We start from the raw sequence: 72,089 nt of genomic DNA, 5'->3' as shown, positions 1-72,089 counted from the left end.
AAACATAGTAATGAAATATTATTCCTTCTCCACATCCTGATTGGGGATGATCATCTGCGTCCGATGATCATATATGTCCAATCAATCGAATTTTAATTGTTTTCAACAATCATAATTCTTTTCTGCTTCCCCTTTGAAAATCTCTTCATTGTGGAGTGTGGACTGCTGTGCTGTGTCTAATATCATCCATCCTTTTACAGTTCACACACCTTTAGTATTAAGCTAGTATTTTCTGATTGATGGAATCTAAAACCCCTTTTTCTCTTTTAGCTACTTTTGGTCATGAATCATAAACGTAAGATTTTCATTCTGATCTCTGTCAGGAGTGTCAGCAACCAGAGATAAATGTGCAAATTGGCATCTTTGGGTTATTCTTAGTAGTTAGTTCTATTATATTTTTCCCCCACCCTATACACAATTATAAACTTTGCATCTGCATTGGTCTCTTTCATGGTTAGTATGTCAAATTGGCTTGAGTTGAAATAAAATTAAACCAGTTGCCAGCTAATTACATTTAACTATTAAGTCATTGCACTAGCTCCACTTCTTCTGCGGTGATAGTTGATGGTTTTATAAAATTCTACTATAAACTTGGGAACAATAGTTGAAGCATCATTGATTTTTTGTAAAAAGAAGCCAACAGAAAGTGATTAGACTAAACACTTAGGATTAGGTCATTAGGGTTAGGCTATTGGGTTTTGTTGAATTGTGAAAGAAGTTCAAGAGAGGAATTAAGGATACCAGAAGAACGAGAGAGGAACTGAGGAAAAAGTAGGATTGTGTGTGTGTGTGTGTGTGTGTGTGTGTATGTGCACTCCATTTCACCTGTTCTTCTCCTGATTAATCTCCTGAGTTAGCCTCATTTGGGTTTGAACCAGCCTTTATCTAACCCCAAATCTTCATAATTATCAACCCCAGGACACCCTCTCTTATTCGATTCTTCCTGTCAGCTTCCGATCGAAACAGGCAGACGTGATGCAACAATGCTGCCCCCTTTGTCATCTGGGCTTCTTTTTAGCTCAGCTCCATCGTGTATTGGGCTGCAGATATATAGATAGGCCAGCAAGCGAGCAAACATTCAGTGCCTATTATCCACACATTTTTCCTTATCTAATCTCCCTAATGCTCCTGTGCTGGGATTAAATTATTAGCAATGCTTTGGATATAATCTTGAGGAGGCCACCCCATGACCGAGAGATAATAGAGTTCATTTTTTTGTGTGACCTTTTGGATACACTTAAAGGATGTGAACAAATCAAGAGTGTAAGTGGGAGATTCTTAGGTTCTTTTTTTTTTTTTTTTTTTTTTTTTTTTTTTCTTCTCCCCCTAAGTATATCATTTCTTATTTCTTTGAATCGTCCCCCTAGATATCCTGCTTTTCCCTTTAAGGCGAGGTTTGGTTTGGACTTTAGCTTTGGTAATTGGTACGGCTCAGTACTGATTATATGCTCCAAAAGTGGTGGCAAGGAATGGCTTTATTACCTGACATTTGCTTGCTTTATTGGGCTAATAGCGAATCTTCACTTGATGCATACTGTTTGCTACCTTTGGAAAAGACTCTTTGCAGGTCATGAAGAGTTTTGGGGCAGACCTTCAAGTTTACTGTAGTGGGGTTTGGTACAGGGAAGGAGAAGAAATTGCTTTGGTCAAAAGGTGATAATGGCTATTTTTTTGGTGTGACTGGAGTGGAATGGCCTTTTAGTTTTGTAAATGGTCTTGCTGTCTTGCCTGATTAATGTGGGATCTAGTAACTTTATAGAGCTATCCCAAATTACTCAATTGGGGACGTACAAAATCAATGTGCTATGCAACAACTAAGGTCATTAGGTGGCTATAGCAATAAATAAGGAGAAAGAGTAATGAGGATTACAATTTGGAGATCTGTCATGATTAATGTAGTTTATGGTTTTATCCCACATTATAGTTTTGAACCTTTCCAATTTTCCTGGAGAGTTTTCCTCTTCAATCTGAAGTCCAGTGGTCTTATTAAGGCCTCAGGTCTTTGTTGCTCACCCTTTTGAAGGAAATAGCTTGTGCAGGTTGTCTTTGTGCAGAGGATGAAAAATCAGTAGTTTGTTATTGTTGTGTCAAATGACCTGGTAAGGCTGAAGATGTTCTGGTGGCATGGGAAAGGAAGATCAATAGAAAGTGAATTCTTAGATGTTAAACTAGGTTCCTGTGACTTTCGCTGTACATGTACAAGAAAAGGAACAAGCAAGTATTTTATCTGGGCCAAAGCTCTCTCACATCTATCCTACTTTTTACTTTGTAATGTTCGTATTTTGTTTTCAGGGTTTTAAGTGTTAAAAATGTTATTCTATGGATTTGGGCAAGTTTACTAGGCAGGTCAAATTTTGTTAAAGGTTGCAAAATATTCATGATTTTCGGTACCCAACAGGTAGAGGTCACATAATTTTTCAGTTGTATGACTACTTATCCTAAACTTTTGTAAAATTTTCAGATTAACCTAAAAGGTTGAGCTCACATGTACTTGTGGCCTTTGTGGGTTCTAGTTAAGAAAATTCTGTTCAAAACCCAATATTTCAGAACATGCCTGTTGAAGCCAACTGCCTTTTCATGAGCAACATTATGAAAGTGTAATTGCTGGGCTGGGGGAGAAAGAGCTTATTTTTAGAACTGAAGGGATATGTGATTAGTATTTTGATGGCTGTAACTGTTGCTGAGGCAGATGTGTTGCCCAAGAGGACAATGGCTATATAAAGTAGTGCATATCCCATTAATATCCCGATCTAAGATGCAATCATGCAAACCAGACATTTTCATGTTGCTGACCTTATATACTGTAAAAAGAAAAAAGAAAAAAAAAAACTGTGTAGTAGCTCTTTGTGATAGCTTCACTGCTATTGTTGCCTTTTCCAGAAAGGTCCACTATATCATTATCTGTAGTCCCTTTGAATGTCCATCACTCCATCCTAAGTGTTCTAGTGGAAATGTTTCCCGTTTGAGATATGAAGTATATATTTTGGTGCGTCCTGGAAAAAAAGTCGGACAATGTATTTTAGAAACTTGAGGAACCAAATTCCAAAGTGTTCTAAATCAGTAAATCTTGGTAACTGGACAAAGGTAAAAAGGGTTGCCGTATGGCCATGGTCTATATATCCTTGCATATGTTGCCGACTTTGATCTTGAATTGCTGATATTGAACTTTTTAGGTGATAAACCCGAGTGTTAGAATTAAATCCATCATTTTACTAATGGCATGTTATTTTCTTGTCTAGGCAGCTACTGCAGTCAGTCATATTATCATGCCTTATACTTTCCCTGTTTGGTGTGCGCTTTCGTTCTTTGTTTGCTCTGCTAATTGTCCTTTGAGCTCAAAATAGCTGTGATTTATATCTGCAATACTTGATCTGCAGGTTCGTTATCTTAAGATCATTGAGAAGAGTGGATACCAGGCTCTGCCATGGGTGAGGTACATAACAATGGCTGGTGAGTACGAGCTGAGGCTTATGTAACTCAACTGATGATCCAAGTGCTATTTGGTATGTTTATTTGTATTTCGGGGCAAAAACTGGAGAGTTGGACTAAAATGAGCATGAAGCAACTTTGATTTCTTTTTATGGGTTGAACAGTCCCTTGTGACGTATCTCCACTCCCGAGCTGATGAGTCTGTCATTCATTATCTTTGTTGCATACACTTGAGAGTCTATGATTGTGAAGTTAAGCCTCAGCCGATAGCGTTTTGTTTTAATCTTTTGCTAGTCGTTCATGTGCAGAATTTTACTTCACTGATGTGAAGATTGTATTCTGCTGGTAATTTGATCTGTGAAAATGAATTTTTGCTCGTCACTAATTCATTGTTTCTGGATTGGTGATGTGGTTCATGTAAGAGAATATGAATACCTGTTATGAAATTTGTAATTCTATCAAATTATCTCATTCTTTCACTAAGATTTCAGTAAATTGATGTTTTTAATTGAAGTGAATCAATGCTTCCCAATTTTAAAGTTCCATTTTAAAATGAGAATTACCTTCTATACTACTACCTCCGTTTCTTTTTAGTTGACACGTATTCCTTTTTAGGAAGTTTCTTTTTAGTTGACACGTTTCCTTTTTGGGTAAATTTTTTTAGCTTGCATTTACAAGCTACCCCACTTGCTTTTTCATTCTCTATCACTCTCTCTCCTCACCTTAATATATGTGCCTAAATCAAACGCGTCAACTAAATAGAAACGGAGGAAGTACATCCTTTCAGCTGTTACTAAAGGTTAAGTACACAGATTGAGGAAATAGTTATTGCATTTGTCTTCGCCAAATAACATTGCATTTGAAAATTGAGTATTATCAATGACGAATACTATGAAATCATGTAGTCAAGGGTTTGTTTATATGTAACACAGTGTTGGCTATTAGTGATGTTGATCTTGGATGCCAATCTTCCTCAAGAGGCCTTGATATGCTTTTGTTTTAGGACGTATATGCTAGACACTGCCTTCCCTCAGGCCGTTTAATTGGGAGATTTTCGCCAAGATTTTGAAGAAATCTTGTACGAGTAATTTTGAACCATAGTCTGTATTTTTTTTTTTTTTTTTTTTTGGAGGGGTTAATACGACTTATATGAGGTGAAAACTCTTGGAAGAAATGGTGTTAACTAGGCAACTAATTATTATGAAGAGTGAGAACATCTCGTTCACTTTCGAGGGGTGGACATAGAATTTACTCAATTGACAGTTTAATGGTTGCAACACATTATAAGGGTGATTGAATTTGGAAACGAAAATGAATACAAATGAATCATGGGTGATATCAACAGTAACATTACTCCAACATCTTTAAAAACTTTGAACTAGTATCCTTGATAGACAAGTATATGAGACAGTATCAAGGCCAACTCATGCTATCTTCGCATTACTAGCAAATAATGGCTAGTTTGCGAGTAATTGAAACTGTTTCTACAATGGGTTATTCATAAAGTGAATTTCGGAGAAGGATAGATGCTTTTTTCATGATAATAACAACAAATTCAGTGACTTCATTGTAGAGAATCTATCAGATGGAAGAATCCAAATATGCTGATCAAAGGAGCTTAAGGAAACACATTGACTAGAAGTGGATAGAAAACCTTAAATAAAACCAAACATTTAGTCTTACATCAAACAAAACACTACATCATACTCAACCGCCATGCTAAAACCAAACATCACCGCTATATATTGCAGGATGATCATATTTCTACGACTATTTCACAATGACTACATTTTTTTACCGCCACTAAAGATATGCACCGCACCTTTGATCTTGTATTCCAACATATTTTTCCTTATACATTATCAAGAGTGCATCTTTCTATTTAAATGGCTTTGACAAGATTGTAGTCATTGCAAACGCTTCCTGTACTAGGGGAAATACGCGAAAACATACCTACTAGAGCCTCTAGCCACTCTTTATTCTTAAGTTTGCCTTTATTTCTACTGGAAATACTGCTGCTATCTTGTCTAGCTAGTTGTCTACTCAAGAGTAGAGAGCCTCTCCAGGAACTGGTTGAAGGTGTCATCACTCTCTAGCATGCTAACCCTTATGTACTTTGAGGAGACTCCAAACTTCGGCCCTGCCCTTGTTCTGATCTTTAGCTCATTCATCAGCTTTTCGGCATCTTCACCTGTTTTCAACTCCATCCAAGCATATGCTGCAATCAAGCAGAAGACGCGAGTTAATGATAAGTATCAGGCAAACAAATAGCAAATACCTTTGAAGCAGAGTACATATGACATATGCTTGTATCATATAGTATACCTGGATTGGGATGAGAGGTCTTGTTCATGAACTTGCAGTACTGTGGGGAGTACTCTGGCAAGTTGAAGGCACCGCAACGTTTGATGGCAGCTCTCAGTCTTGTCCATCGGTCAGCCAACATTCGGTGGCTGAACTCAAAAAACTTCTCTAATGGTTGTTCCATCACCTCAGGCTTACCATTGGAAAGCTTACCATTGGCTTGCTCATAGCTGTTAGCAACAAACTCAAGTATCTTTGCTGCTCGAAGTTGCCCTTCATGGCAAGTTCCAATGGTGACCAATGACATTAGTTTTATCATCCTTAATGCAATCTCTTTGTCCTTCACAATCGCCCACCTTCAATATAAACCACAATCACAATTTTAGCTAATATCCCACATATAATTTTGAGTTTTTAAGGCTTCATGACAAATACTATATGCATATAGTAGCATACTCTGATGAAAGTTTAGAGTTGATAAAAGTTGAGATGAATCTAGATGCTTACCCAACGCGAGAACCAGCATGGCCAGTGGCCTTAGATAAGGTGAACAACATAACATCATAATCAGCAGGAGCGGTGATGGGTGTATACTGTGGCCAGTAGTAAGCAAGGTCACATATCACCATCCCACCTTCCTTCTTCACCACCGGCTCACGAAGCCTACCATCCGGGTTGTTTGGAGTTGTCACCACTTCAATGTAGGGGCCTTCCTCGTCGAAGATGTTAGCATCTCCCTTCCATTTGTATATCTCCGATTTCTCTTCCTCTAATGCTTCCTCATAGCACTGCCAAGCAAGAGAAAAGGAGAAAATTGTAATCAGATTTCATTTTAGTAGTGTATGACCTTATCTTATACCCTAGGATTAAGCCAATTAACATGCATGTACATATTATAATAAGGGCGTGCTAATCAATTAACATGCATGTACATATTATCAGTTTAGGTTGTTTCAGTAGTGTTCAGCTTAGTTCATTCCGACCTAGCTCAAAAGAACAATTAGTCTTGATCAATAATTAAAAAATATTAACTATTAGCCGTTTAGTTCAATAAAAATCACAAACAAAGCTTTAAAACTTTACGTTTATTGTCACTTGCATCAATTTAAACAATGTTAGTTCAATATACTAATTGATTATTTCTCTATTATTGGGCGAAAATGATTTACAATTGCCTTTATTTTCTTGTTATCAAAATGGCAAAAATCATAAATTACAATAACATGAAATAAAGTGGGTTGTTCGACCGGCCAATTCAACATGATCATCATCAATGCTTCATCTAATTATACACATGATCATGTGCTCATGGTTGTTCATATGGAGAGCATGCATCTAATTTTGCATGTGTTAATTTAAAGTAAACTTTCATAATTAACAATATTCTCTTAGCTTTATTTGATCTTTCAATTTTCAATATATAATTTCAAGCATAAATGTTTCCACTTTTCGTATAGACAGAATTATTAAATAATCGTACTATATATTGTCGGTCCATTCTACATTATTTGACACAGTACAATGTAAACATTATATTAACACAGTAAATGCGTGGCTTCCACAATTGAGTATATATGTAATAAAATGAGCTATATTGCCTATATATATATAGTTGCATTATTGTAATAATATTTTTTATAGGACCCATCGAAGTATAGATTGCTTTTTGAAGCACTTAACATGTTAACATTACTTAATTCTTAACATTTGACAGCTTTTTCCTTATTATTATTTTTTTATATATATAATTATTGATATATAATTAACAAATTTAGCGAAAAGATGGTGTAAAAGAATAAAGGTGCAAGATAATTTATTCCCCATTTACATTTTTAACTCTTGGTCTTTTGTTAAAAATAATAAATAAAGAATGATGAGATCAAATCAAATAACACTATCTATATATAATTGCAGAGTGAAAAATAATTTATAATAATGATTGTAACTTGTATTTTTTATAATATAGAATAATTAGAAAATTAATTAAGAATCAATCATAGAAAGTCGTTGGGCTACATGTTTGTTCTTTTTCTTATTTTTATGGATGCCAAAATTAAATTAAGTTAGAAGAAATTGAAACATGTTGCATGCAAATGTTTAGAATTAAGTAAGCAAATGTAGCAGCAACAGACACGGCTTGTAACACGTAAAATAAACCACACAATTCGGTAATTAGCATTTGACACAACCTATATTCTCGCTACCATATAATTAATTAAACATGGTAATCACTTCACTATTATTTGACAGATCAAGCTAATTAATTTCATGCGATTCTAAGAATTATTGCAGTGTATATGTAAAAAGTTTGATTAACTAATTTAGTTGGGTTATTAATTAAGAGCCAAGTGGTAGAATTCCCACCTCAAAACACACGGATTGCATGTTCGAGTCCTCATATTAAGGGTTAAAAACTTAAAATCATGATAATTGTCGTAAATTATTTTATACACCTAGAATAAGTGTTGTCTATTCGCTTTTACCATGCCAAAATAATAAAAGGGGTAAAAAAAAATAGTTACCGAGTAATAGGGCTCGGCACAAACAACGGGAATTGGCCTTTTCTTCTTCATGTTATTATTTGGAGTTACGTTCACCGTGGATGCTAGGGCACGAAGGGACACGGAGAACAATTGAGATGATCCTGTTCCTCCAATGATGTACCGGCCTTCGCTCACAGCATTCCCCACCACGCGGTGCACCTGGTGCACGGCTTCACTAAACTCCGGCAGCTGATAGAAGACGCCACCCTCATCGAAATCAGCAAAGTAACTCATAAGGTCCGACGCCTTAATGGTCACTTTGCACTTATCATCCACGTTCTTCCAAAATGTGTAGTAGATCTTTGGATCACCTCTGTATTTTAAAACAAAAATTAAATGAGTAAAACATATTTGGTGAGTAACCAAAAAAATAAATTATTTTCACGTGTGATATAGTAATATAAGAAAACTAGATTAACAAAATGGGTCAAGTTAATTAGGTAAAGTATGTAATAGAATTTCTGTAAGAAAAAGAATAATAATAAAAAATAAAAAAAAAACGAAAAAAATTCTAAGAAACGGTCCAAAAGTTTAAGAAACAAATGGAGTATATAAATATTTAATATTTATTTTTTTCTTTTTGGTGTAAGTATTGTTAATATTTTAGGACGTATAGTTATAAAATGGATGGAAGTGCATAGATTACGCATATGAGGAATTGAGGATGGCTAAACAATGCATGCATTTTAGAATAAAAACAGATAAAGAAAAGAAAAGAGATAATATTTCGATCTATAGAAAGAAAATGATTTAATTTTCATTTGATGGTCCGTTCAAAAAAAAAAAAAAAAAAACAATTTCATTTGATGGAGATTATTTCTGTAAATAGTTCAATTTTTGTTGTAATTTTCCTTTCATGCATGCATTGAACTAATTTTCTTGTAGAATCTCTACAGATTAATTTTCATCCAATGCATGTTACCAGAATGGGGTCCAAATTAATTTGGAGAGGATGATAAGCATGTCCCTAAAAATGAATCCTTGATAAAATGGGTTAGTAATAAGGATTATCCAAGTTTAATTTATAATTAAAATAAATTAATACTCCGTATAAGATAAGATAAGATTAGCTCAAATAATTAAAATGACACGGAGTTATATTAAGTAATACTTTTACGTTATAAATGTAAAGAAAATATGTTTGATATTACAATAATTTATTTTGGTTAAAAAAAGGTACCTCCATATAATTTTTATAACAAGAGAAATTTTAAATAATTACATAAAATTAGTATTGAAGTGGTTGATAAAAGAAGTAACCTCAATTTTGAAATTGGATGATGAATTCAAGGTGCTTTGTTCAGCTCTCTTGATAACTTTTGCTCATTTAAAAATTTTGGAATAATGAAGAACAAATTCTCTTTGACACCCACTACTCTTCTACTCCCCCAGAAAGAAGGAAAAAAAAAAAACCTCTATATATGAGCGTGTGGATACATGTAGTATTTATAATCTAATTGAACATACATAAATATTTTTGATATATGCATGTATGCATGGTAAAATCATACCAAATTACTTAAAATTTCTCATTTTGAATAACAATTTTTTTTTTTTTTTTTTTTGAGAAACTCATTTTGAATAACATAGATATATGGTATTGCAGTATTAGTGTGCGTATATTATTGACAAGAAATTGTCAAGTGATGTTACCGTAACTCAAAAAAAAAAAAAAAAAAAAAAAAAAAAAAAAAAAAAAAAAAAAACGAACAAATGAACAAAGAAACTAACCGATCAAGGCTAATGACAACATCGTTACCATTGCAATTACCATTACTCTTAAGAACACCGTTACCATTGCCATTAGTATGATTATTAGCAGTAGTAGTCTTAGTTTTCTGCTTTCCCTCAGTAAGACACATATTTTCTCTCTCTATATTATTTAGGACTCAATATGAGTGTTTTGTGTTGATTCTAAGAACCTTAACTTGAGCCTATTTATAGGGGAAAAAAGTGTGACAAGAGTAATATTTAATAAATCACCAACTTACTATACTTTACATTGTCTATTATTTTTTCTTTCTAAAATTATTCAATTATAAATATTTCATGTCTGATGAATTTATTTTTAGTAATTTAATTACTTTTTTCATCAAATCCCACGTGATATTTTTACATTGTGATCTGGCATGTAAATCATGATGATAGTGCGAAGCTGTGAATTTGAGGAAACTGTTTTTGGTTAAGTGTGAATGAGATCAGTGGGAGGTTTGACCACATTAAATATTTTTATAGTGCTTTTACCACTGATATATATTACCTAAAATAGAAGATTTCCTATGTGATATTTTGGATCAAGTTGTGTCAAAAAGTGATGGGTATGAGCATGTTCTCATCAGATTAATTTCAGTTTAGTTCAGCTCTAAAAAGTTCAATTCAATTCAGTTCAGTTTATGTCTAAAAATATTGCTAATGATATAAAGCCAAATTTCATATTTTTAAGCTTATTTTCGACAATAATAATAATAATAATAATAATAATAATAATAATGACTATTATGCGGTTATACCATATTTCACTTAATGACTATTATACCATATTTCATTATTTGACGAGCTAGGAGTAAAAATAGGATCAAGTTAGTTTTTAAATAAGACCGGCCCAACTCTTTGTGTTTTTTTTTTAGTTTAATTTTTTTCATTTTGAGAATTTTTTAAAAAGTGTTTTGTGTTTTTTTTGTCATTTTAATATTTAATTTTTTAATTATATAGTATATGTTTTTGAAATGTTTTGGGGTTCCATGTTTTTGATATATTTTTCATATATATTTTAATTATATAGTATATTTTTCTTAAATATTTTAATATTTATATTTGTATATACACATAATAATAAATAATAAAAGATCATTAATCCGTTGTTAAAAATCACTAATCAATAAGTTGAGTTCAGTTCACTTCAGTTTAATTCATTTTTGTCAATGAGAACATGCCCTATGTTTACACTAAGGGATCGTTTATTTGGATCATTTGGAATGAATTGGGATCGAATGAAGTTGTAATCCATACTTTTCTCTAGCATTAGATTTTATATTAATCCATAACAGTTTAATGAACCAAATACTCCCTAAGTATATGCTAATTATATGTTTATTGATGGGAAAATTAACCTAATTATATGTTTATTTAACTTAATTAAATTTATTAGACCTGAAATAAGTAATATAAGGTGAACAGAACATGCCCTTAAATTCAGTAAAGACATTATTGTTCAGTTTAATTACTTCACTTGATTTAATTTAAGTTTAATTTGAACATTTTTATCGACTAAAATGGATCATTACACCGATTCAGTGTCTTAGTTTTTATTTGGAGTTATTGATTTTTCTTACAAAGTACAGAATATTGATTAAAAATCAGTCATGGAAGCTTAATTATTCCTACTAGTTAAAATTACAAGGAACTAACATAAGAAAATCCTAGATATTTGGAGGGATTTTCTATTATGTATCCAAATTCCAAACTATAATATATTGTGATTATATTTTATGAACCATTGTTGTCAAAATCGCGATCCGGATCGTAGATTTGGATCAGATGCGGAATCGCAGAATAAGCAGGATCGATCAGGATCGCACAGGATCATATCGGTTAGGATCGTACATGATCGGGTGGGATCGGACGATCATATTTTTCACTTAAATTATTATTGGATTGTACATGATCGGTCAAGATCATACAGAATCGTGCAGGATCGGCCAGAATTGAGTAGGATCGGTACGGTCAGGATCGTACGATTTTACTTTTTACTTATTAAAATGAGCCTAAAGTAATTAAATTTTTCTCTTAGCTAAGAAAATTACTATCCAACTACTAAGACTATAAATTTTATCATTTTTATGGCTTAAAACTGTTATCTTATTATCTAGCAACCTTATTATTAGTCTTTTATCAATTTTGTAAAATCTTACGTTTCTGCAATCTGATTTTACCGGTTCGATTCTACTCCTCTCACCAATCAAAAATAGGATCCCGATCCTGATAACCTTGTTATGAACATTTGCCTAAATCTGTCATATAAAGTTATTAATTTCTTATTTAAAGGATTACTTTCATATATAGTTAACAATATATTCTTTGTACATATATTTCAAACACTATATCTCATAGGATTGTGTTGCAAAAATATAAAAAGTAAGGGCGAGGATGTGATACCATTGAAGCTGCAAGCAAATCCACATATTAGTGTAGATTGTAGATCTTGTAGATCTACATATTATTATTGTAGATTGTAGATCTACATATTATTATTATTGCAAGAAAATCCTTAATATTTACCATTGAAGTCGTTCTTTTCTAATATCAACAAAGGATGCTAATGATTCTCAAAGCCAAAAAAAATTGTGAACTTCTACTTTGCTTATTATTGAGAAATATTGAAAATAAAATATTATTGAAGGACTTGATGGACCAAAAGAAGAGGGTGAGGTGGGTAAAGAGTAAGGCTATGTTTAGCTCAACTTAATTCAGAAAATGATCAGATAAGATAATTCCATATCAAATTACATCAGATATATATTATTTTATTCATTTTTGTTTATTTATCATTGAATATCTTTAATTTTGTAATTTAAAAAATTATGAAAGTTTCATATTTTGGGAAGTACATATTCTTACGAATCTATAGATATCTCAATTAATAACTATTTGTAGACTTATAGTACGAATTAGGCCCTGTTCTTTTGAGCTTCTGGGCAGATCAGCAGAGCATAGGACTTCCACACACTACAGAGCAGAGCAGAGCTTATTTCACTAGAGCAGAGCAGGACAGAATAGACCAGAACAACTCTGAAGAACAAAGCCTTAATGTATGAAATAGGTCAATAGTCAAATATGAAAATCAGATAAGAACAACTCAAATCAAATTAGATCATGTGAATAGAACATAGCCTAATAGTTGATCCATTTCAAAAGTTGTTTTTTCTGTTTTCTTTTTTTTTTTTTTTTTTTTTTTTTTATAACTTGGTGCTGCTAATCCTCTAGGCTGAATTGTGTGAGCAAAAAGCTTTTGCCAAGTCACATTTTCATACCCCAAATAAATAAATTTATAAATAAATAGGAATAATATACTTTAGCTAGTGAAATTACAATAATTTCAAAAACTATTGAGTTCAAATTTTGGTTATCTTGTTTGAATTGTGAAACAAAGTACGTAGTATTTTGTTTTTAATTAAATTATGGGTCTTGTAAATCATAATTAATCATATTTGAAATTAAAGTGGACTACATGTTTATTCACTTTTAACAATCTTTTATTTCTTATATATGATTGTTTTCTTAAAAAAAAAAAAACATGATTGTTGACCAAGAAGAACGTTAACTACATTTAGATAAAGTTAGTTCATATTAATTCTAATAATTAGGATTAATAGATGATTAATTTAGAACTAAAATATGTTCAAGTAAGCTCTATAAAAGTTCAAATGTAATGTAAGCTTAATTAAGTTATAATAAATTCAGATAAGTTTATGTAGATTTGATTAAGTTCAAATAATTAAAAATCGATCTTGTGAACTGAACACACACAACCTTAAGGTTAGACATGTATATTCAATTCGCCAGTTATATAGATTATAACTAGTTTTTGGCCCCGTGCAATGCACGGATTTATTAAAGTATGATTTATTAATAATACTGTAATAATTAATTGAATTAGAGTTAATAAAAATTAAATGACTTTTGTAACACTTATATATATATATATATATAATTGAATTTATTAATGTCTATTTTTTAAAAGAATTTTAATTTTTTTAAAGAATTTAAAATAAAAAAAATAGAGCATTTTTGGAGGGAAAATTTTTCACAAAATCATGCCAAGTGTCCCTCCGGTGATTACTTTAGTATATAGTACAGATTATTATTATTATTATTATTATTATTATTATTTTAATCTTTGTTAAGTCTTTTATTAAAGGGTATCCTTCTTAAGTCTGCAAATTTAAAATTAAATTTTCCTTATTTTTGTTAAATCAAAGATTTTTTTAAGGGAAAAATTGCATAATTATATATCACTATATATATGTTAGGATAATCATGGTATATTTAGTGAATATTTTCTTGGTGATTATTATTGTTTCCTAAATTTTGTGAGATAATTGATGGTGGGAATATATATTCATATCTTTTTCATTATTGTATCTTTGTCATATTATTTGTTTCTTTAAATAAATTTTTATTTTATTTTTTTAAAAAAAAATATACTATGGACACACCAGAAGATGACATGTGTCATGGCTGGTGTGTCTTTTAGTATATAGTTATTGATGATTTTATCATGTTACAATAATTATGTGGTCAAACTCTTAATTAACAATGTCTTAATTATGTGGATTGCAACAAATACAATTATCAACTTGTATATTATACAATTAGGTCACACATGCACTGTGGAATATTGATTAAGCATTTGAGCACCAAAAGGTTTATCATTTTGTTGTATGTTGATTCATTTTATTCATTTATATTTCCAAGTACATTATTATATTGGATGTTTCTGAATTAATGTTTATTTTGCCTCTTAACCAATCCGCAGGTTTAAGAGGGCTCTAACGACATGTAACAATCTATTAGTTGATGAAGATGAGAAAATGTAATGGCAACTTTAGCAGATGGCGACAATAATACATTGTTATTTTCCAAAATCTTTAAAAAATCTTTAATTTGTCGTATGCGGTTGAATGTTACTTTTTTTTTTTTTTTTTTTTTTTTTGTAATTTTTCGTGCGTGGAATGCGGAGACATGTTTTTCCATAAGGCGCTAATTAATGTCATTTAGTTTCTCTTTTGGACGTATATCTGATAGATTTTATTTGCTCGTCATTCCAATTAAATTGGATGCTATGTCAATTAATAAATAAACATTTGTTAATTGTTAGGGTTTGTTTCTATTCACCCGATTTTTTTCTTTAGACCTTGTACATGAAAACTTATTTTAATTAGTTGTAATGTATAATTAACCCTTATCAAAACTTATTTTTCCTGAACTGAACTTATCTAAACCTAACTGATCTTATCGATATGAACTTTTTTTTTGAGGGATTATCGATATGAACTTATTACACTTGAATTAAGTGAAAAAAACGTGAACCGAAAAAGCCCTTAATCTACCAATTAATGTTGTGTGAGTGTCGGGTATTAAGAACATCTAACTAGATTCAACACACATACATCTAACTCATGTGCTATGTATGTGAGAATAATTATATCCTTAAGAATAGTGTTTGTTTTATGTAAATAAATTTGTGGTCTAACTTCAATTCTAATCATAACATGGTGGTTACTTATATTTTGAAATGACAGGAATATAACTAATGAATTAATGATAAATGATTGATTAACGACTCTATACATTGCATGCAAAATACATGCATGTTACGAGTACTACGTAATAACATGCATTAAGAATATCTTCCTTGGTCGTACGTAGATGATAATTAATTCTCGACTTTACTAGACATCACAATATCCGCTGGAATACATTAAATACCTAGTAGAGTTTTAGTGATCGGATTGAATAGTCTTGTCTAAATGCCAACCATAAGCTTAAACAATATGTACCTTATGCTTTAGTCTTACTTATAATTTTAATAACTGAAGTATTCTCTAATCTAAGACTATGCATATCTTATCGACTAATTCGTTCTCTCATTAACAAGAGCATATACAATTATACGTACATGTTGATAAATGACAATAATCAATCAATAGTGCTCATTTATTCATCACGCATTCACGATTTTTATTAATCAATTCATCAATAGTATTGTATGTGAAATAATTACTTATCAAGTATTAAAAAAATAAATTTGAGTTAGGTCATGTTCACTTTGCAAAACTTAAATAATATTTACTAAAAGAATTTATTATAAGTGAACAAAATTAGTGTTTGCTGAAATGAAATTATTTTTATAATTCTTTAATATAAAACCCTTTTCACTTCACCTTTAAAAAATTAATATTTAGTAAAAATAATTTCAGTTCAGTAAAATAAAGTTCAGTTCAACAAAATAAGTTCAGTTCAAGAAAAAAAATTCAGTTCAATAAAAATAATTTCAATTCAGTAAAATTAAAGAAGATAAATAATAGAAAATCAGTTAAAACAATTTTAGTTTAGCAAAAATATTTTTTATTCAGTAAAAATAATTTAAGTTCAACAAAAATAATTTTAGTTCGGTAAAAATAATTTCAGTTCAGCAAAAATAAGGTGAAGTAAATAGGGACTAATTCTTCTTTAATTTAATCTTACTAATTTTTACTGAACTGAAATTATTTTTGCAGGAATGAACTTACTTTTACTGAATTAAAATTATTTTTTCATTATCTTTTTAAGGGGGAGTGAACAAAGCCTTAACATATTGTTTCCTAATCAGTATTTATTTCATTATCTCTAACATCAAATAACTTGAGTGTATCAGGATCAACTGTAAGTCTGTAATTTATTACGCACTTATGATTCATTTGAATCCATATTTATTTAAAACTTAATAGAAAGCAAGTGATCGGAAAATCGAAGCTCAACTCGCTCGTTACAAACTTACAACCTAGATCATTAACAGGTCAATGCTACTGAAAGTCATATTTCAATTTTCTCAATACTTGGATTTAAAACAGCCACCAAATTATAAATATTCATTTGTGTCATAGATAATCATATTTAATTATATTATAATGTCTTTGACTGTCTAGAGTGTCTACCAAAACAATAAACAAATAATAGTACGTATGTCTTTGACTATAAACATGCAACAGGAGACCATATTCAATTCATGGTCATAATTGATTATCTGTTGAAGTGTTGAGGATCACCAGCATAACATGTTTTGTTGATTAAGGGCCTGTTCACATTTACTTAATTTCAGTTCAGTTCAGTTCAGTTCAGCTCTAATCAGTTCAGTTCCAATCAGTTCAGTTCAGTTCAGTTCAGTTCAGCTCTTAATTTCCCTCTCACATAAAATATTCATTTAAGCTCAATTCAGTTCAGTTCAGTTCCAATCAGTTCAGTTCAGCTCCAATCAGTTCAGTTCAGTTCAGTTCAGCTCAATTTTGTAAATGTGAACAGGCCCTAAGTATGTCATTTGAGAGCAAAAGCTTGTTATCCAATAATTAAGCATAATACTCGTATCATTAATATGATTATCATGAAATAGTCAACTGATCATTATTTAATAATGCAAAAACATTGTCAATGGAATTATCATAATTATTGAATAATTAAAAAATATAATCTATCAAGTCAAATTCCTTTATACTTTGATTCATATAATATAAAAACTCATTGTGTAATTAATTTGATACTCCGTATAAGTAAAAATTCAATCAGTTTTAGCTCATAAAGATTAGTTGTAAACTTGTACCCATATAATCAAAAAAAAAATTTGTCAAACAACCAATTCACATAAAAAAAATAATAAAATAAATAAATAAATAATAAATAAATTTGATGCATGGTTGAAACTTTAGCATAAGTCTCCTTATATTTAACACTAAAGTTTCCACTTTTAATTTGAAAGGAGATTTAATGAGAGATTTGAACATGCGACCTTTCTTAGCTTGTTCGTCACGTTAGGTTTGATATTATGTCAAATGAAAAGTGTGTCAACTAACGGTTTTGATGATTGAAATGTGATAATTTTGTCAAAATCTAATTTAGGGCATGTTCTCTTACGTTGAAATTCAGTTCAGTTCGGTTCAACTGAGTTCAGTTCAGTTCAGTTCAGCTCAATTCAGTTCAGTTCAATTCAGCTCCTAATTTCCTTCTCTTATAAAATATTCATTTCAGTTCAGTTCAGTTCAGTTCAGTTCAGTTCAGTTTAGTTTAGCTGAGTTCAGTTCAGTTCAGTTCAGCTGAGTTCAGTTCAGTTCAGCTCAGTTCAGCTGAGTTCAGTCAATGAGATTATTTCTACATAACCAAGATAAAAAGTATTCTGTACTAGTAAATTAGTAAATTTCATCTTTAACTATATATATACATATAATCCTAATTTTGTTAGTTTTATTCCTTTTATAATAAAATTTTTATTATTTCTTACCCCTAATACATGGTTCATATAAAATTATATAATAATACCATTGTACCTAAATAACTTTCTCTCTTCTACCTAAGAGGATAAGGGAAAAAAAAGAGGGTGCCCATTTTCCATTGACTACTTCATTTTATATGAATTTTAAGGCCCTATTTTCCTCACCTTTAAACATACTCCGAAGTAAAACTAATTTCTACTCTATGAAAAATAATTTAAATTTAGTAAAAGCAGTAACGTTAAAGAAAAAGCATAACAGATAATCAATAAAATTAATTTCAATTGTAAAATTAATTTATGTTTATTATAAATAAGTTAAATGATTTCTAGAAAAATTGCTTAAATATAAATTAATTTATGATTTGCATCGGTTTAAAAACTTATTCCCACCATACTGTCCACATAGGGTTAGGAAAAGTTTCGTTAATTTTTAGTTTTTTTAAAAAAAAATAATTATTTTTTTATTTTTATTCTGGTTCAACAAATAACCGCTAACAATGATAACGGTTTTATACATCAAAATCGCAAAATTAGTTGAATGATTTGTAACTTCAAAAATAAAGATGTGAAAACGGCCTAATCATAGAAAAGTATGTAATCAACAAATACTAGCTTGATAAAAGAATATATCAGTAATCGTAGAAGAAAAATATAAGAAAACATTTTTGTAAATCAGCTGAAGGGAATTTTGCGTTTCAGAAACAATGTTCTGCTTTGACAAATAGAAAAAATAAATACTTCGTATAAATTAAAGAAGACAATTTTTTAGGTTTAAATCTCAATAAAATTCGATTGTGATGAATTGTAATTAATTCAAGCAAGTTCAAAACAATTGTAGAGAATAGAGTCTAAGAACTTTTTCTTGCAATAATCAAATATGATCTAGATAATATACTTGTAGGAATTTAATAATCAATCATATGTGCATATAAACGCGAAAATGCAGAAGTGCTCACTGCATGTGCACTTCATGTGATAGCATATCTTCACTTATTCTATAGCTGGTCAACCATCTTTATTACCAAGTAATTATTTCAATTATTTTCTTTGAATACGGTTATTATTGTTTTTTTTATCATTTATTTTTGTAAAAAAAAGGAATACAGATATGATTATTGTTATATAAAAAATAACACTTCTTTTGATGAAAACAATTTATATACGTAGTAAAATTTGTATTTTTACTACCCCTCCGTTCTTAATTGTTTGCCCTATTGAAAAATTATGGGTCAAACTTTTAAACTTTGATTATGAATTCTCGTTAATCTATAAGTGATAATATAATGTGACATCTTGATAGAATCGTCTCATTGTATAGTTTAACAATATTAAATTTTTATAACTTTTACGCGTATCGAAATGGAGATATATACGTTTGAAGACGCGTCATGAAGACCGTGAAAAGTCAAATGGCATAAAAAATAGGAATATTTGTCTAAAAGGTAATTATATGTTTACTTTTTTGTGAAAAAGGACCTTATATGTTCAAAGTGGTGAAAAAGGTTCTTATAAGTTACTTTTGTTGTGAGGAGGAACCTGACATAAGAATATGACCGTTGACTTCACTTTTTCGGCATTGACCATCATGTGACATGCACGTGATGTTTAAAAAATGTCTTTTCCTTCTATTTTTCCCATAATTTTGGGGAAAGAGAAGGAATGTTGAGAGAAAATTTAGGGAGAAAGAGAGAGAATGTGAAAACGTGGGGAAAAAAATGAACAAAAGGGCCTTTTTAAAACATTATGTGCCACGTGCGTGATGTTCAACACCGGAAAAGTAAAGTCAATGGTCATATACCGATGTCAAGGTCCCTCCACACAACAAAAGTGACTTATAAGTACCTTTTTCACTACTTTAAACATATAAGGTCATTCTTCGCAAAAAAGTGAACGTATAAGTACCTTTCTAACAAATTTTCCTAAAAATTAAGGAACAGAGTGAGTATAGTTGTAGTTTAGTAGATACATATATCCATTATTTAAGTTTAATTAGCTTTTTCCTTTTAGACAACAAATTAGAAGTACATATGACGTTTCAAAAAAAAAAAAAAAAAAAAAAAAAAAAAGAAAAGAACACACAACAGAAAAAAAAAAATAAGCAAGTGAAATCGAGGAGTACACGTATATGTTGGATCATCGCCATCTATGCTAATTGCTTAGTGTGTTGTCGTCAAAAATTTGTAGACAGATGTTTTACAATTTGCAGCATATGCTTTGGGAGTTAAATGCGTGGATGGTTCCCTCGATCTATTTCGGTTCAATTATTATCACTTCCTCCATTTTTTTAGTTGCTAATATCCAAACAGGAAAATGTAGCAACTAGAGTAGGAAAATTTAGCAATTAAAATAGTCACTTTATTAGGATTTAATTATTTTTAGAGTTCTCTCTATTTGTGGTTAATATTTTTAGGAAAATTATAAATGAATTCTTTAATATTGCATATTAGGCGTTCATTATTCGAATTAAAACCAAAATTTAATCTAATTCAACCCATTTAGAATTTTAAATCATTTTTTGTTTTTTAATTTGGATTTTTGAATTGACCAGGTTTGAAACCGAAATATAAAATCGTGTATATTAAAATATAAATTTAATTACAGTATGTAAAATTGTGTTTATAATTCCATTAATATTAATCATATAAAACTATGTTTTCAAGGCTTGTATTAATCATGTAAAATTATGTTTTCAAGAACTTGTATAAGATTAAAGGTTTGAACCAATGTTGTTTATAATTGCCTTAGGCTCTACAAATTTGTGACATTCTCTCAAAAAAAAAATAAATAAATAAAATTGTGACATACTTTTATTAGAATTTTCGGATCGGATCCAATTAGCAAGATGCATTTTGTAAATGCTTTTTAAGTTTGTATTCTCGTGAATATTATTTTATATTACTAACAAAATTGAGTCTAATAATTTCAATTAGTCTAAGGTGCACCCTTATGCACCTTAGATAGGTGCAACAACGTAAAAAAAATCAACACTATGCTCTACAAAATGAATATTTAGTAAACAAATATGAACATTTAGTAACAAAATATGAACATGAAAAAAATATGAACATTTAATAATAAAAAATGAACACGTAAAAAAAATGAACATTTAATACTTATATGCATATGTTTCATAATCATATTATTTTTTATTTCTTTAAATTTTTATGTTCATAATTAAATGCATTATATTCATAATAATATTTTATATGTACATATATAATTTCAAATATTCATAATGTAAATGTGTAGTGTTGTTCATGAAATATTAATTAAATCTGTTTATGCATATGTTGTCTTTCTTAAATGTTTATGTTCATATTTTTTTACGTATATGTTCACCTTTTGAATGCTTATATTCACTTTAAGAAAACCAATGCTTACTTTCATATTTTGAAATGTTAAGTTCACTTTCTGAAATGCATAAGTTCATATTTTTTATGCCTATGTTCACTTTATGAAAAGCTAATGTTCACATCTAAGGGAACCTATGCATATGTTCATATTTTGCATGATTATGTTCATTGGTTAAAAAAAATGCACAAAATCAGATAAAATTCAATTTGTTAGAATTAAGAAAATCATAAACTACCTCCGTTAACATTTAGTTGCAACTTTGTAATATTTTATGTCTCTCAAATAATACCCTAAAGTTGCAACTAAATGTTAACGAAGGTAGTATAACCTAGTCAATCGAAGTTAATCACAAAGTCACCACATAAGAAATCGAAAATCACACATTTTTATGCCTAAGTTCACTTTCTGAAAAGCTAATGTTCATATTTTTTATACCTATGTTCGCTTTTCGAAAAGTTAATATTCATATTGTACTGTTGTTACACCTATTTCTAGGTGCAGGATTGTGCACCTAAGAATATGCGTAATAATTTGAACAAATAGCCCATAGTCCGGCCAACCTGAAGTAATGTTGGGCTTGCCGCATGTTTTATACGTGTATCTTAACGATGAAATTCTGCAAATAAATAAAGCATGCCGAAGTTAGTATGCATGAATGTAACCTCATAACAATCTTTGGGGAAAATCATAACATTTGAATTCAGTTAATAAAATGTAATACTTCTCTCTCTCTCTCTCTCTCTCTCTCTTCTCTCTTTTTGTTTTTTTTTTTTTTTTAGGGAAAATGCAGAAGTACTTTATTTGTCGGAAATTAATATGTATATTTAATTTTTTTTTTTTTTTTTTTTTTTTTTTTTTTTTTTTTTTTTTAAAGAAAGATGGGGAGTATTATTAACAAAAAATCAAATTACGTTAATTCCGCAAGTGTTGAGACTCCTTTATGTATATTTAAATATTTAATAATTTATTATTACGATTAATTTTTTAGTTATATTTTTCTACACACTTTAGGCCTGTTCTCTTCAGCTTAAGTTCAATTTAGTTCAGTTCACTTCAGTTCCTAATTTCTTCCTCTCATAAAATATTCAGTTAAGTTCAATTCCTAATTTCTTCCTCTCATAAAATATTCAGTTTAGTTCAGTTCCTAATTTCTTCCTCTCATAAAATATTCAGTTCAGTTCATTTCAGCTCAGCTCATTTTAGTATATCAGAACAAGCCCTAGCTTCTACATTTGAATTTCAATTACCATAATCGAGTATGATTTATCACCATCCCTATTTCTAACAAGTCGATCGTTTCCACCTCTATAGCCAACCAGTTTGTTGCATGATTTTTTATTCGAAAATTATAAACCACTTTGACAGGAATGACAACCCAATCTTAATTGGGTATTATTGTCAACTTTATTGATAGGTGTGTGTCGCGTACCTAACAAAAATAACCTAACAAGACCACTACTATGTAGACGAGCAAGTAAGGGTCGGATCCCAAGAGACTATGGTTCAACTAATTAATTAGACTCAAGTAACTACTAAGCAAGTAAGAAAATCAAATAAGTGAGAATTAATAACGTAACTAATTAACAAGGAAGAACGATTAAACTAAATAATATGATAGATCAAATACTAAAACATCCAAGATCAAGCATCACCACGAATACAAATAATGCAATAGTCATTCTACCCCTAACATATAATTCAATTGATTAATGAGGAAAAATAATCCCTGAATAATACCAATGGTGTCTCCCGAGTTATCAATGGCTTCCTTAATCACAATCAAGCCTACTTCCGTGGAATCATGTAAACTAAAGACCTTAAGCACATTACTCTAACTTTCTAATTATCCATTCAACTACTCCCATGATGAACTTCAAACCCTTAATTGATTTATTCAAACCCATCAAAATCGAACTCCCATTGTGATTAAAATAATGGATTAATAACAATACTAATTATCCCTAATCTAGTATTGGCATGAGCACAATCAATTAAGCATATCAATTGCAATTATCATTAGAGAATTTAAAGAATTAAATCATGCATTAATCATATATTCGGGTTCTGCTAGATCTTGGAATAAAGAAACTACTCACACATATTAGCGATAGCAAAAACAATAATATTCAATGGAGAAAACATGATTAATAAGCAATTAAAAGTAAAAGAAGAAATAAAGATGAATTCCAATTACTTGAATGAAGAAAAGTACCAATTGTTGATGAACAAAGATCAAAACTTGAAAGTGCAAAATAATCTAAATCTAGAGAGAATATTAGGGTTCTAATGAGAGTTTAAAAGCTGCCAAAATAATAACTAAGTAAGTTTTAGTCGGGTTTTACAAAGGGTAATTAAGGAAAACGGGGTCTTTGACACATTGCCCGGGCTGAGCGGGCAATGCTGCCCGATCGGGCGCGCGAAGCAACTCGTTTTTGCGCTTCTTCATATGGCCTCTATTGTGCAGTTCTTTGTCTGCCCGGTCTGCCAGGGCAATGCTGCCCGGTCCGGGGGGACGAAAGCTAACTCTTCATACTTCCATCTCTTGTGACTTCTCTTCTTTCCTTCTTTGTCTGCCCGGTCTGCCAATGCAATGTTGCCCTCCAGGGCGGACACGGGTAAAGTTCTCTCCATCTAAATAAGCTCTCATGACTATCCAAAAAAAGTCCAAATCATCCAAAAATCTTCATGTGCCTATAAAATCAATTAAATAGACCAAGCCACACTAGAGAAGAGAATATTAGCGAGAAGTAGCTCCGTAGAGCTCAAAAACCATACGAAAATAGCTATAAAATGAGGGTAAAATATGGCGTATAGCGTGTACATCATTTATTTACAAAAATAACTAATTAAGCCCAGCTAATTGGACAGTGGCCTGACATTATTTGAGACACAGATTTCTGTAAACAACCGAGACCACTGAAGCTTGACAATAATATTAGTGTATGCTAATTGCTAAAGGCCCAAAGATTTGGAGCACTAGCTAGTCCGCCTAGTCTATTATGGACTATGGTTAGTTACCATGTTAATATCTAGTGCGTATTCTTCTAAATAACTACTATGTGTAACGCACACGATGCGAATGACATAGCTAACTATGTCCAGACACTTTTTATTTATTATAGCCTTATATCACAAATGTAATTGATAGCAACAAAGGTGGGATACTGTAGACACCTAAAAATGTCTCCCCAAAACCAAACCCGATGATGAACACCTTTCATCATCGTTATTGGTCGGGTTGAGTATTTAATCTTTGGAGTGCTTAAATCCATGTTTCTACCCAATACATTTCATAAACCAATCCATTTCCTAGCTCATTTCCCTAAACCATAACTTACTTTCCACTTTCCACTTTCCATATCCACATTACAAAACCGAGCTGAACTGATTTCATGGCTATATAATTTTGATCCAATTATTATTTGGTTGTATAGGCCTTTCAATAAGCTTTCCAACCATATATCATAAGCCCAATTCCGAGCTATAACGAAAAAGATATGAGCAAAACACTAAACTCGGCCCAAAACCGACACCCTTCTACTAAAATGGTCATATCTTAAAATGTATAAATCATTTTGAACTGATTCTAATTGGGTTGGAAAGTATAATTGATAAGATTTCCAATGATATATTATATGCCTTATTCCAAGTTACGGATCAAAAGTTATGATGATTTTAAAAAGGGGTAAAAAACTGGAATCACCGCGCACAGTGCAAAAGCACCGTGTCACGGGAACTTTCCCCGTCTGACGGTGCTTTCTCCCGTCTGACGGTGCCTGGTACCGTGACACGGTACTGTGCATCGTGTCGCGGTGCCATTTTTGAAGCTTTTTTGCGTCAAATTCCACCGTGGCACGGTACCTGTTGCCGTGACACGGTACCAGCTGCCGTGACACGGTATTTCCCACCGTGTCACGGTGCTGTTTCCGTGTAAATTCCACGTCTCCCATACCATGACACGGTAGATACTGCCGTGTCACGGTACCTGTGCCGTGTAACGGAATCTTCTCGTGTCTTTTCCGCGTAAACCCTTCACGCGTTTTTACTCCCGTAGGTCAAATATTTCCCGCGTCACTCTAAATTTCCCCGCGTCACACTAATTTTCCCCGTGACACGGTATAACATGCCGTGTCGCGGTAGCCTTTTTTTAGGATTTTTATCTTTTTAGGGTTCCGTGTGTTCCATCTGCTCATTTTCCCTATAAATAGAACCCCCCTTTCTGCAGTTTGGGGCATCAAATCCTTCTCTCTTCCTCTCTTTTCCACCAAATATCATTCTCTCTCACCTTACACCTAAAATCATTCTCTTCTCCCTCTTTAACCTAATTTCTAGCTTTCTTATTCTTCCATAATAATTCCCCTAAGCACTCCAAGGAGTCCATATAATACCCGAAATTCTATACTAAAACCAAGGCGTGAAAGGTATAATTAACTGAGGGTTTGGACCAAATCAACTCTACTTTTATTTAATTTAATTATTTCAATTTGATTTATTTTTATTGAAGTTACCAACAATTTATTCATGATGTAGCAATTTTAAGGAACGCGCGAAATGTGAGTAATTAATTAATTTAATTACTTATATTATTTTATATTGCTAATATCATGATTATTATTATTATTATTTGATTTGACTAACGCTATTATTGTTGAATTGCTTCCAATATTAATGTTTATTGTTCTATATTTATTGATCACCATATTGCATATTAAAGGGAATATGTAATTGAATATCACGCCTAATAAGATAATTTGGACAACCGGTTTAGGTTCCTTTAATCTTGTTATTTAATAAAGTGATCACTGATATATTAGAATTATATGTTGCATTAATATTCAACCAATTTAGCATAATAATAGTTTGGAGTAAATTGAATATTTTATTTGCATGCCTTTGAGATCACAGGAATACGTTTCATAATAAGAATCGAGTAGAGGCCAATACGGGCGAATGTGACTCCATGACTCACTTCGTACCATCATCCCCAATCCTCCTTTCGTGGTTCCGAACCATATGGAGTTAGTAATCTCATGGATTATGAATGGGGTGTAACCTTCACGGTTCAATCGTTGTTGCCTATCGTTGTCCCTTTTCGTGGTTGCCTTATAAATTTATAATGATCTGTGAACGGTTTACAAGTTCCTTAAAAACTTGTTGGCGGCTCCCTACTTTCCTTGTCCCTAATTGTTGTCCCTAATCATAATATCAATTCCCACTTCCTAAGAGTGCCAAGCATATTCACAACATGCTTTTACGTAGGCGCACTTCGAGCGACGCCTACAGATACTCTAATCTTTTCTCCCATTCTTCCAAGCATCTAATTCGTAAAACTACATCAAAACAATCATGAATATCAAATTAAGCGTAAAGCTAAACTTTGAACGTAGTACTCCTTATCTTTTTTTTTTTTAAAAAAAATAAAAAAAAAAAATAAAGGAAATTTTGACAATTACCACTTTCTGTTATGTCCATTTTAGCAATTACCACCTTCTATTTTTCTTTTTGAAAATTACCACCTTCTATTTTTAAAAACATCAAAAGTTACCACTTTCTTGCCTCCCAACTACCACGTGACATCATTTTGGGCTTATTCTTTCCCTTTCCTCCCTATTTCTCTCCCATTTCTCTTCCATAACTCGATTCTTACCTTCTCATTCACGTATTTTCCCCCAAAAATTCAGAAACTCTTCAATTCACTCCTCCAAATCAAAATTTCCAAAAATAAAAGTACAGAGTAACATTTAATACTTCGTACATGTAGTGCTGTAGTCTATATTAGTGATGGGGATATATAGTATGTTTTTTTTTTTTTTTTTTTTTTTTTTTATATTTTTTGAGCATTTATAATTTTTGTTAATTCCCCAAAACACACGGCATCGTAACAGAGCCATGCATCCAGCCAACCATTTGTGATGACAGTATAGTCTCGATCTCTTAGTATCAGCGTGCCCGACTAACATTATACTGATCTTAACCGATCGTTTTTCATATCTAGCTGCATTAATTTGGACAGTAGACATATAAATTATATCAAATTTATGTATAGCTTTTATATTCTATACATACATCTTTGATAATAAATCTTTTTGGCCTTACAGAATAGTATATTTACTCGTAGAAATATCAATGGTCATAGTTAGACATTGACAAGTGTGAATGTCAAATGTTACATGGATGAAATACTTCTATAACGAATCTGATGATATATGTATATTAGTCAGATCAATTACCTAAAAAGGAAAATGTCCTTGCTGAGTACTTTCCATGGATCCAACGATTATTATCGCCGCTTAACAAAGTAAAAATTACTGAAACTACGAAGCTTAGAGATCGAAGGGACCAATTAATTAGAGATATGATTAAGGAACAAGCTCAAGCTTATGATTCTAAGAACATGAGTGGTTCAATTGCAAAGCATCACTTTGTTGAAGCCTCAATTGCCTAAAAAGGACGAGTATGATCTTACCGAATACAATATATTATGGCTTGGTTAGGTATGTATATATGTTTGTTATACTCGTACTATAAATTAGATATACAAATCAGAATTCTTGTAAGTACCAACTTACAAATTCAGACAATAATTAAATGGGGTACTCTTCTATCTAGTATTAACACTTTAATCCATCTCGAGGACCCAGTCCACAATAAACTTACTGTGGATCCAAAGACTCACATGCCAAAACCACCAAGCAAAAGTGATAGTCACGTGATTTTACTCGATCCACAATAATATTAATGTGGACCGGGTTTATTATAGTCTTTTATTTCGCACATGATCTATCTCTCCTTCGATGTGGACTTATATTTGGCCTACATTTACGAGTAGTATTTGGTTTTAGCTAACAATACATTTATACATGTAGGGGCTATATTCGATCCTTTGTCGAAAGAAGTGGTTGAAAATCTTGAAATGAACGGATCCTAGTTTTGCCACAAATTTTAGTATAAGCCATTCATTCATTTGAGATTTATTGCTGTAATAATTGTGAGTGGATGGATCCAACTTATTTAATTAATAGAAATGAATTCTTAGTATTTTACTCCATATGATTTAGATTATATACTTCATATAATCGTATTTCCCATTATTTAGGTTATAGATTTATAGTACTCTACTTCCTCCAATTTTAAAACACGTTATTTGTAAATTAGACAAAGTGTTGCAATTTTTATAAAACTAATTTACAAAAGAAGCATATATAATACTTCATATTTTCCAATTCCCATGATTTAGACTAGCTATATATTGTATTTCTCATGATTACTAGCTGAGTAGCTGTATTTTGTACTTCCCATGATTTAGACATTATTCTTTGTATTTGAGTATTTTCCATTCTGTAAGTATAATTAAGTCGCCGTAACATCATGTCTCTCCACAGTTTGTGCAAGATACTATCATACTGTAAATTGTATAGTTTTGTTTTTTGTTTTAATAATAATATGTTAGGAACTTACGATACCTTTGCAATGGCTACATAAAAATTGTAGTCATTGTGATACGATGAGATTCATTTTATGAACTCTAAGCTTGTTTAATTTGGATGGACCAAAACTTATCCTACTTGCTGCGGGAGCAAGTAGGTGCACAAGTCATTGTCTTCTTAACTTCATCCTAGATTAAACGTTAAGATGACATCACTTCCGAGAGTGATGATTAGCTCAAGTGGGTTTTTTTTTTTTTTTTTTCAGTTTCAGAATTGAAAATATAACTCTGAATACGACCAAGTAAATAGTAATGACAGGAATACAAGACTTTGTTGTCCCATTTAACTTGCCTCAATTATCTTCCTATAAGTTAATTTTTTCACTTAACTATTTTTTTTTTTTTTTTTTTCAGGATCTCACATTCATACACGCACATGCATTTCAATTTACTTATTCACTTACACAAAATCTTGGATAAATGACTAGTCCATATGAAACTAAGTAAATATGGTGACCTCCGTAGTAAAAACCGGAATACACTTCTTTTGTATTGTTTGTTTTATCATTAGTAAGGTTCACTCTGGCTCCATAAATGAATTTGTCAAGTAGCTACTAAGTACCACTGGCATGTTTTTATCCACAACAATAATATATATATATATATATATATATATATATATATATATATATATATATATATATATATATATATATATATATATATATACATCATCCATTTTACATCATTCATTTTTACAAAAACACATTCGTTTCAATATTATTAAAATAAAAATAAAAAACTTTTGGTTGAATTGAGTAACACGACTTTTTTTTTTTGTTTTGGACAATGAGTGACACGGACTTAAGAGGGTAGGTAGTTACTACTTATTAGTTGCTCCTACTCAATACACTATAAAAAGTTAACCTACAATTTATTTTCTCAAAAAAAAGCCATACCTTATCTATTCTATCCCTTTACACAAACTCTTCATTTTTTGCACCCTAAAAAATATGGGACTCCTCTTAGTACCACTCTTTATCATCTTACTCGTCCTAGCATACAACCTCTTCCAACGGTTTAGGTTCAAACTACCACCCGGTCCGAAACCTTTACCGGTTGTCGGTAATTTATACGATATTAAACCCGTCCGGTTTAGGTGCTTCCACGAGTGGGCCCAAACTTACGGCCCAATAATCTCCTTCAAACTTGGGCCTGAAATAAACGTCGTCGTTTCGAATGCTGAGCTTGCTAAGCAAGTGCTAAAAGAGCATGATCAAAATTTGGCTGATAGACATAGAAAACCATCAGCCAGATTTACAAAAGATGGTAAAGACCTAATTTGGGCCGATTATGGGCCTCATTATGTTAAGGTTAGAAAAGTTAGTAATTTGGCTTTGTTTACTCCCAAAAAGCTTGAGGCACTTAGGCCCATTAGAGAGGATGAAGCCACTGCTATGATTGAATCACTCTTCAATGATTGTACTAACCCTGGTAAGTTTTTTGCTTCAAATTATTTCATGTAGAACAATTATTTTGGAATTTTGTATTTTATGATTATTGCATTATTATTTTAAATCAAACAAGTAAATGTACATTGATTGATATTCATATAGCATTATAGGTTATAGCTTATCAAACTTGGCCTAACTTGATTTGGCAAAGTTTTGTCATTTGAGATACTCTCATTGTTGTTTTACATGTTTCATTTCGATTTTTGCACTAATTGCATGTCTTAGTTTGGCCATAATGTTCTATCATCTTAAAATATGGTTTAGTTGGTTAACGCTTCCCTCTTGAGTCTAGGGAAGTGACAGTTAGTGGGCCCCACTGGCAGTTTCCGTCACCGGAGTCAGGGAGGAGGTGGGAAAACTGATGTTTAATTTTTTTATGAGGTGGTAAAGTAAATCTTTTTTTTTTTGGAGGTGGTAAATTCGACAAAGTCGTTATTGGAAGGTGGTAAAAATCAAAATTTCCATATTTTAATTTAAACTTTTTTATGTCAAGATTGTACATGAAATCTAGACCCAAGTTTGACCCACCCAAACCATAGCCCACTTAAAGTCTGTTCTGTCAGCTTCCTTTCACTTATTTTTCAGGTCTAATAGAATTCAAATAAGTTCATTTAGGTTTAGATTAGTTCAATTAATTTCAGTTAAGTTTGGAAAAGAGATAAGTTTAGGAAAAATAAATACTAATAAGGGTTATCCAAGTATAAATTATAACTGAAATAAATATTAATAGGTTTAGTTAAGTATAAATAAGTTTAGATAACTGAGATAAGTCTTTTAATACTTTGCTTTTTTAATTACACATTACTAATGGTAAGGTTGGATATCCTAATGACCTAATTTATTCATAACTCCTGTTGATGCAGAAAACAAGGGAAAACCCTTGAACATAAGGGGGTACGCAGGAGTAATGTCATTCAACAACATCACAAGGTTAACCTTTGGAAAGAGGTTTATAAACCCCAAAGGTGAATTAGACCCCGTAGGAAAAGAATTGAAGGGCGTATTATCTGGTCGAAAGACGAAAATTAACAACGCAAGCATCTTGATCGAGCACCTTCCATGGCTCCAATGGTTATTATCGCCTCTTGATAAAAAAGATAGAGAAGAGGCTGCAATGCTCAATGCTCGTTTAGACCAATTTATTAGAGAAATTATTGAAGAACATGCTAAAGCCAAGTCCATAAATATTAGTGGTGCAAAACAACATTTTGTTGATGCTTTGCTCAATTTGAAAGATGAATATGATCTTTCCGAAGACACTATGTTTGGTCTTCTTTGGGTACGTTTTAACTTAAACACTACTCATTTGTTAAATGAAATTTCGACTTGCTTGTGCATATTATGTTTTATTTTTTCATATCTCATTTATAGAAAATTTGAGGTATGACAAAAATAAAAACCAAGTTATAAGACTTATAACAAGTCAAGATTGAACTATTTTTAAAGTCACAAAGTTATTGTACACTCGTCTTATTTAAAAGTTTTTGTTGTTGATTTGGTGCAGGATATGATTGTTGCTGGTGTGGATACCGTTGCTATTTCTGTTGAGTGGGCTTTAGCGGAGATGATACGAAATCCAAGAGTACAAAAGAAAGCCCAAGAAGAATTGGACCAAGTTCTTGGGTCTGAACGAATCATGACCGAAGAAGACTTTTCAAACCTACCATACTTAAAAGCCATAGTCAAGGAGTCATTTAGGCTTCACCCTCCAACCCCTTTAATGTTACCCCATAAGGCTAGAACCCATGTCAAGATTGGCGGGTACGATATCCCCAAGGGCTCCATTGTTCACGTAAACGCTTGGGCCTTGGGTCGTGACCCTAATGTTTGGGGTGATGATGTAAACGAGTTTCGACCGGAACGATTTTTTAAAGAGGATATTGATATGAAAGGTCATGATTTTCGATTACTACCTTTTGGGGCGGGTAGACGGATATGCCCCGGTGCACAAGTGGGCATAAACTTGGTTACATCAACCTTGGGTCATCTTTTGCACCATTTTGAATGGAAGCCACCAAATGGTGTTAAGGTTGAAGAGATTGACATGAGGGAGAGTCCAGGAATTGTTACTTACATGAAAACTCCATTACAAGCAGTTATAAATCCAAGGTTACCTGCAAGCTTGTATAAGCGTGTACCGGTCGATTTGTAATCATTTTAAAGACATTTTGATTATTATTTTTAAGTACGTATTGATGATTTAATAGGGGGGGGGGGGGGGGGGGGGGGGGGTGGGGGCGTGTGTGTGTGTGTATTTCCAACTAGTTAATCTTTACTCCAATTTTACAAGTCACAACAGAGGAGTTTGTTCAATGCTACAATTTTACAATATAGTGTTGTCTTTTACTACAATAACAAGGTTCATTACTCTGTTAATTTCAAAATAAATCTTGACTAATGTTGGTGCTTTATGTACTACCTCCGTTTATTATTATGTGCAACTTTTGCTATTTTTATCCGCTTGCTATTATGTGCAACTAAGAAATTTATTTCCTCTTTTAGTAAAAAAAAAACCTAGTCAAATGTCAATTCTACCCTCATTTAAAAAATTAAAACACAACTTACTACCTATAATCAAATTTAATTAATCACTAATTCTCACCCAATTTTCACCCTAACTGTTAAATTTCGAAACAATGGGAAATGGGCCTGGGCAACCCGAACAAGGAGGAGGAGAGTTAGGTCCACAAACAAGGCTTTGGAGTTTCCATACTAAAACCAATTGGCAATAGTAGGAGGTACTCCTCTACCTTATAAAGTGAAACCATCTCTCCTCTTTCTCCAATGTGGGACACTCATAAGTGGGCTACAATGGGTTTCAATACTAACCAACCCAATCTAATTCATCAACTCTTCCTCTTCAATTCAAGAAACCCATCTTCATCTTTATCTTCATCTACTTCCCCCATATTTTCTCTCTCCTCTTTCAATCTCATTAACCCTTGAATTTTTATAGATCTGCTTTCTCTCTCTTCAACTTCAAGAATTTTGTAGGATTTCGGGGATTTTAGGGTGGTTTTTGTCAGATTTTGTCGGGTTTTCGCAGTGGAATTTCATCGGCAATTTCATGAGCATGATGGTTTCGTGGGGTTGGCAGCAGTGATGGTGAAGTGGGGGTTCATTTTCATGGGTTTTCTTGGATTTTGTGGGTTTTGTTTTTCGTGGGGTGGGATTTCGTCGAGGTGGTGCTGGTGGGTTTCGTACTTTCGTGGGGTTGCTAGTGGTGGTGGTTTCGTGGGGTTGGTAGTGGTGGTGGTTTTGTGGGGTTGGTAGTGGTGGTGGTTTCGTGGGGGTAGTAGAATCGGTGGTGAAGCCGTTGGCGAAGGCGGCAGCGGTGTTGATGAAGGCGGCGGCGGTGTTGGCGAAGGCGGAGGTGGTGTTGGCTGGTCTTGGTGGTGACAGTGGGTGGTTGATTAAATATCCCTACATTCTCTCTCCAACTTAATTACATACCTCTAAAATACATTAATCACTATTATCAAGTATTGCATTGATTTCTGTGTCGAGCCCCAAAGTTGCACTTAATAATAAACGGAGGAAGTATAAGATTATACATAGTCATTGAATAGTTTCTGAACATCTTTTTTAAATTTATGATTTATAACTATTGATAAATGATAATTAGAGATAAATAGTCAAAGTTTCACGTTAACAAATATGCCAATTTAAATAGAGCCCTTATTTTGAAACAAAGGGACTAATTTTTATTGAGGAATATAGAATATAATATGGTGTCAACTTTATCACGGAATACAATTGAAAACCTTGTTGACTTTTATTAGAGAAAATTCAAGTTTATACCCAAGATAAACATAAATTGTTTATCCAGGCCTATATTTGGAATTTCATGTTACAAAAGCAGGGTCAAACTTGGAAAGTAATATTATGGTCGTATATGCACTAACAGCCGTTACTTACGCGAACTAACCATGGTTTAACATTTTGGAACTCTACCCTTAGCTAACTCAATCATATTTTTCAAAAAAAAAAAAAAAAAAAAAAAACTCAATCATATTTTTCAAATTGCAACCCTTCTTCAACCTCAGATTGCAAGGGCGGAGATGGTAAGTATCAGATTTTGATTAAAAACATTCGTCGTTGTCGTCTGGAAGTGTTGAATAATATTGATGTTAATGTTAAGGAAATTTGTAATTGACGAGGTGTTCTTGCATCTATTTTGTTCGATTTGATAAGAATTGAATAAATTTGGTAAAATCTAAAGCCGTATCTCATTATGTTCGTATTGAGTATATGAATGTTCTGTTTTGATGAAATTCAATCGACATACACTTTCTCTCATCCAAAAATGGCGGATGAATCCACCGCTCCGACGGCGGCGCCTCCCTTGCTGGCCAAACGGTAAACGTCAGAGTTCGCACGGGGAGAATGCAAGGCTGCAAAACCTTCGCTTTCCTCAAGATCACGGATGGTTCTTGCTCTGTTAATCTTCAAGTTATGGTTGATGCTTCTGTCTATGATTTGACATTTTGACCCGACTTATTCATACCCGTGCCCGCTCCAGAAAAAAAACCCCTTTCACCGGATAACCGACCTCCATGTGGTAAATCATTCATAAAATCAACTAAATTATGCGCCCTATTTTCACAATTAGCCTTTCCTTATCTCTAATTTTGTTGTACAATTTAAATTAAACAAAAAAAAATATAGAAAACCCACTCCCACCAGAAATAAGAAAGAGAAATGGATTGAAGAGAACACATGAAGACAAAATTTTAACTATGGTTAGTTTTAGCAAACGGAAACTAATAGCATTATCTGATGCATGGGGCCCACAGTTAGTGCTTTTCACTCAACTTTTTCAGTGAAATTAATATTTTATTCTTCTTTCTTGGGATATCTTGCATTCGTTAATCCCGGAGATAAATGGGGACTTGCTCCTTTTATTATCGTAAGACAATCACCATATACTTTAAGAGACGGAGTGAGTACTACTACATTATGCGTTCATACTTAAGGGCTGAGAGTCTTTCTATGAAGAGGTTAAAACTGTGATCACCCCCCATCATGCTAACTCTAATATATCTTCCTGAGACACCGAAACCAAACCGTGAGCCATTCCTTGATCGGATCCTTACTTTTTGCGTTAGTATTTCAGCATCTTCACCCGTTTTACACTCCAACCAAGCAAAGGCTCGCTGCACATATATACACAAGTAAAAAATGTTGAAATTACGAATTATATTTTATGTTTTTAAGCAACTCATTATTATTTGATCATTAGGTCAAGACCTCATCAATAAAGCAAGTCGTACCTGGAGTGGGGTGAGTGAGCTTTCCGAAGAAGTTGCAGAATCCTGGAGAAAAGTTAGGGAGGCTAATGATTCTAGTGTGCAGGATGGCGGCTCTTAGCTTCTCCCAACGTTGGGCCAAGGTGCGGTGGCCATAATGAAATAGCCCTTCAACTTCGAACAAATTAGGCTCTATAGTAGGAGGCTTTTCATGCTCATAGTACGTAGCATATTCATATCTATCAGCAACGAAATGAAGAAGCTTTGTTACTCTAAGTTGCCCTTCATGACAACTTCCAATGCTCATCAACAATATTTGTTTTTTCATCTTTTTAGCAATCTCTTGATCCTTTACAATGGCCCACCTTTTCAATACAAAATAATACTTATCATCACAATAATATCTTATTGGCAATGTCAATTTATTTTTATGAGATTATACATGTAAATCAATGTCAATACAGGGAATTTCCCATCAAGAAATTACTTATTACATTAGTATTATTATTCAACAAATAATAGTACGTGCATTGATATTGTATTCTGTAAGTATATATATAGTAATATGACTGAGATTACAAGAATTTATGCCTAGTCCAAAAATAAATGTTAATCCAGATTATGCTTATTAATGTCCTACAAATCAGCAATAAAATGAGGTATACTTTAGATTTTTAGGTGCATAGAACATTGATAATGAACATTTTTTAAACGGGATACTTAAGATTTTTTGAAACGGATGAAGTATTTTCAAATGAAAGGATAAGAGATTGGTGGAGCTTAAATTACCCTATGCGTGATCCAGCATGGCCGGTAGTCTTAGACAAAGTAAAGAGCATAACATCATAGTCAGCAGGAGAAGTGATGGGTGTATAGTGTGGCCAGTAGTAAGCAAGATCATATATTAGCATGCCTTCTTCCCTATTCACCACCGGTTTTCGAGTTCGACCATCGGGATTATTTGGAGATGTCACCACTTCAATGTATGGCCATAAGAGATTGGTGGAGCTTAAATTACCCTATGCGTGATCCAGCATGGCCGGTAGTCTTAGACAAAGTAAAGAGCATAACATCATAGTCAGCAGGAGAAGTGATGGGTGTATAGTGTGGCCAGTAGTAAGCAAGATCATATATTAGCATGCCTTCTTCCCTATTCACCACCGGTTTTCGAGTTCGACCATCGGGATTATTTGGAGATGTCACCACTTCAATGTATGGACCCGTTTCCTCTTTGAAGGTGTTGGCATCTCCTTGCCATTTGTAAAGCTCGGACCTCTCTTGCTCCATTGCCTCTTTGTAAAACTGTGCCAAAAAAGCCTTGGAAATGTTAAAATTACACCTTTAGTCATTTCAAAATTCTTTTGAGTTGGTTAAGGACGTTGGCACAAGTTAATACATAAATTAATTAAAGTCATATAAAGAAAGTTAAATTAATTTCACGCTGAGTATAAGGAAATGAGGCCCAAGGTGCATCCACACTTCGTGATAAAAGTATAAAACATATTCATGTGCCTCATCAACCAGTAGTCTAAGATTTTGGTTGGATCAGTCCTTTTAACAGTTTATTACATTCATTCATGTAAAATTAAATGGATTTTTGGTGACTGGAAATTATATTCAATGATCAATTTTTTTAAATAAAAGTGTTGAATAATAAAAAATTACTGAGTAATAGGGCTCAGCACAAACAACGGGTATGTGCTTATTGCACTACAAGAATAAGTGCGTTTACCGATGGAAAATACCAATGGCCATAAAAAACCATCGGTAAAAAAAAAATTACCGATGGTTTTATCAAGCCATCGGTATAAAAATAAATACCGATGGTCTAGCCATCGACATATTTTTACCAATGGCTTTCTTCCACCGGTAAATTCTTTATTTTTGAAGAGAATATTTACTTATTTTACCGATGGCTTTTAGCCATCGGTAAAATAAATATACCGATAGTGTAAAGCCATCGTTAATTTACCGATGCCTTTTAGCCATCGGTGATTACTTTTTTTTAAAAAAAAAAAAACCCTCACAAACCCTAGCCCACCCCTTTACTTTCTTTTTTCCTCTTTCTCTCTCCAATTCTAGAGAGTCCCAGATCATTTTCGCCTCTCTCCTTCTCTTTCTCTCTCCTCTCCTCTCATGTCTTCTCTTCTTCTCGCTCTTCCCAATCTCCTCTTTCTTTCTACTCTCTTCTTCTCCTCCTCGATCTCTTGGGTCTGCTCTCACTCTTCCCTCTTCTCTTTGTCGCCGTCTCTATCTCCTCACACCATCTCCTTTTTCGCGATGTTGCGGCGGTGTTGTAGTGGTAGTTGGTTTTTTTGGTCAAATTTGACCATAAAAACTCCAGATCTGGAGTTTTTGTGGTCAAATTTGACCTTTTAAACCTTAAGTATGTGACAAAAGTTGAAGGTATGTTCGGTTTTGTTTGATTTCGTGAGTTTTTAAGTTGATTCTGTTTTTTTTGAGTTGATTTCATTGTTGGTTGTTGATTTTTCGTGGTTATCTTTGCTTTAAAGTTTATTTCGGCAATGTTGTGTTGATTTTGGTTTTTTAAATGGGTTGATTTCATGTTTTTCGTCTTTTTGGGGTTGAATTTTGTTTTTTGGTTGATTTTCGATGTTATCTTTGTTGTTTTTCGTATTTTTGGTTGATTTTCAGGGTCATTTCATTTGATTTTTTATTGTTGATTTCGGGTTGATTTTTGTGGATTTATTTTGTACTGTTTCGGGTGGTGGTTAGTGGTGTTAAGTGGTTGAAGAGGGTGGAGGTAGGTGGATTGGGGTTGCGGTGGTGGCATGGTGGGTGGTTGTGGGTAGATGGCAGTAGGAGGTGTGAGTGGGGTATGGGGCAGGGGCAGGGGGTGGGTGGGTAGGGGGTTTAATTTTTTTTTTATTTTTTTGTAAAAAAATTACCGATGGTCAAAGCCATCGGTAATCGAAAAATGCCGATGGCTTTTGACCATCGGAATAAAAAAGCCGATGGCTATTGCTATCGGTATTTAAAAAGGTAGCGATGGTTTGTAGCCATCGGTAAAACCATCGGTATTAAGTTTACCGATGGCTTTTCCATCGGTGTTTTCGATTTTTCCGACGTATTATTATCCGATGGTTTTTTACCGATGGCAGCCATCGGTAAATGAAATACCGATGGTTTTTTACACTTTTACCGATGGATTTTTGCCATCGGAAAATGGCTCATTTCTAGTAGTGTTGTTACAAGTAGTACTCTCTTTGACAGTAAAAGCCAAGGCACGAAGTGCAGCAATAAACAACTGAGATGATCCTGTTCCTCCGATTATGTACCGGCCATCGGTCACCGCATTTCCAACCACACGATGTATCCTCCGAACTGCATCAATGAACTCCGGCATTTGGTAGATAAAGTCAGGCTCTTTAGGGTTCACCAAGTAGCTAATCATGTCGGAAGCTTTTATAGTCAGCGAGCATTCGTTATCAATGTTCTTCCAGTATGGGTAGAACATCATGGGATCACCACTGCATAAATGAAATGATGAATAACATTAGATAATTCATCTATGTGGTATAGTAGAGTAGTTGCCAACATTAAACCCAAAGCAGGCAAAAATTGCTTGTGCAAATGCGCAACTCAACCTTCATTAATCATTACACCACCCCACCAAACCCCGAATAAATACAAGTTAATATCCTATATTAATACCCCACCCAGGATCTAATCTGGTCATTTCTATTTATATGTGAGCTGGTAGCGGGTTTTTATAATGTTTAATTAGGAGTTAAATTCAAATAATTAGTTAGTCAGATATGTCTAGCTAGCTTGGTGGATCATCAAATCAAGGATCGCGTTTATTAATTACTACCGTACATTTAAGGTGTGTTAGTTGCATTCACCCGATTTTTACTTATGAACTTATCAAAACTTATTCTTACTCACTTATTAATTATAAAGTGAACATGGCTAGTCCAAATTAGCCTTTATTATCACAGTGTTTTTAAACTTATTTTTCCCAAAACATATTTTATTATAACTTATTAATCTTTAGCTGAACTAATTCTTTCTGATACGAGTAAAAAAGTGTCGGGTGTAGTGAACAAGGCCTTTCGGCTTTAGCTAGGAAGAAATTCAATTTCAAATAGGCCAGGTAAGTGCTTGATCAACTACATGACATGCTACGTTACTAATTTACTATGTATATAGAGAACTTTGAAATGGTAATAAAAATAAACATACAAGCAAGCAATTTATCGTCATCGTCCACCAAACAAAAAACAATAACAAACTTACTGATCAAGGTTGATAACATCACCGTCGTCCAAATTATGAGTACCGTTGTTACTGTCATCAATGGTGACATTTTCTTGCTTTGTTTCATGCAATACTACTACTTCTTTTGACTCCATGGTAGATCCTACGTTACATGCAGTCTGTCAAATATAGCTCTACCAATGTTTTAAGTGACGAGTGCTATTTATAAGCCTATGTATCCAAATTTGTTCGTTAAAAAAATATATATTTGTATTTATGTATGGATGTAGTTTGACGAAAGCAATATTATATTGGCCGTGAGATGGTTATAGAATTTTGTCTTCTAACTAATATAGTTTCGCAACATTGGTGAACTTATTCACGAACAAATTTTTGCCCGCTCACATGGGAAAATATACCATAAAATCAAAGAGAAATACAACGAACTAAAGAAAGATCGGATTCACATTTTAGATTCAAAAACTAGCTAAGAAAATGTAATAGCTACCAAACATTTAGTCATTTACCTAACTTTCTGGCTATGCCAAATTTTTGTCGGAAATATAAAATTAAATTAGATAACCTAGCCACCTGGCTTTCAATTTTTATTTTTTTACTAGTAATTACATTCATTTTTTTGGTGAACACATATATTTTAAAACTTTTTTTTTTTTTTTTTTTTTTGACGAGATATATTTTAAAACTTGGAAACATCAAACATGAGTTGTAAGCTTGTAACCTCAGTTTTTATTAATTACTCCGCACTAAATTATGTCATATATTATAACAAATAAAATAGAAAAGGATTAATTGCATTACAAATATGCACTAGTGTATAAAATGTTCATCATGTATGCATGCAATAATTATGAGCATAGCCCTGGTCCAAATATAAGTTTTATATCACCAAGAGGTTGTTAGCATAGTCTTACCCACTTAGTCGTTGTATTGGTGTGACTCAATATTTTACCTATTTAAATAACTTAATAGGCTAAAAACGACTTGTTTATTTTATTTTACTTTATTTTGTGTAGGGGTTTTAACTCGAACTTTATAATTCAATTGTGCCAAAACTCAACAATAATATTGGGTAAACTTGTTATAATTTATGCTACATTATTATGTAGCTAGGTTCATTCAAACATGAAATATGTATGCTTTACAAGAATATTACAGGGTTACACTACAAGAAAAATGATCAAAGAGGGCGATATGAATTGATCAAGCTGGGCGAGTTTGATTTTGCCTTGTTAGTTTCTATCAAGGAGGGCTTGTTCTGTCAAGGTTGCAGTTAGGGGATCAAGGCAATGTGCTGATGTTTTGGGGATGGAGGACACCCAAAGGCTTGTTGCATTTCTTGGAAAAATGATCAGATGAAAAAAAAATAGGATGCTTGAAGCTGCAAGGATGAAAAGATGTCCTAGAATTATAAAATATTTGTTTCTTTCAAAAAAAAAAAAAGAATTATTAAGGAAAACTTGTTAATACTTTTGTATATATAATGACAAAATTAGAAATTTATGCTTATTAACTAAATGTAGTCCCTCAGCTCCTAGAATTATTTTTTTAAAAAACTAAAAATTGAACAAAGAGGGCGACTTTGATTTTGCCCTTTAAAATTTGATCAAACAAGGCGAATTTTGAGCAAGGAGGGAATATAAATTGACTTGTTTGAGGTGTTTACAAAGGGCAAGAAAACTTTTTCGTCTTGCTTGATTCAATCAAAGAGGGCGAAAATTTTGCCCTATTTGATTATGATCAAAGAGGGCGAAAATTTTTGTCAAATCTGTATGCCCTTTGAAGCTAATAGGACGAAGCTAATAGGGCGATTTTAAAATTGCCCTCTTTGCCTAATAGGGCGAAATTTGAACCTAAGAGAGCGATTTAAATTGCCCTCTTTGATATAATATCTTGTAGTGTTAGTGGATGCTTTTTATATTATTATGTTAAACATGTTGAATATAAAATCAATAAAATCGTATAAAAATAGATTAAACATGTAGGTCAGGTCATTAAATAAATGAGTACATTTAGAATGTTTGGTTGAAAACATATACTTGTAGTAAATAAGAACCAGTGTGTGGTTCCTAAAGGCGTGGGTACCTTGCATGGTACAGACGTTTCAAGGAAAGAACATATTATATTAATGTAGAGAACATATAGTTATAATGAAAAGAACATACAATTAAAATGTACTGAACATATACCTAAGGTAAAAAGAACATATTTGCACCTAAAAAAAAGTGAAAAGAACATATGTCCATGTTCTTTAATTATCAGTATAATGTACTTTTATTTGTGATATAATATTCATTACTTATAATGAATTGTTCTTTAAATTTTGTCTTAAAATTATGATGGGTATATACAAGTAATGTTCATTAAATAGTAATATCATGTTCTTTATTAATATTACAGATGTTCTTTAGATATTAAAAAAAATAAAAAAAAAATTAAAAAAAAAAAAGAATTGAATATTCTTTACAAAACTGTTATATGTTCTTTACAAAAAAACTGTATGTTCTTTACAAAACAGCAACATGTTCTTTCCGCATTTTTTTGTCTGTACCTAGCAAGATACAGACTGCTGTACCTTAAAATTTTCAAATAAGAACACGAGTGCAATTTGTAAGAGGAGGCCTCTTAAGCAACTAGAATTGGTTAGGATTTGTAACAAGGAGTCCAAAAAAAAGGTAATAGTAATTCTACATATTAGATAGCTAATCTACAATACAAATTTTTTTTTGACCGCGGTGAAAACGATACATTAAAAGACACTTACATACCCACCACATCTGGTATATATCTACAATACAATTTGATAAAAGTTTATCTCCAATATGCCCTTATATGACGGACGGTCAATAAAATAGTTCAATCCAGAAAATCATTGATGAAGTCGTTCAGTAAGACTTTTAAATTGTACAAAGGCCTTGGATCATAAACAAATATGTCAAGAGAAAGTTCTCTACTATATGCATTGAATAAATTCTTTCTACATTGTAACTGTCTGTGGAAGGAGGCTAAATTTTTCTATTGAAGCCTCAAATCAAACTTCCGAACACTTTCTGTAACCCTATGAAGATAATTCGTTGGTAGAAAGAATTTTTCGCTAGAATTTTACATTTACATTAGACCAAGGTATTTGATGAGAGAAAGGGGGGAGGGTATACGAAAGAAAAATAAGAAAAAAAAAAAATTGATTCCTAACTCTTCTGCCTCCTGATCTTGAGATATATCAACTGACAACAGAATGTTGTATTTGATTCGGTAGTGTCTGTGGTTTCTTCCTAAAAGCATGCTTCCTACAATGTTCGAAGATGCTGTCGTATATCAAATCAAATTGGACTCCGGCTCTCTCCCGGTTGATAATGAACAGAATGTGATCTCCTTCAACAACTTTGTAATACCTGCACATATTTATTGTATCCAAGAAACATGGTTAGACATACTAGAGATACTTAGACAATAATAGTCACACTGAAAATTGCTCATGTTCTTTAGCACAGGAATAACCGTAGAGAGTAGATCTATCAAAATTCGACAAATTAAATTAACTAACTGCAGTAAAATAATGGACACGACCAGAAATCAACTTGGAACAACCTAGCCCAAATCCGAAAGTACCAACCTATTGCAATATTTTGTGCATCATTGCCAATTATATTTGGGTATTATGTAATGTAATTGTGACAATTAAGTTCTATTCCTCGCCTTGTGTTGGATGACCAACACCTAGCTACATATCTAACCCCAATACCTCACTCAGAGCAACATCGCTGAACATGCAGCTACGGTATTTGTAGTGGATGACAACTAGTTTTCTTGGATAGTCTTCGAGGCAGTATCAAAAAAACCCTGTAAAATTCTGTCTACATCCTTGTCTTACGTTCTTGGTGACTCTCTCTACACTTAATGAACTACAATATTTGCTAGTCGTCACATGGTATTCCGGTAAGAAAATTTCAGAGCCTCTATTATTCAAAGAGATGTTCTGGCAGAACTGTGGAAATCATCATACAACACAAAACCTTACATCATCTAGTGGCCTTCTAATATATAACATTATCTTCTGAAACCATCGCTCAATAATGTTACCAGCAACAGGTAGGGTCTACAAGAATGAGTCCTGAAACTTTCCGTCTTTCTGTTAATTCTTTCACGTTAGATCTTTGTCCGTATATCCATTAACACATATTGTTCTTAATGATAAGGTCTTGACTCTTTAAGATTAGCAGATGACAGTGCAATTGGCAAATAATTTTATGACAATAATTGTGATTACTAATTTGTTCCTACAATTTGAAATAATATAAATAAACCAGAGAGCAATATCATAGCATACGGTTGGCAAACTTGCTATGCATTTAACTCAGATAAGGAGAGTACAGTATTTAACATACCAGATACCAGGTTGCAATGGCCGGCAATCTTTATCATTTGTGACAAGACAGTGGGGATGTTCGATAGGAAATCGAGGATACATCATGGATATTGTGTTGAGTGCCCCATCATTGTCCCACCAATCTTCATCCCTGTAACAAGTAAGGAATTATTTTTCTGTCTCATTTAAAAATAAAACAGGAAGAACCATTGCAAGAAAGCTAAAAACAAGAATCAATTATCAGTATTCGATATTAACACTTCATATTGACTTGTTCATTACACAACTTATATCATACTACTTTTGAAAGTTACAAAGCAAACAATTAAAAGAACTATTTGAAGCATTAGAAGGCTTTTATCTTCCTAGTAGAAGACACAGTGCTACTACAAAAACTAGCATACAACAGTAGAAGCAAGGCTTTGAACCTAAAACCAAAACATTCGTGATCTCAGTCAAAAAATTTGCAAGCATGGAAAAAATATGTAGTCTCTTAAGTTGTAGATTATAAATTACCATTTCATTCCAGCTAGATAGATTAGAGGTTCTCACACAATAGTCCTCTATGGAATTTTCATCAAAGGAAACATGGTATGCACTACCAATGAAAATGGTCAAAATTCTCGTCTAACACTAGCTAGAAGAGTTTGAATAATACAAATATAGAGTTACTAATTCCACGAAACTGCATATTTGCTCCCACCATTGACTAGTTGTAAAAGCATCTTGCACATCATATACAAATGCAAAATTAAGGAAACGGGTTAAGACCAGACTTGAGATCACAGAGACTTGGGTTCTCAAATTTTATGCAAGCCAAAGTGTAAATGTAATACCTGTAGCCTTTGTATGGGGGAGGTAAATCAGAAGGGTAACGCCACATACACATCTGCAAAACTCTGACAAAGAGTAAAGGGTGGATCCCAAGTACACCGGAAGGAACCGTGAAACCAAAGAGCTGTCGGGTTCGCTTTGTAGCATAACTGAAATAATACGTATCAGGGAAAGTTTGTATATGGGAGTTAAGCCTCATTGATCCTTGGATTGTTAGATCAGGAAGGATCCAATCTCCTGAAGCAAATGGACCAGCATTCCCTAAGAGATGGTCTACTAAACCCCATACACCGATCTTCCTCCATGACATATTGAAGTGGTCAAATCCAAAATTATAATAGGACTTTAACCAAGCAATATCAAACCAATCGTATATGATAACTCCCAATCGACAAAGCTGAAGCAAACATACAGGCTTCAAGGTCATTCCATCCTCTGGCCTGTAATCAATAATGAAAATGATAATTATAAGCATTAATGCGGTTTTAGAACAAAAGCGTCATAGTAAGCAATTGACAACTTCTAGGACCCCACCATATTATGTCCTTCGGCCTAACAAAGACAGCCATTACAAACTATCAATGGCAAAGAAGGAACTAGAGTGACAATGACATTTCTTAATTATCAGGTGGATAAGAAGCAAAGTTTTCCAGCTCAAAGCAATAACATTAAAGATGAAATAGCGTCTCAACTCCTAACCAATTCGTTCCAAATAATAACTAAATACCGCCTTAATCAAGTGAAAAGCATCTCACAACTACTAACACATACAGAGCATATCTACACATCACCATTATAACACACAAATCTTCTTTACTTAGTCCTGCATTTCAAGTTTTCAACTGATACACATCACAAGGGAAAGGAACTTACTGCATCCCATCAAAATAAGTTCTAGTGGTCCCATTGAATGCTCCAGATAAAGATGTTATGCTCAACACCCAGTTTGGAGAAGTATCATGACCTTTAAATGCCTGCATTCGAAGACATCACTATGTCAAAATCGTACGAAAAATCGAGCATCAATTTCATTCTATGCAAACCACCAATGATCCAAACCTTATCCGCAAGCATTTGCTGTAAAACACGAACAGCCTGAGCTCCGGCTGAATGCCCCACAAAGTGTATAGGATGATCCTCATCCCATTCAGGGTAATGACCTACATATATACCAAAAATAAATCAAAATAAGAAATTCATCACAATCCCATTTTATATTCCATTATTAATCATCATATTAATAAACAGATGACACTAACATATACATTAATTAAAAAGACAGCAAGATTGCAATTTTTTAATAATCCCAGAAACCTTGTTCATAAATTCTTCCAAATTGCGAATGTCCACATGATTTGCTGTGTTCTTCACCATAATCAACCTGACCCCCTTTCAAGTAATAGAACAATTCCCGCGCCCTGAAAATCAATTACCCAAAAAACCCTTAAAATCATACATTCATACTAAAAAAATTCCCCAAATAAAAAAAATAATTTAAAAAAAAAAAAAAAAAACCAATTAATTAAAAATACAAACCTATCATATATGCTGGTTAAAGAACCCAAATCAGGCACCAAAACTCTATCATCCTTCTTCTCTGCTCCAGCAAAATAAGATAATCCTCCTAATTTCTGGAAAATAAAACACCAAATACCCATTAATGCTAAAATGGAAAAAATTAATAAAAAATTGATGAAAAAATTAGAAAATTAATGACTTACTCCTTCACCAAATCCAAAAATTCCATGAACCAAAACAATGGGAGGCAAATCTTCAATAGAAGAAGGATGAACATCATCTTCTTTAACCTCAACAATGTTATTATCATTGATATTGTGGTTGGGTTTGAAATAATCACATAAAACTTGGGACAAATCATATGCAACAGCTGTGCTAAATATGTAAAACCCATAAAACAAATGAGCCCATGAACTTACAAATAGCTCCACTAATTGCATAGAATTCAACCATAATCTCATCATTTTTTTCCCAATTTTTTTTTCTTTTGTATGATTATAATTATCCCCTCAAATCCCAATAAATTTGAGGGGAAAATACAAACCAAAACCCCCTTTTTTGTTTTTTTCTTTCTCTCACCTCAAATCAAACTCTAAAAACTTCAAATTCCTCAAAAAGAACACCAATTTGTATAAATGTTGGTGGAAAATTTCTCTAAGAACAAGAAAATGTTCAAATTTGAAAAAGGAAAGAGAAAATTGGAGTTAGGAAAATGAAATTAAAATGGGAAAATTGTCAATGATTCCCTCCAATTTCTATTTTTTTTTTGTTGTTGTTGTAAAGGATTGTTTGGTGCTATTGGTGTGAAAGAAGGGGCTATAGTTTTTTTGACATTACCCCAACCTCACAAGTTTAACACAAGGCAACCAACAACCAAACAATGGTCTATATTTAGAAGAGCCTGGGTTTTTTGAACTGCTAATACGTGGCATCTTTTTATTTGTTTGTATAAGCCGCATGATTCTTCATGGTGGGGTACACCATCAACTGACGTAGAGCACAAGTGGACCTACTGTGATTTTCCCCTGATAATTCGGATAATTGGGTCGGGTTTTAGATTTTGTTCTGAATTGTAAAAACATAAATTTGTACGGTATATATTCAATTAGGTTGGTGTGAGTTTCTCACAATAACTTCATGTCGACACGTCGTGTCAAGTATGACATTGAGTGTTGAGTCTAGTCTAACTATGATAAAAAACACGATATTTCATTTAGAACCTGGCTCTAGCACAACATGGCCCTTAGCAAAAGAAAAAAAAAATGACTCGAGATGGAAAAGGCAATTATGGAGGAGCATGACAAGGTAAAGCACGAAGTATGACATTACGGAAAATGAGATTAGGTTGTGTACTCGTGTCTACGTCAACCTTTTGAAATTTTAAGCATGAAATGACACGTAGTGAGTAAGCTCATATGTAGTCTAAACTTAGCCAAGCCCATAGCATATGTGTAGTTTAACTTGAGGCACAACTCACAATTATTGGGCAAGACATTGCGAGTAGGATTAGGGTTTATTACTCTATTTTCTAGTCCCCTATATATAAAATAACAATTGTTATTTAACAATCATATGTCAATTATAAGCCAATTTGGATTATATTGATATGATAAATTCATAAATCTTTCGATTTGGGTCCAAAAAAATTAAGGTAATATATAGCAACGTGTAGATAATTGAAGCAAAATAAACTCATTTCTACCATGGATTCATTATCTTTTATTAAACAAAAAAATATTGAATAATTTGGCATAAAAAATATTTGTGTTATGCAAGTAAGTTCATTGAAGTTATGTGGTGGTCATGAAATGATGATTTTTTTTTTTTTTTTTTTTTTTTTGACAAAGTCATGAAATGATGATGGATAATACTGGTAGGTAGAAAGAGATTATTCAGTGGGGTGCGAGATTCTAGGAGTTTCGTTAACACGAAAAATATGGGCTGGAACTAGGCTGGAAGGTTCTCTTACATACACAATTCTTCTCCCTAAAAACCAAACTATTAATTACTCCTAAAACTCTCTAACCTTATCCTTTTTATGTAGACTACCAACATTAACAATATAGTACGTACTACTTGAATATAGTTCTCAGTAGGGCCCCTCAAAAATTTGACTTGTTTATGGGCATTGTGGCCTAGTATCAACTTCTTTACTTTTTGTTCATTGAGGAGTATTTAGGGGTATGTTCTATTTAGCTTCAATTCAATTCAGCTCTATTTAATTCAATTCAGTTTAGTTCTTGATTTTTTTTTTTTTCTGTTATAAACATTTTAGCTTAGCTCAATTCAGTTATTTTTAGTAAATCGAAATAGACCCTTACTATGTATTGAATTTATACATGTGAGATCCACTTTTCTTAAATACCGTGATAAAGTATGTGTTGCAACTATAAAAAAAACGGAAAAAGTATATTTTTTCAACTTTGACTTTCATTACCCACTTAACATATACATTAGTGATATAACCCCAATCCAAGTATGAGGGATTTTAAAGGGAGGAATGTTAGGCATTTAGAAATGTATAACAAGGGGTATTAATGTAATTATGCATATATACAAACGAATAAATATTCTGGTATCATTGGATGATCAAATGGTACCACTAAATATACAGTGTACTATATATGCACATAATGGTATTATATATGCATTCAGTTGTACTAAATTTATACGTAAACAGTACCACTGAGGATTCAACGGTACTATATAAACTTTCAGTGGAATAATCAGCATGTGGTCCCCCATCACGTGATACCATCTGACCAAAAAATAGGTAGGGTCCACCTACAGACCTCTCTCTTCCTATCTCTCTCCACTTTTCTCTCTCCACCATGTATTTTTTAAATAGTTTAATCAATGTTATGCATTTGTAAATACCTAACTTTCCTCCATTTTTAGTTCCTCATCAAATTATTGCCCTTAACCATAGTGATAGAAGAAAGAAAAAGGAAAACACACGCCACCGACCATTGCATTGTGGGATAGGACGGCATGGGCAAATGAATTTTCATTCATTCAGCTATAATTGATTAATTGCACATGGGAGTTGGAAAAATACTTCACATTATTCCCAAATTGGCAATTCGACTTGGTCTGCCTGATATTGTCACTTCTTACCCAAAAAACACATGAAAATTAATGGTAGTATTATTGTCATTCTTACGTTGGATTTGGACCACATTTATTCAAATCTATAAGAAAAGGAAACTAAATTTGTGTCAAAAAAGAGCAAAAGAAAAATAAATTGATGCACTGGTTAAATTAAAAATTCATCTTTTAATCTAACGGAGCGTTTAGTACGTGGGATAGGGATAAGAAGGATGAAAGGATAGGATAAGGATAGAGAATTTTGGATGGAATGGGATTAAATAAAAGGTTATCCTTTGTTTGGTATAAGTTAGGGATAAAAGTAGAATAAGTAACAAAGTTACGTATATACCTTTACTAACCCTATCCTTTCTCCTTTATTCTTTTCCTCTTCATTAAGGGTATAAATGTCATTTTAATTATAATTTCTATCCCTCATTCTTATTCCAACCCCCCTAAGTATAGAAATTGAGAGATAAGAGGTGATTTAATCGATTTAATCCTTGTCCCATCCTTCTCTCTAATCCCAATCCCTAAAAACAAACATAGGATTTTAATATCACTTTCTCCAAATCCCTATCCCTCTTCATTTACCCCCGGGTAAGTTAACTGCATACCATTAAATTAATAACATTGCTTTGTATGTGTCAAAAAAAAAAAAACATTGCTTAACATAGCGTGTAGCATTCAAGAGAAAATCAATCCTTAAATATTCACTCTAATATTTACAAAGTATATTTTTTGATTTTATTTTATTTATTTTTATTTTTAAATCCAACCAAAAAAAAACGAGTCAAATAGGCAAATATATTATAGGAAAGGCAAAAATGCTAGGATACGTAATTCATAGTAGGTAACATACTACAAAATAAAGCATTATTAGTAGGTAATCTAAATTTTACAAGCAAAACATCATTCATAATTCATTACAACATTATTTGTGTTTTTGGTGCAATGTACTCTATCTTTTTTTATGTTATCGTGATCATATTATTCATGTGCACTTTCGCATGACATAAATGCCTTTACTTTACACCTTCGCTCACTGCTTACTCTAGCCAACATAAATTGTTTTATTTCATGCATGTTGTAACAATAATAATAATTGACAATTTTTTAATGAGTAGGTTGTATTATTGATCTCTCTTTGTTTAAGGTAGATCTTTCAATTCATGATACTTATAACATGCCTAGGAATTTGTAATTAGCTGATCCGAATTATACCCTATTCGATCTTTTTGAATTTGGATCTAAGTTGCGCACAACTTGATCGATGGCTTTGGTATTAGCCAAATTTGTGGATCTAGGAGATGAACTACTTGCTGCCTGCTGCTGCTTCCTAGTCTCTACGCTAAGTTATGATTCAATGAATACTTTATGAGTTATGAAAATATCATCGGATTGTTTAGACAAGCATATATGTTCATTTGTGATACGGAATATACAATACATTTTTTTCCACGACCTCAATTTTGGACGAATTTACAATATTACTTTGACTTTTGCACTATTCAAATACTTCGTATAACATAATTTTTACAAATAGAAAATTAAATATATTAATGGTCAAAGTTGTGTTTCGGCAAATTTGTCAGTCAAACTGATGCAAATAAAATAAAATAAAATAAAAAAAAGGGAGGGAGAAATGAAGTCATATATTGTTAGATTTCGGGAAAACTCCTCAATCTGGAGTGTGTACCATTGATCAAATATATAGAGTTTACAACGCTAGGCCTAATTACGTTAGGAATCCTAGTTATGATAAACATACAAAATATACATTTAATATATCCTAATCTGCGACAAATATTATCCTAAATATAATATCTATCAATCCTAAATATAATATCTATCACACCCCCGCAGTCGTAGCGGGAGGAGGACGTACGCTAAGACTGGACCTAAATTCCAGAAATAATTCTCGTGGGAGGCCTTTAGTGAAAATGTCCGCAAACTGATATCTAGTAGGAACATGCAGAACCCGTACTTCCCCCAAAGCAACCTTCTCTCGAACAAAATGAATATCCATCTCCACATGTTTGGTGCGTTGGTGTTGTACCGGGTTGCCAGAAAGGTAGATAGCACTGACATTATCACAATAAACTATAGTAGCCTGCCGTAGAGGACAATGTAACTCAAGTAATAAATTACGAAGCCAACATGCCTCAGAGACAACATTTGCGACGCCTCGATATTCTGCTTCTGCACTCGACTTAGACAAAGTATGTTGACGCTTAGATGACCAGGACACGAGGTTGTCCCCAAGGAAACAACAATAGCCCGAGGTAGAACGCCGGGTATCGGGACAACCTCCCCAGTCAGCGTTAGTGTAAGTAATCAATCGATGTGAAGCAGTAGGATATAAATGTAAGCCGTGATCAATGGTACCCTGAACATAACGCAGAATGCGTTTCAAAGCCTCATAATGAGGTTCCCGGGGATCATGCATAAATAGACACACCTGTTGTACCGCATAAGAAATATCTGGCCTGGTGAAAGTGAGATACTGAAGAGCACCTGCTAAACTGCGATACAATGTAGGATCCCGAAAAGGTGGTCCTGCATCTGCACTAAGTTTGGACTTAGTGTCAACTGGAGTAGCTGCAGGCTTACAAGAGGCCATGCCTGCACGCTCTAAAATCTCCTGTGCATACTTTTCCTGTGAAAGTAGCATATAAGAGGGTTTGCGGGTCACCGCAATCCCCAAAAAATAACTCAAAGGACCCAAGTCAGTCATAGGAAACTCAGTTTGCAACTGAGAAATAATTCTTGTACGCAACCTGTCAGATGAGGTAGCTAAAATAATATCATCAACATATAAGAGCAAATATGCCATATCATCACCCTGCCGGAAAGTAAAAAGAGAGTTGTCACTCTTGGAAATGATAAAACCCAATTTGACAAGAAAATTTGCAAAGCGTTGGTACCAAGCTCTAGGAGCTTGTTTCAAATCATAGAGAGCCCTGCGGAGCCGACAAACATGAGTAGGGGCCCTCCGATCAACAAAACCCGGAGGTTGATGCATATAAACAGTTTCCTGCAAATCACCATGTAAAAAGGCATTTTTGACATCTAGTTGATGTATCGACCACTTTTTAGCCAAAGCTAAACTGAGAACGGTGCGAATAGTGGCCGGTTTAACTACCGGACTGAATGTCTCATCACAATCGACACCAATTTCCTGCGACCTGCCATCACATACAAGACGAGCTTTGTGCCTTTCAAGGTCACCGTTAGACTTGTATTTATGTTTAAATAGCCACATACAATTAACAACGTTCACCCCCGCAGGCCTAGGCACTAATTCCCATGTCCCTGTTTTAATTAAAGCACTATACTCATCATTCATCGCCGCATTCCAATTATGGTCATGTAAAGCTTGTTTATATGATTTTGGAAGAGGTGATTTTAGGTGAGTAGGACCCGAAGTGACCAAAGCAGACTGACTGTATTTTGGGTTGGGCTTAAAAATGCCTCTCTGACTTCGGGTTATAGGGGGAGAAGGAGGAGGGGGACGTGTGGGTTGTATGGGAGGTGCACCCCTTAAAGGGGGTGGAGTGTATGTGAGAGTGGGTTGATTGCGTTGGGATGTAGAAGGTCCAATTAGGGAGTGCCCAAGTGGGCTGGACGGCATACTAGACCTGTCAGGTGGGGAGTGTGGCGGACTGGGCCTGTCAGGTGGGCTGGAAGTGCCGCAACTGGGCCGTGGTGGGGTATGCGTGTTTGGGCAAGGGGAGGAATAAGGTTGGGCCTGCTGAGGTGGTGTGGGTTGATGGGTGACACGAGGTGGGCCTCCTGCAGTTGGGCCATTTGGGGTTTGAGATGAGTGATGCCGCAGGTAATAGTGTGTCAAAATTGGTGAGGTTTCATCAAAACCCAAAAACTCATAGTCTTTAAGTTGGTAATTCTCCAAGTTTTTAAAAGGGAAGGTAGACTCATCAAAGGTTACGTGGCGAGATATAATGATTTTGCGGGTTGCAATATCAAGACATTTATATCCACGATGATTAGAGGGATATCCCAAGAAAACACAAGGAGTAGATCTAGGAGCAAGCTTATGAGGAGCCGTGGAAGATAGATTAGGAAAACAAAGACAACCAAAAACCCGTAAGTGGTCATAAGAAGGGTTTTTACGAAACAAAGCCTGAGCCGGGGTCATGTGCTTAAGAGATTTAGTGGGCAAAATATTGAGAAGATATGTAGCCGTCTCTAGAGCATGTGACCAATAGGAAGGAGGCAATGAGGCATGAAAAAGGAGAGTGCGTTTGACATTATTTATGGTCCGAATCATACGTTCGGCTTTGCCATTTTGAGAGGACGTGTGTGGACAAGAGAATCTAAAAACCATACCATTATCAAGGCAAAACTTTTTGAATGGGTCATTGTCAAATTCACGACCGTGATCGCTTTGAAAAGATTTAACAGGACGTTCAAATTGAGTTTGCACATATTGTCTAAAGTGAAGAAAAAATTGGTAGGCTTGAGATTTATAGGCTAGAGGTATGGCCCACACATAATGAGTGAAATCATCAAGAAGCACTAAGTAGTATTTATGACCATTATTCCTAAATATAATATCTATCATATATATTAATGGTTAATATAGTGATGAAATTGCAAATTGCATGCATGTTAAGTTAGTAAATTCTAACTAGTTTAGTCGGATCAGTTTAAGTCTTAAAAATGACAAATAAAATCCGAGTTAAATCTCGTGTATACCAAAAACCCAAGGTGGTATTACATACAAAGTTTTCTTTACCGTAATAAATATTCATCTAGATCAGATCTAGACGACGATCTAATGCTATCTTTATTTGGCTCCACTCATATTCTATTGGGTCTCAAATCCAAGATATAGGTGATTAGGACTTTAGGAGGGGGTGTTTGAAATAAAATGGGCCAAAAAGAAAAAAAAAATTATCTAGCTGTTGATTCTTGTAACCTTTTTGATACTCCGTATCAAGTATCAAATGCGTTAGAACTTAGAACTACGAGTATGTTTTTACATACTTGTGAACGATAGAGGAAGCATTAAAGCATCAGAGTTTTTTTTTCAATTTTTTTTTTCCGATTGACATATGCTTAATTTGTTTTAAAAAAAAAAAAAAAAATAGTTTACCAAATAGTTTGAATTATTAAGTTGGGAATGAGGAATGGAAGAAGATTCAAAGCATGACAACTTTCCAGAAAGTATAAATTATATTAGTGTAATTATTTTGATAAAATAGATTATAATTAGAAACGTGTATGCTAAATGAGTCCTTTTCCATGGAAGGTCAAGGGAGCAAGAAATGGAGGAGTAATCTATATTACTATATTAGTATTAATATAATCCAATATCGTGCCCCCTAAAACTTGACTAAACAAATGTCATAATCATAGCTAGTAAGCCAACTTTAATAGTATGATCAGTCCTTAAACGTGTCTTTATCATTCTAGTTTATAATTAAGGGTCTGTTCTCATTGACTGAACTCAGCTGAACTGAATTCAGCTGAACTGAACTGAACTGAAATGAATATTTTATAAGAGAAGGAAATTAGGAGCTGAACTAAGCTGAGCTGAGCTGAACTGAACTGAATTGAACTGAATTTCAACGTAAGAGAACATACCCTAAGTTGGTAAAACATGGTAAACAAACTAGAGCATCTGTATCGCAACTTTATCATCATATTTTTGCATTGGTCACATGAATGGCGCAATACCGACCAAATTCAATCCAAATGCACGTTTAACTCCACTTCTTGTCAAAAAAAAAAAAACTCCACTCCTCAGTTCTCACATATGTCATGATATGATTACCAATCAATCTATGATGTACAAACTTGTGGCTATTTATTTTTTTTTTTTAATTTTTTTTTTTGGACAAGAACTTGTGGCTATGACATAGGCACATTGCACAACAAAAACTTAACTTTCAAAATTTTGGTCTTACTACTTTCTAGTTTTTTTATTTTTATAATTTCTTTTTTAATTATAATGGTTAGATTGCGTCATTTTTTATCATTTTAAAAAACACCTATTATGGTCTTAAAATCCATAAAGATATAAGGAAATTTTTAATTTTCTTATCGCAGATGCAAATAAAAAATAAAATAAAAAAAATAAATGCAAACATCTACATTATGTAATGACAATTGTTTACAAAACATCACATGATTTCTTTGAGCTCGGCTACTAATTACACATATACTTTTCACAAATTCTTATATGTGGCTTGGCACAATGTGTGGCCAATAATCATATAGGTTATTTCGTTAGTGTAATAGGGGTTACTTTATCAGTACTTAAGGAGTTACTTCATCAGTGATATAGGGGTTACTCCGTTAGTATTACATGAGTTACTTGGTCAGTGTTATAGAAATTACTTTGTTATTTTATAAGTAACCACATTGTGTAGCCAGCTACACACATGACGAGTTATTGTGGAAGAATTCTTAGGCAGTTAGTAACATTGCAAACCCACCAACATGGGTTGGGGTTGGTCTAAGTAAGTTTGATCCGATTCGATGGCCTACTCTACATTGAACAAATAGAAGATATTGAAAGCAATGTCAAAATGTTACTACGAGCACCATCTATCTATGTCATCTATCCAACTAATTCTACTTTTTAACCTTTTTTTTTTTTTTTTTTTTGGTAAATTTGATAAAGCTACAATCGATAAGAAAATTACTAGTACAACGTAATTTCTAAAACTTTGTGGATTAGCTAGTGTATCGATTTTTGCGATGGCCTTTTCAACTCGAATCAAGCTCAGCCCATACTTGTTAAATGTTAATAGATCCATTACTTGAGATGGACAGGTCATAGCTCATAGGCCCAATATCATCTCATACTCTTTCAACTGACTAAAATGAAAATTAGTTCTAATTGACAAACTAACCAAAAACCCCTAAAATCCTAACAAAATTAAACCCATTTTCCCCAATTTCTTCAGATTCGAAAATCTGAGGGGAAAATGGCGTCGATTTCATTGAAAGGCTCATCTCACTGCTACCTTTTACGAGTCCAGAGATGTCTACAGCACTCCAATCACTAAGGTAAATTTAAAGTGGTAAACAAGTAGAGGAAATGATTCATTATGGACTATTTTAACTTTTATAAAATGGGATTGAAATTTTCATTTTTGTTGTTATGACAACTAATTAATGGTGTTATATTATTACTTACGTGTTTGCGTATAGCTTGTGACCTAGTCAAGTAAGAAGCAAGGAGCTAATAAGGATGGAGTGATGAGGGCTGTTATAATCTGAGAGGGACTTGGAAGAAATCAAGGAGTTGCTCTACAAATGAACCAGTGTGACCCTAGAGCATGTTGTGGAATCAGCATGACACAAAGGTTATGGGATCGAATCTCATCCATCCTCACTTTCAAGTGGAATATTAAGAAAAGGGTATGAGGTAGGCTCATGCTGCATCCACGCTTCAAACCCGAAGGGTTCTCGTATGAAAGGGCGTAGCTTAAGATTTTGGTTGAGTTGGTCCTTTAACATGGTCAATTAGTCATTTAAGCTATGGGCTTATTGTCAGTGAGAAGTTGATGTTGATCTGATTGGGGAAGTACTATTGTACATACTCTGAAGTCTCAGTTTGTCCAAACATTTGCAGTATGTGCTGCTTATTGCTGAATCTTTATCGTCCTTAAAAACTAGTCTAACACTCTCTTAAAATAAATTAAAAAATGCTCGTACATTACAATACCATAGTACAATAATGCAATTTAATACCCAGGCCGTGAAAATATGATTTTATAATTTATAATTCATGAGTGATCCACCATCAATGTCTGCTGCAGTAGACATAGATCAATGCTTCTCCCATCATCAACCTGCACAGGATCCAAGTTATTTAGAATTAGATCAGATCAACAACATCAACTACCAATACTAGCTACATTTACATATATATAGTAATTAAATAGTACTCTCTTCGTCCCTTAAATAAATTATCCGGCATATATCAAAAAACATAAAAATTGTCATGTTTAACTTTTTTTTTATAATGTCCAAATCAGTCTTAAACCGTCAATATATATCCTTAGAAACCTTAGGGGGGCAATCTTATGAAATGGAGGGAGTAACATATGGAGTGGAATACGTATATATACAATACCAAGTACGTACTCCGCCACTCCGGTATATATATCACCTGTGCTTGTATGGTGTGAACCAAATTACTGCCAGTTCTTGCTGAAGCGCAGTTGATCACATTTAACCCTTCTTCACCAAGTAAACGGAGAATTTTCGAAATGCGAAAGCCTCGGTTGTTATCCTCATGATCGTCGTCATACACTGCACTAGTACTAACAATAACTTCTACGAGTCCATCTTTACAAGTTTTTACCGTTACATGATGATTTTGCTGCTGTTTCGAAGTATTACTATTGCTTGAACTTCCTGCAATTGATCTCAATAATTCATCTCTTTTATCATTTAGTCCTTTTATACCCTTCTCCATCTTCTTTATATGGTTTGTTGTCATTTGCAAGAGATCCGAAGTCGCCAGCCTCTTCTTCCGCTGCATCAATCGAATTATATTAAGAAAAATACGGTCTTAAGTGTCGTAAATATGGAGGAAATCGATCTAAAGCAATAGAACAAAAGATAACAAGTAAGATCGAAAAATTGATCTTACAAACAAAGGAACAAAACGGTGTGTCGTAATGTAAATCACTACTTAAAAACGAAATTCCGGCGCAACCACGGTGCTCAATTGTATTCGCCGGCACGTTTCCTAAGGTTAACACACCACTTCCACACAAAGACACTTTTGGATGGAAAGTTGGAGTCAAGTATCTTGTGCCCAAAGAGAAATGTGTTTAAGCTATTGTGTTTGATGATTATATATTTTCAGGTGTATAAAATCAAAAAATTAAGGGCTTGTTTGGCATTATTTTCGGTTTTCAGTTTCCTGTTTTTTTGAAAACTAAAAATCAAAAACAGGAAACAAGAAAAAGATGTTTCCACTTTTCTGTTGTCAGTTTTCAAAATTATCATGATTTTAATAAGTCTAAATATTTTTTGATTCATTATGTGACATATATAATATACTTTTAAAAATAAAAAACCAAAAAACAGAAAACCACAGTGATGCCAAACGAACCCTAAGTTTTCCATTTATAGAGAAGGATGGAAGAACATAGAAAATCATAGAAGAATCTCAAGCATCAATGAGGGGCAGATAAATCAGATTAAAGATGAAGTAGATTTAACCACCATAATCATCTTCTAAAGTATAGGGGTTACAAGGAATCAAAAGAGAACAAGAAAGGAATCCAAAAAGAAGGCTAAAAGACGCTCAAGAATTCGGTATCCCATGTGCCCGACCGGGCCAGCCAAACATGCTTCTTGCGCCCAACCGGCCGAGCTTGCCTGGTTTACCTGGGCACAAGAGAATTCTCCGTTTTTCTTAAAAATAAGTTTCTACCTTCTTCTGCCCTGGCAGCAGGGCAAGCAAGAAAATGAAAAATACTCCTTTAAACTTGTTTTTTTTGTTTTTTTTTTCCCTTCCTTTAACACAACATTAATTAGTCTTTGGTTGATCAACAGATAACAATGATCATAATTTTTACATTTGTTTTTCAATCCATGGTAACGAAGTAATCACATTCAGAATAAAGTCTAGAGAACATTGATCAATTTATAATTTAAGTTTGATATTGAGGAATTTGATTTACCTACAAATTAAAATACAAATTTGTTTTTTACTCATTAAGTACTGTGTTTTTCTATGTTTCAAAAGAAAAAAAAAAGTATTACGCTTTTCTAAGATAGCGAGACTTTTAGATTGTAATATTCTTCCTTGGATACCTTTTTATTTTAAAATAAAAAGTATTTCGGCCATACAAATGAAGGAGAAAGTTCAAGTTAAACTCGGAGAGATTAACCTGGGCTTCCTCCAAACTTAGCGTTGTATGTACTAACCTTAATAAGTTCAGGGGGTAGTACCGACTGAAGTTCTTGGTAGAGGGAGGACATTTCTTGCCTCCTCTGCCGTTCTATTTCCACAGCCTTTGCTTTCTTCTTTCTGTCCGCATCCTTATTAGGGGCCGGGGCTGGAGTTGGAGCTGGAGGTGAGGCAAAGTTAAACTCCACAACATTATGGTGTGGTAGTAGTTGATTAGCTGAAGCATGAAATGAGTTACTAATAGTGAATTGATTACCAGCTTGACTGCTATATTGAGTTTGATTCTCATTTGAAGTATTTAACACATATGAAACATCATAATTTTGTGGAAAAACATTATTGATAAGCTTCATTAGATCATCATCAAGTGATGTTGGATCGAAATCGAAGGGATCCAATGAAGTTATTGGAAGATTGTGATCCATGAAGTATTAGTAGTACAAGGTTGATAAAAGTCTAAGGATTATGTTTTTATTTTTTCTTCTTAGGATTCTCTATTTAAGGTTTCGTGATATATACCTAGATATTGTGGAGCATTACTTATAGTGGATGTTTGGAATTCAAATAATTGAGGACGATGTATAGTAAAGCATGTATAGTATCTCATTATAATATTATGATACTTTGGAATGTGATTTAGATGCAAGACGAACAAAAGTTCATATATATATTTTATGGAGTAAGTGGAAAGTTGGAGTGATTATTGGAGGATTAATAAAGGCGAAAAAATCCTACGCCACACTGATTAATACTAGCTCCTATAGTCCTATGTATTAGCAAATAGCAATACATCACCTATCGATGTGCTTCTCTAGTCTTGATTGTACGGAGTGTGTAAGTTCATTTTTACGATGAGACAATTGTAATTTATTGTCAATTTATATAAGTTTTTGAACATCTCTACTTTTAAAATTCTATAGTATCAGTTTTTATAGTATCAGTTTTTAAGTGTGTGGATTCACTATGTAACGAACTAATTAACCCGATACTTTGTGATAATCAAAAGATTTCTATTTCTCGGATTTTCTAGCTTTACACTTATGCACCAATTCTCCATGTATGATCTCTTCTCTTATTATATTTTGTAAAACTTACATGAGAAATTGTCTCAATCATCACCTTTCATTACTTCATTAGGTGGGTGTCATGGGTCCTTTTGCATTATTTAATATTATCATGCCTCCAATTTAATAGTGAAATAATTCAAAAATCTACCCACTTTGCATTAACTCTTCTATTTTTTTTTTTTTTTTTAATAATTTTTTTTTTTAACTTTCATTCTATTGCTTTATTGAAAGCTACTGCCTAGGCCATCTCAAGGGTTAAATTTAGACATTTTCTATATTTATTTACTGGCTAAGGTATAACCTATATGTGAATTTAGAGAGAATAAATTTGGGTTTAGAGTATAGAGGCTCTGATATCATGTCAAAATAGAGTGAATAGATTTTTCTGTATATCGTTAGAGTGTAGAGTAGTGTATTTATACAAGAGATTAAGGCTCATGAAATAGGCCCGTTAGCTATACAATATAAACACTAAATATAGGCCCTAACATATACATCCAAGGATAATAAAGAGTTTATTAACTCATAGGTTTACTACCTCTTTTAATCAGTATTTGGGTGTGTCTGCTTGAGCTGTACGAGATGAAAGTCTCATATAGAGTAATTTAGCTAACTTGTTACTAATGGATTTTGTAATGAAATTGATTGTGTGTTGTCAAACTCTCTTCTTATTATACGGATTTATGTGCTTATTATTAGCGCAATACTTAAAATTTATCATGATATCATAAAAATATGAATTTGATTATTAAAAATTCCTAAAAAGGCATGAGCCCATTGATAAAAATGCAAAATGCAAAATGAAGAGGATTTGAATTTCCCTTAAATCAAGAAAAATCCCAACATAATTGACATAATTTTAAACATGCTCAATTAGTCGATTGCAATGATTTATTTTATTAAGTAATGAATGGTTTAAAACATGCTTAATTACAATAAATCCAAAATTTTCGTCAGAATCATTTAAACACATGCTTAAAACTTAAAATAATCGATATAGGTAATATAAAGGCGTAAAGTAGCCCACCAATAACATACAAAGTAACAAATTAGCAATAACTGTATCAGAAAAACAAAATAAAGAGAGAATTACGAAACAAAGAGCAAGAGCTTGAATAGTACGGAGTACTACAGTTACTCAATTAGGGGTTGCCATTGGTTGAAAAATGTCATAAAGCAACGAGTAACAACGTTAATTAATAACTTAATACTATTGCGTACGTTATCTCGTTTTTGTGGAACTTGTCATTGACAAAAAAAAAAATCTATTCGGATCTCTTTAATAGATAAGTTTGTACAAGGACGTAAAAAGTAAACAATCACCAATATAATTGGCGCATATATATAAACATTAATCAATTTGTGATTTATATATATGTTTGATGTAACATCTCTATCATACTACCCGCTTTATTATTATACATTTATACTAAAGAAGTATCATTATTTAGACATATATTTAGAATAATTTTTATGGTAAATTAATTAGCAAATTAGGTTCTTATGTCATACTTCCCCCGTTTTTTATTAGTTGACACCATTCTATTATTGCGTTTGTCAACATATTTTGTTACAATTAATATATATCTCTAATTATCAACATTGTAAAATTATAAAAAGTGGCTACTAATAAAATATATATTGAGACGATTTAAATAAGATCCGTACATTTGTCGTATCCAAAAATCACAGAAGCAAGTCAAATTATAGTGTGTGAATAGTGTAAAAGTCAAACTGTGTCAACTAATAAAAAACGGAGGAAGTATATAAGAACAAGATGTTAAGTTTATCTCTTTTATACCTAATTTAGTCCCAATGGATAGCTACTAACTGATAGAGTTATGAGAAAAAGAAAGTTGGAAAGCTTGATTATATTGATGAATATACACGAGTATATATAGTACAAGATTAGAACATTGAACATACCAAACTATAACTAGCTAGATATAATATATGACTAGGTACATTAGCTAATTATAAGGGATATACTTTGACTATCAAAATTATGGAGTAAATCAAGGGATTTACATATTCTAAACAATAACTAATAATGATGATGATATAATCATCTTTATCCTTCATACGTCCCCGCAAGACAGACGTTCGAAACGAGAGACCGATCTTGGATATAACATCTCAAATCTTGTTCAATGTAGGAATTGACGTGGTGATGAGGTAGGTTGCATTGCATTGTGATTCTCCAATAAGGTTTGGAGGGAGTGGAGCATTAGAAGGTTTTTCTTAAAAAAAAAAAAAGAAGAAAAGGAAAAGGAAGTGTATTAAAGGAGCCAGCCCCGTTCCTAGAAATTTATGGGCCCTAGGCATAATGTAAAAAAAGGCCCTTACGTAAACAAATTTTTTTTTTTTATACGCAATCGATTTAATTAAAAACAAAATGAAAATAACTTATACTACCTCTGGTTCAATTTACTCGCAACAAAGGAATATTTTATGTCTCACAAATAATACCCCTTTGTTGCGAGTAAATTGAACCGCGTAGTATTATTTAAATAGTAAGTCTCTATACACAATAATGACTTTGCATAATAGTAAAAATTAATTTCTCCCTCCTAAAAAATCATAATACAGAGTACTAAAAATAATGGGCCCTAGATGAATTATTTTTGTTGTTATTTACGGAGTACCTGATTTAATATTTTAAGTTTTTAACCAATGCCACAATATTAATTAGCCAAAATTAAAAGGCTTGAAATTTGGAAATGGAATAAATCTGAAACGGTGTATTTGGAAAGATAAAATTTTTGTAGCAGATTCTCATAGAAACAGGTAGTTAAAAGAAGAAGTGAATCGTTGCATTGTAATCTCTACCAAAATTGACTGCTAATTAATATTCTAATTTAATGTTAATTGCTAAAAAGAGGCAATAATTATCTTTTTCAAACTAGCTGTTTTTTTTTTAAAACAAACAAAAGTACGGAGCAGCTTTCTACAAGTATTGACGCTGATTTTTTGTTATTTGTGGGCCCCCTTTTGGCGTGGGCCCTAGGCGACGGCACTCGAGGCCTACCCTCAGGGCCGGCCCTGAAAGGAGCTCTTTTTTGTTTTTGGTTTTTTTGGAATGGAGGAGTTGCGTGAAGAAGTGAAAAGAATGTATATATAGAGAGAATATGAAGTTGTTTAATGGGTGTTTTCACGGTTTTTCAACACATGAACCATTGATTGTAAAAATTTTAAAAAATAAAAATAAAGAAATTTGCTAGCGTATGCTTGCAACTAACAAATGGGAGGAAAAAGAATATAGAGGTTCCTTCACCACCATTAAAGGCGAGATAGAAAAATTATAATGGTGGTTTAGAACGGAATATTATGTTTCTCCGTAACGGTTTTGGAGAGAATTTCGTATATGGTAATACATGGTAGGTAAAATACGGGATATTGAAAAAGGATTGTTTCTCCGTGTAAGGGGTTTGGAGGAAAAAAGTATATATCAATATAATGGCATCTCTTGGTATATGGAATACGGGGTGCCAGAAGAGTTGAGCGAAAGGTGTGATTTTGGTTTGAAGCTTTCCGAGAAGAAAGTTTGATATGGTCACCATCATTTGTCGGCGTCGACAAAGGGTTTTGATAGTGTAATTATGGTAGTAGCGGAAGTAAAAAAAGATGGATCAAAAGCTCATGATAGAGTTATCATCATAATTATTAGTTTTTGTTTAGAATATTTAAATCCCTTGATTTACTCCTTAATTTTGATAGTCAAAGTATATCCCTTATAATTAGTTAATGTACCTAGTCACATATTGTATCTAGCTAGTCATAGTTTAGTATGTTCAATGTTCAAATCTTGTACTATATATATTCGTATATATTCATCAATATAATCAAGCTTTCCAACATTCTCTTTCTCATAACTCTATCATAGTATCATGAGCTTTTGATCCATCTTTTCTTGCTTTCGCTACAACCATGGCTACACTATCAAGACCCTTTGCCGATGCCGACAAATGATACTGACCATATTCGTGCTCCCTTCCCTCTCAGAAAGCTTCAAACCCAAATCAAATTTCCGCTCATCAACTCTTTTAGCACCCCGTATTTTATATATCAAGAGATGCTAAACATCTTTTTTTTTTTTTTTTTCTCCAAACCCCCTTCCGGAGAAACTATTCCTTTTCAGCATCCCGTAGTTTACCTACCAAGTGTTGCCAAATATGAAATTCTCTCTCCAAAATCATTATGGAGAAACATAACATTCTTTCCGTTCTAAACCAGGCCACCATCAACATTACACCATCACATTTTTTTTTCTATCTCGCCTTCAATAGTTGTGAAGGAAACCTTTATTTTATTTTATTTTATTCTTCTCCCATACGTTGCAAGCATATGCTAGCAACAACAAAAAAAAAATCATTTTAATTTTTTACAATCAATGGTTCACGTGTTAAAAACCAAAAAAAAAAAACCCTTCTAATGCTCCACTCTCTCCAAACCCTCTCGGAGAATCACAATGCAATGCGACCCTGCTCACGTCACGTACACCTCACTTCCTGCATTAAACAAGATTTGTAAACTATATACAATCAAGATCGTCCTCTCGTTCCGGACGTCCGTCTTGCGGGAGCGTGTGTAAAGGATAATGATCCCTTGATTTACTCTTTAGGTTGATAGTCAAATATATTCCTTGTTCTTAGCTAATGTACCTAGACAAGTACTCTAATGTATCTAGTCGTGTTATATTGCTTACTCATGTACTATATATACTTATGGAATTACATCAATACAATTTAAGCTTTACAACATTCTCTTTCTCATAACTCTACACTAACTTGTGATTTAAATAAGCCTTTATTTCTTAATTAGCATTTAAATTGGAAAAATTGTCAGTAACTACACACTTAATAGGGGTATTTGGAAACAACTACCCACAAAAAAATTTTATCAAAAAAACTACCCCTTAAATTTAAAAAGTTAGAGTAGCACTACCCATTTGCATTTTCCGACGAGAAAGTCCAGCCTGTGGGGCCCACTTTTTCAATTTTTCTTCTAAAAATCCCGAATTAAAGAAGTGAAAAACAGTAGGGCATGCAATTCATAGGTAATTCTTCTCTTTTAATCCATTAATTATGAATTTTGATGTTATGGTGTAACGATTAGAAAAATTAGGGTTCTTAGAAATTAGGGATAATTTGAAATTGGTTGAATTTGTTGCTTTTAATTCAAATTGGTTAACCTAGAGCTACGAATTAAGGTCCAATTTGTCATTGCGTCGTGTCTTTTCAAAGAAAAATTGAAAAAGTGGGCCCACGCGCCGGACTTTCTAGCCGGAAAATGCAAATGGGTAGTGCTACTCTAACTTTTTAAATTTTAGTTTTTTGATAAAAAATTTTAGTGGGTAGTTGTTTCCAAATACCCCTATTAAGCGTGTAGTTTCTGACGATTTTTTTTTTTTTAACACATGGGGCAAAGTATATCCCATGATCATTATGAAATGAAGGGAGTAAAATTCTATAATATATAGTTTCAGCCCAACTATGTTGTTAATCAATCCATTATTTCAGATAGACAGGCCACAAGCCCATACTATCTCAGTCGCACTCTCTCTATTGACCAAAATGAAATAGTTCTACTTCACTACTGACCGAAAACCCCTAAAACCCTAACAAAAATTTCCCCCAATTTCTTCAGATTCGAAAATCTGGGTAAAAATGGCGTCGATTTCATTGAAAGGGAAGACGAAGAACATTGCAAATAGATCGAAAAGATACTTAGAAGAAGCTTTATATCGTAGACTGTTTAAAGATGGCGGAGATGAAGTCACTGTTCGTCATCAATTGAATGAGTTCCTCAAAAGTCGTAAGAAAGTTTACAAATGGGAAGTTGGTGATACCATTAAGAAGCTTCGACAACGCAAGCACTATTATGCTGCTCTCAAGGTCTTTATTTTTTCTCCATCTTTTTTTTTGGGTTTATTTTGATTGTTTTTTAAGCTTAATTTGTGCACTTTTGGTATTTAATTTATTGAATATATGAGTGATTTTAGAAGATTAATACAAATTAGTGTTATTGATGCAAAGGGGTATTTATTTATTTTAGAAAGTTTTTTGATTGTTAAGTTCCAATTTGTGTGTAGTTAATAATGAGAACAGTTGATGAATGATTTGTGAATTGATCGTTGTGTTGCATTAGTCTTGTGGGAGCTTTTCGGCTCAAAAACTGTTGTGGTTAGAGAATGCAATGGCTGTAGTTTCTGACCTTGAAGACACTTTGTTGGTTTTGAGATGAGGGTAGGGGAGGTTTTGCCGGAGCCGAGAATTCATAGTTTTCTTACGTTTGGCGTCTTGGATTTGTTGCTTTGAAGCTGAATAGTTGCTGCCCTTTCTACTCGGAAATGGGAGGCAGGAAATATTATTTGCGATTTCTAGCACAAGTTTCATAGAACCTAATGTAGGGATATTGAGCATTGCCTGACTATGGTCACCCTTATTTATTCGAGTGGTAGACTATAGTGAACGACTTCTGGTTTACCCCTAAAGTTTGGGGTCTATTTGGATTAGGTACTTTTTATATATTTATGGGGTGCAGAAGGTGCTGGAGATTTGAAGATAGTCCGGTTTTGAAAATATTATTATTATTTAGTTAAGGGTGCGTTCTATACACTTGATTTTTACTTATCTGAACTTATCTGATCTTATCGTAACTTATCTTAACTTATTAGCCCTTATTAGATATTATTTTAGTTATCAATTGAACTTGGGTAACCCTAATTAACCCTTATAATAACTTATCTGAACTTAACCCTGATCAGAACTTATCCGAACTTATTTTTCCTGAAATAAGTGAAAATAAGGTGAACGGAACAGAGCCTAACAAAGTGCATTGATTGGTTACTTGTGGTTCTTGTTTCCTATGATGCAGTGCTTTTGCAAAGTTATTAAAAAGTGAAGTAATTTAGCTAAATGCTAATTCGTAACTGTTGCTGGATTCTGCACAATTTTGTGGACTGCAAATTCAAGCTCTTAGTGCCTAGCTAGAGTAAGAACTAGTAACTTGTAAAATATGGTTCTTGTATATTTTGTGAACAAGGATTTTTTACCTCAATGATCAAAGATCTTTACATGACAATAGCTCTGTATCCAAATGGACTCTTAATCTTATACGAAGTATGTGAGCTAAAAGTTTTGGTATTCAGAGCCAGACAATCTAAGTATTGATCTCCGGTCTTTGGCCCTTTCAGAGGTAAGACCTTTGGAAGTCTGTGTAGGATGGGATTTCCTTTTCCCTTGGATGCTCTTGAACCCTTATACCTCTTAAATCCATATCTTCCTGTATAGTACCCTAAAATGACCTGGATTTCATAGAGTTTGATTTCTGTATGCAATTGGAATCTAAGCCATATATAAGGCTGTAATGTGAACTAGATAATATCATGTTAGAAAAGTAATATCATGTTAGGAATACATAAGTTATAAACACATAATCAAAGAATTATCTTACAAAAGCCTATGGCTAAAGTTAACAATAATGGAATTAGTTTAGAGTAACTAAAGTTATAATTTGCAAAGAGCTGTCCTTGGAAAGAAAATATCCCACTGTATTGGAAGAACTGTAGGTGGAATTGATGCACTCCTCTCTTCTTACTCTCAGGAAATGCTGGAGCCACTGCTGTTACTGTCCTGCACTTCTTTAATTATTAGACCTCCTTAAGTATATTAGATTTCTAAATTAAGGCTTTGGTGGTGTAATTTGTTGACTTGGATCTGTCTTTTTTTATCCAGTGAAATACCTTTGGATGAGTTTGGAATATTGTTTAATTTTTACATTGTTATGTTAATAGATAATTGCTTCTGCATTTCCATTGAGCGCTCTGCGTATGAAATTTTTTTCTACTGCTAAGATTGCTCTCTTAGTCTCTTTTCCCTCCTTTGTCTCGCATATTTTGTAATCAAAAGCTCTTGTCATTTGGTGTAGAGCTTACTAATTTGCAGGGTACATAAACAATTTAAATAATGATGGAACGCTATATAATGGAAACCTTTAGTTGAATTAGTATTTAACCAAGAATTTTCACTTATCTTACTCTGGAATTCATAGGTACATTTGTTAGTATATTTTTTTTGTAATTATTTCTGAGTATTACTATGTATTGATATGAAGTATACTGATAAATAGTAGCATAGTTATGACTATCTTATTGTGTATTGCAACCCAACCTATATTATTATAGGAATATTATATGCTTATCTCATGGTAGCATAGTTATGACTATCTTATTGTGTATTGCAACCCAACCTATATTATTATAGGAATATTATATGCTTATCTCATGGTAGCATAGTAGTAGTAGTTGCATGCGTTCTTGTTACTGGTAACAAGTGCTGACCCTTTTTTTCCCCAATCTTTTACCTTTCCAATATTGTTTTCTCATCACAATTCTCCATGTTACTATGGTAGTAAATTGATGTGGTTTACCTTTATGCAGCTTTCGGACACTATGGCTAGTAGGGGCATGAACATGACATTAAGTGACCAAGCTATCCACCTTGATCTTATTGCCAAGACACATGGCATTACTGCTGCTGAGAATTATTTTGTTGATCTTCCTGAATCATCAAAATACATAGAGTGTTATGGTGCCCTTCTTAATTGCTACTGTAAGGATTTGAACTCTGAAAAAGCTGAAGCACTTATGGAGAAGATGAAGGAACTTGGTCTTCCTATTACAGCCATGTCTTACAACAGCCTGATGACTATGTACACAAAAAGTGGTCAGCCTGAAAGAGTACCTGCTCTGGCACAAGAAATGAAGTCCTCTAATGTTATGCTACAAATATACACGTATAATGTCTGGATGAGAGCTTTAGCAGCTGCTAATGACATTGACGGGGTTGAGAGAGTTTTGGATGAGATGAAGCGGGATGGACGAGTGGCTGAAGATTGGACAACATACAGCAATTTAGCATCAATTTATGTTGATGCTGGGATGTCGGACAAGGCCGAGAATGCTCTTAAGGAGCTTGAGAAGCGGAACACTTCAAAAGCACTCTCACCATACCAATTTCTCATTACTTTATATGGTAGAACTGGGAATTTGGTTGAGGTTTATCGTGTTTGGCGCTCGTTAAGGCTTGCCTTTCCTCAAACTCCAAATATTGCTTACTTGAATATGATTCAGGTTTTGGTCAACTTGAAAGATATACCAGGTGCTGAGAAATGCTTTAAGGAATGGGAATCTGGCTGTACTCTTTATGATATTCGTATAGCAAATGCACTCATTGGAGCTTACGTCAAGGATGGTTTATTAGAGAAGGCTCAAAAGCTCAAAGAGTGTGCTAGAAGTAGAGGGGCTAAACCTAATGCTAAAACATGGGAGATCTTTCTGGATTATCATTTGAAGAAAGGCGAAACCAAGTCAGCGGTTGAATGTGTTGAAAATGCAATAAGCAACGGAAGGGGAGATGGGACTAAGTGGGTTCCATCTGTAGAAATAATCAATGCCATGATGCATCTCTTTGAACAAAATAAGGATGTTGATGGGGCTGAATGTTTTCTGGAGCTTGTGAGAAATGCTGTGGATAAATTGGGGGCAGAAGCATATGAATCATTGATAAGAACATATGCAGCTGCTGAAAGGACTAGTCCTTCCCTGCATCGCCGATTGAAGATGGAAAATGTAGAGGTGAATGAGGCATGTAAGAAGTTGCTTGAGGCAATTACCGTTGAATGAGTTTCTTTGTTTTTGACCTGTAATTCTTGCTCTTACAAATTTTTGGCTAGTTGATAGCTGTTATGCCAACTGTTGTTTCAATAATGGATATGGCCTATTTTTGTGGCTAATTCTCTCTTGGATGTGTTTGCGCAAAATCTTTGTTCTTATATTTGTTCATCAGCAGTTCAGCAGGTATATTCCTTACTTTTTGTTGTTGGCTCTGTAGTCCGCATCATGTGAAAGTGTTCTTTCGTAGCCTGTATGCTGATGGCCCTCTCTGGTTCGCTGATTGACAGTGATACATGCAACTGAGTATGTCTGAGAATATTAATGTAATTGTATTTTTAGGACCTGGAACTCTGTGAGTGTATTTTTGGTACTGTAATTCATTATCCTACATATCGTTGAGAAAAAGTTATCTATATGCATCTTAGTCATCACCTCACAAAACTTATTTGGACCAAGTTCCATGTCAACTATCTTGATCATTACTGTATTTAATATTGCATGACTTAAATGAAATTGAAATTCATTTGATCCTTTTAATTATGAGTTATGACTATTGATTGAATTTATTATAATGAGCTTCAAGTAATTGACAATAGAATTGAATCTAGCTTGACCTAACCGGAACAACTCATCACCTCATATGACTTAAAACTCGACTAAATTTCAACGCATTGTTGTGCATGTAACCTGTACTTACAATTTTCGTGTTCTTGGTTATCAGATTATAAAATTGTAGTATTTCAGCAGAAATATAGACTGTTTTTGATAGCGGCAGAGGAAGCTCTCCTGTTGAGAAGTATTCTGGTAGACAAATGGACACACACACATCATAGAACTATAGAAGGAAGTAATGGACAATGTTAAAAGCACTGCGACCAGTGAGGTAAGAATACATTGGTGAGTTAACCAATCATTACATTGGCAAATTTTACTTCACAATAACAAGAAAACATAGGATCTACAAAATCGAAAAGATTAGCAGATTTTGAGTAATCCAAGATTCCAAGCTATGGGTGGTAGAATCGCCAAGACGCCAAGGCAAGCACGTCTGCATGTGCCTTGGGCTCGATTGAGGAGAATCACTAAGGCCAAGCGCGTGCCTTTGGCTCGATTGAGGTCAGGTTGAGGTACTCTCCTTACCGGCTCCTTGGCCGAGGCTCATCCCGAACCCTATAGCCCTTATAGGCTAAGACAAAGGCATGTTATTAAGCTGGTGAGATTAATGTGGAAAGCAATATTTATCCTATGGTCATATTATGATTTATTATGAGTATGACTACGAATGATGTAATTGTATCTCTAAAACCAAACCCTTTGTTTTATTTTATTTTATTTTTGGTATCTCATTTGATTACATTTTGAAAAAAAAACTGTCTCAATAGAAAGGGTTACAGTTGCTTGAAACACTCATGGGTGAAAGTCAACTAGTGGGCTTTTTCAAATATAATTATCAGACATGGAAAATCATGGTCCAAATAATAATTATCCAGACCCATCTTAATCAAACCAAGTAGTGTTAAAACAAATTTGTGATTGCCACCTCACTCCATATTAC

General features: G+C 33.2%; 6 protein-coding genes across 6 annotated transcripts in view; 3 read left to right on the top strand and 3 right to left on the bottom strand.

The window, feature by feature from the left end:
* The window catches only part of LOC145601011 (AP-1 complex subunit mu-2-like), an 8,037-nt gene extending 4,125 nt beyond the window's left edge, over positions 1–3,912 (top strand). Inside the window, exon 11 of the mRNA XM_081656912.1 lies at positions 3,378–3,912. Within this exon, the coding sequence (XP_081513038.1) occupies positions 3,378–3,476 (99 nt within the window). The 3' untranslated portion in view covers positions 3,477–3,912. The remainder of the gene's footprint in view (positions 1–3,377) is intronic.
* A 1,556-nt stretch (positions 3,913–5,468) lies between these two features.
* On the bottom strand, positions 5,469–10,138 carry LOC145600113 (tryptophan aminotransferase-related protein 1-like). Its single transcript, XM_081655998.1, has 5 exons — positions 10,008–10,138; positions 8,256–8,589; positions 6,241–6,521; positions 5,755–6,089; positions 5,469–5,647 (listed from the first exon to the last, which is right to left on the bottom strand). Exons 1-5 carry the CDS (start codon positions 10,136–10,138, stop codon positions 5,469–5,471), a joined length of 1,260 nt encoding a protein of 419 aa, XP_081512124.1.
* Positions 10,139–29,984: 19,846 nt separating this feature from the next.
* Positions 29,985–32,781, top strand: LOC145600910 (cytochrome P450 98A2-like). Its single transcript, XM_081656776.1, has 3 exons — positions 29,985–30,571; positions 31,455–31,870; positions 32,096–32,781. The coding sequence occupies exons 1-3, from the start codon at positions 30,091–30,093 to the stop codon at positions 32,741–32,743; spliced, it is 1,545 nt and encodes a 514-aa protein (XP_081512902.1). The 5' UTR covers positions 29,985–30,090; the 3' UTR covers positions 32,744–32,781.
* Positions 32,782–35,543: 2,762 nt separating this feature from the next.
* LOC145600761 (tryptophan aminotransferase-related protein 1-like) lies at positions 35,544–40,216 on the bottom strand. Its single transcript, XM_081656629.1, has 6 exons — positions 40,101–40,216; positions 38,998–39,331; positions 37,506–37,550; positions 36,859–37,142; positions 35,865–36,205; positions 35,544–35,743 (listed from the first exon to the last, which is right to left on the bottom strand). Exons 1-6 carry the CDS (start codon positions 40,214–40,216, stop codon positions 35,544–35,546), a joined length of 1,320 nt encoding a protein of 439 aa, XP_081512755.1.
* A 2,735-nt stretch (positions 40,217–42,951) lies between these two features.
* LOC145601309 (uncharacterized) lies at positions 42,952–47,660 on the bottom strand. The gene is made up of 8 exons (XM_081657307.1): positions 47,001–47,660; positions 46,816–46,910; positions 46,594–46,697; positions 46,339–46,439; positions 46,153–46,253; positions 45,282–45,719; positions 44,465–44,596; positions 42,952–43,471 (listed from the first exon to the last, which is right to left on the bottom strand). Exons 1-8 carry the CDS (start codon positions 47,259–47,261, stop codon positions 43,300–43,302), a joined length of 1,404 nt encoding a protein of 467 aa, XP_081513433.1. The 5' UTR covers positions 47,262–47,660; the 3' UTR covers positions 42,952–43,299.
* A 9,088-nt stretch (positions 47,661–56,748) lies between these two features.
* LOC145602306 (large ribosomal subunit protein mL101 (rPPR4)-like) lies at positions 56,749–70,660 on the top strand. Its single transcript, XM_081658496.1, has 3 exons — positions 56,749–56,811; positions 66,493–66,752; positions 69,299–70,660. The coding sequence occupies exons 2-3, from the start codon at positions 66,525–66,527 to the stop codon at positions 70,541–70,543; spliced, it is 1,473 nt and encodes a 490-aa protein (XP_081514622.1). The 5' UTR covers positions 56,749–56,811; positions 66,493–66,524; the 3' UTR covers positions 70,544–70,660.
* The last annotated feature ends 1,429 nt before the right edge of the window (positions 70,661–72,089 follow it).

This window comes from Chenopodium album, chromosome 21 (assembly GCF_948465745.1).
Source record: "Chenopodium album chromosome 21, dcCheAlbu1.1, whole genome shotgun sequence".
Taxonomy (NCBI): domain Eukaryota; kingdom Viridiplantae; phylum Streptophyta; class Magnoliopsida; order Caryophyllales; family Amaranthaceae; genus Chenopodium; species Chenopodium album.
Note: the sequence above shows the minus strand (reverse complement) of the source record. Positions and strands in the feature narration are given on the sequence as shown.

Coding starts and splice junctions, on each gene's coding strand:
- LOC145600113 (XM_081655998.1), bottom strand. CDS start 10,138: ATGTGTCTTACTGAGGGAAAGCAGAAAACTAAGACTACTACTGCTAAT. Junction 6,522..8,255: donor GTGCCGAGCCCTATTACTCG/GTAACTATTTTT, acceptor CTTGCTTGGCAG/TGCTATGAGGAAGCATTAGA. Junction 5,648..5,754: donor GACCTCTCATCCCAATCCAG/GTATACTATATG, acceptor GCTTGATTGCAG/CATATGCTTGGATGGAGTTG.
- LOC145600910 (XM_081656776.1), top strand. CDS start 30,091: ATGGGACTCCTCTTAGTACCACTCTTTATCATCTTACTCGTCCTAGCA. Junction 30,572..31,454: donor CAATGATTGTACTAACCCTG/GTAAGTTTTTTG, acceptor CTGTTGATGCAG/AAAACAAGGGAAAACCCTTG. Junction 31,871..32,095: donor CTATGTTTGGTCTTCTTTGG/GTACGTTTTAAC, acceptor GATTTGGTGCAG/GATATGATTGTTGCTGGTGT.
- LOC145600761 (XM_081656629.1), bottom strand. CDS start 40,216: ATGGAGTCAAAAGAAGTAGTAGTATTGCATGAAACAAAGCAAGAAAAT. Junction 39,332..40,100: donor GATGTTATCAACCTTGATCA/GTAAGTTTGTTA, acceptor TCATTTATGCAG/TGGTGATCCCATGATGTTCT. Junction 36,206..36,858: donor CATGCTGGATCACGCATAGG/GTAATTTAAGCT, acceptor TGTATTGAAAAG/GTGGGCCATTGTAAAGGATC.
- LOC145601309 (XM_081657307.1), bottom strand. CDS start 47,261: ATGATGAGATTATGGTTGAATTCTATGCAATTAGTGGAGCTATTTGTA. Junction 46,440..46,593: donor TGGAAGAATTTATGAACAAG/GTTTCTGGGATT, acceptor GTATATATGTAG/GTCATTACCCTGAATGGGAT. Junction 43,472..44,464: donor CCATTGCAACCTGGTATCTG/GTATGTTAAATA, acceptor AAATATGTGCAG/GTATTACAAAGTTGTTGAAG.
- LOC145602306 (XM_081658496.1), top strand. CDS start 66,525: ATGGCGTCGATTTCATTGAAAGGGAAGACGAAGAACATTGCAAATAGA. Junction 66,753..69,298: donor ACTATTATGCTGCTCTCAAG/GTCTTTATTTTT, acceptor ACCTTTATGCAG/CTTTCGGACACTATGGCTAG.